General features: G+C 35.9%; 3 protein-coding genes and 1 pseudogene across 3 annotated transcripts; 1 reads left to right on the plus strand and 3 right to left on the minus strand.

The window, feature by feature from the left end:
- Positions 1 to 2,398: 2,398 nt before the first annotated feature.
- Positions 2,399 to 2,839, minus strand: LOC115952575 (RING-H2 finger protein ATL70-like). The gene has a single exon (XM_031069752.1). The coding sequence runs from the start codon at positions 2,837 to 2,839 to the stop codon at positions 2,399 to 2,401; it is 441 nt and encodes a 146-aa protein (XP_030925612.1).
- Positions 2,840 to 13,659: 10,820 nt separating this feature from the next.
- On the minus strand, positions 13,660 to 19,632 carry LOC115986942 (mitochondrial import inner membrane translocase subunit Tim9). Its single transcript, XM_031110376.1, has 2 exons — positions 19,385 to 19,632; positions 13,660 to 14,332 (listed from the first exon to the last, which is right to left on the minus strand). Exons 1-2 carry the CDS (start codon positions 19,477 to 19,479, stop codon positions 14,146 to 14,148), a joined length of 282 nt encoding a protein of 93 aa, XP_030966236.1. The 5' UTR covers positions 19,480 to 19,632; the 3' UTR covers positions 13,660 to 14,145.
- Positions 15,606 to 18,191, minus strand: LOC115986934 (annotated as a pseudogene).
- A 4,813-nt stretch (positions 19,633 to 24,445) lies between the features above and the next one.
- On the plus strand, positions 24,446 to 26,833 carry LOC115952586 (G-type lectin S-receptor-like serine/threonine-protein kinase LECRK1). The gene has a single exon (XM_031069761.1). It carries the CDS (start codon positions 24,446 to 24,448, stop codon positions 26,831 to 26,833), a length of 2,388 nt encoding a protein of 795 aa, XP_030925621.1.
- The last annotated feature ends 45,256 nt before the right edge of the window (positions 26,834 to 72,089 follow it).

A 72,089-nucleotide genomic window follows, 5' to 3' on the forward strand; every position in this document is an offset into this window, starting at 1 on the left:
AAAAATAAAGAAAGTGGAGGTTAATTATGGTATGTTTGGGTGTTGATACAATTATTAGAACTTGAAAAAAATTAGGGCTTGTTTGGTTGAAAATTTTTAGTATCGTTATTCAGTTTTTAATATTGTGGAAATACGTGTTTAAGTGTTATAGAAATATGTATCAGAAGTATTATTGTTGTTTAAACATTGAAAATTGTTATTTAAACACTGATACCAAATAATCCCTCATGTTTTGAAAATCATCTTTTATTTTTTATTTTTATAGTTTTTGTGAGTAAAATATAATGTTGAGTAATTTTGATAAAGTTGAATGTAAAGTGTTATATTTGTGTCAAATTATTTATGCTTCTTTCATTTTTTTTTTCAAAGTTCTATATATATATATATATATATAATCTATTATATTTATTTATTTATTTTCCTTTATCATAATTTTTTTTTTGGTTCACAAGGTTGATTTTGTTAAATATCAAGCTCTGCCTCTCTCTCTTTCTCTCGAAATATCTAGAGTTTATCTCAATTACTCTCTCACCGGAATTTCCTAGAGACTTCCTTGACTAAATAAATTTCAGTCACAACTTTGTACAATATCTAGAAGCTTGGAGAAAGATAGTATTTTATTGTCATTAAAAAGATGAAGTTAGAATCTCCTTAACCGACATAGAACAAAGTATAAATATAGAAACGGTGCTCAGTTTGTGTGTGTCATAAAGCACCAAGTGAGACGTGTAAGGTGAAGTGTGTGACGTGAAGTGAAGCCCGTGAAGTGAAGAAAATAAAGTGAGGGTTAGTAGCTAGGCGTCTAGAGGTAAGGTGTTAGGTGTGTGCTAGTAGTGTATTCAAGGATAGTGTGTGTGAATGTAAAAGTGCCGTGTGCATTGGTGTAATAACAGTGATGCCGGTAAAGTTCTGTAATATAATGAGCCAAGCTTTAAATAAAAGTTTTTTGTTCAATATATTTTGGTATTAGAGTTTTCCCTAACTTAACAGATTTTTGTTCTTAAAATTAGGTGGTAGATAAGATATGATAATATAATTTTGTTTACATAAGAAAATCAGAGGTATTTGTCTAAATTTAAAGTCATGGACGAGATTGCTAAAGCTTTTTAGTGCAAATTGTGGTAGTCAAAGAATGCCGAGTTGCATTTTGATACATGATTAAGTTGAAATATATATTTTTAAATTAATAATATTGCATTTATTTATATGTAGTTAACAATGAATAAATGCTAATTTTATTTTCATGTATTTAATTAGTCTTAAAACATCGAATAATTCTCATTTTTAATTAAATGGTAAATTTTCTTTTTCATGCTTTGGCACCGTGGAAAAATTCATGGTTCCATCCTGATGAGACAACCATGATCCACCTTGTCTCTTCCCTGTTATCTGCAAATGAGGAATGGCATATTATAGGGATACATATCATTAATATAACCTGTTTTCTTTGGTCGAGGAATAAAATTAAAGTTGTGGGCTATATATAGATGCTTCACGTATTGCGTATACATTCAGTGGCAAAAGTATTTATTTCTTACCGACAAAAGTTTTGATTATATCTTAGATTATTACATATATATATCCTGGAAATTCAGCTCCTCTGTAGTGTTAGGAAGAATTTTCTGAAAGCCGTATGCCATTGCCAAAACAATAATTCCACAGACATTCTATAATTATCGAGGACTCAAAATGGTCAGTTAAAAAATAATGTAAATAGTAGGTTTAGATGAGAATAATTACAAACTTGTCACTCAATTTTTATTATCTCAATTTCATTAATGTCAAAATCACCATATTAGAAATAGAAAAATACATTGAACCTGTCTTTTTTAGTCTTGAAGAGGGAACCGAACGGGGACAAGATACTCCTAATCCAACCCCGGCCCCCTTCTCCCATTGCCATATATCCCTAATCATCTAGACACGGATATTATTGTTTTTATTTGTTATTAACAACTTGCTATATATACTATATATATACTGTAATTGTATCTTAACATTGAAAATTCTTGGAGGAGCTAAATTCCCAAGATACTATATGTAAGTTTTTATTGATGATAGGAAATTCAGATCAATGAAGCTTTTGCCACAGACCTTTCAAGGATGCCCGAACACTTTGGATTGCAGAGGGAAAAAAAAAAAAAACCATGAAAGCAAGGCCTAAAAACAAAAAACCATGAATAATGGAAAAGGATAAATAAAATCAAGTTAAACCACTAAGTATTTGTTCAATCGCTGTAATAGAAGCAGACATCAAATTCTTTCAAAAAAGAAATTAGACCGTTTTGCTTAGTACTACCAAGCAAAACACATCAAGTCTCATGAAAATAGAATATTCTAACTTGCATCTATGGTCAAATATTTTAGCATAACAGTGAAGTTATTATGTCTAAACCTGCTAGTTCTGATTTGCTGAAGCCGCAGCCTTAGCAGAACCACGGCAAAGTGGGCAGTGCGTATTTATAGTTAGCCACTTATCCACGCACTGCTTATGGAAGGTATGTTTGCACGCGTAAAGTTTCCTACACACATCTCCATCTTCAAAGTCCTCCAAGCAGATAGCACACAGATCAGGAACGTGGTGAGAAGGAACATGATGATCAGCTTGTGCTGTATTTTCGGGGAGTCCAAGTTCGATATCGTGTTGTTGGGTTCGAGGCTGAGTTTCATTAGTGTTACTACACTGTTTACGGCACAAGAATATTGCCAATAATACAAGAGCGGCGAATATTAATTCCATCTCGAACTTTGGGAGGGAATGATCATGACCATGATCATGAGCAGCAGGTGATGGTGGCGGTGGTGATGAAAGAAGAGGATGTGGAGGTGGGGAAAACATGTTAATTTTTTCTCTCTCAGTCTGATTCGGATAACAAGTGCAAGTTGGAAATTCTAGAACTCTGAGGAGCGTTTGGTAAGAGAGTTAGTAACATTATTGTTATTTTGTGAAAATACATATGGTGAAAAAGTATATAAAATTACCTCAATATTAGTCTTTTGACACAAAGTTGTGGTGTCTCCGAGTGTTGTAGGAACTACGAAGGCACTACGTATGAACGTGCGTGCATGCTTGGGCCCAGTCCAAAAAATTGTTTCCTATAACTTAATTGAAATCAGAAGTGGGCCAAATGGGCCACGAGCCCATAAAAGAAAAGAAAAGAAAAATTCTACCTCTCTCCGGTTCTCTCTCTTGCGTGTTTCTTTTATGTTGAGTTTGTTGTTCTATGTGAGTGGTATGATCGTAGATTTGTAAGTGAATTTAGGGTTTTGGGTTTGTACCAAAAGAATATCTCATATTTTGTCAAGAGTTTGTTGTTTTATTTTAATCTTCTTTTTCCTCTCTTTTTATTTCATTATGTTGGATTTCAGCTCATACTATATATTTCATGGGTTTTCTAGAATTTGTTTGAGATTTAGGGTTTTGGGTTGGTACTCTCTCTTGTTGTTATGATTGATTGCGCAAAGAGCTTCGATTATTTGTTACATGTAACCTTTGTTAGAGAATATCACAATTGAGTTCTTTTCTTTTTGATAAAAGGATCGTACCTTTATTAAGAAAAAGATAAAAATATTACATCTTAAATCAAAGCCGACTCAATTATAATATAGTTTTTCTCTATCCAAGCCAGTGGCGATGCCATGTTATGCTCAGGGTATTCCTAGCAACACCCTGACTTGAAATTTTTTTTTTTATATATAATAATTAAAATTTTTTTATTTGTTTACCCTTAAAAAAAAATAGGAACACTCTCAAATTAAAAAAAAAATTTATTTGTTTTACTTTCAAGCCAAAAAAAAAAAAAAAAAAGCCCAAAAAAAAACTATCTGAAAAAAAATATATATATATATATATATATTGTAATAGAGCAAAACAACGGATGGCAAACCCAACATCAAGCCTAATAGATTACAGAGGAAGCAAACCCACGGATTCTTAAAAAAAAAAAAAAAAAAAAAAAAAAAAAAACCAAACCCCAATATAGAGCAAATCACTAAATCAGAAACCTTAAATCAGTAAATTAGTACATTAGAAATCACTAAAGCTAAAGCAAACCTAAAAGCAGAGCAACAGAGCAACGCCTACCCTTAGAAGTTAGATCGGTCCAGTCGCAGTTGCAGTCCAGATTCTAGAGCATATCGTCGCCCCTTATCGGAGATCGGTCCGGTTGCAGTCCAGAGCACATCGTCACTCATCGGAGATCGCTCGCACATCGTCGGAGATCGGTCCAGTCCACAGCACATTGTTGCTGGGTTGCTCGCCCTTCATCGCAGATCGCAGATCACTCCGGTGCTCGATGCTCCCTCCTTCAAGGTATTTCTCTCTCTTTTTCTCTCTGACTCTCTCTCAATCTCTCATTGAAATGAAAAGTGAAAACTATGAAAATATGAAATGAAATTAATGAATGAGAGTCTAACTCTCTTTATTCTTTAAGAGTCTAACTCTCTCTCTTTTGAATTGTGAGTCTGTGATTGGCTCATTGGCTGGCCAAATCTTTAGCTTTATTAATAATTTTTTTTTGCCTGTTTTTTGACTTTTTGAATTTGGCTTTATCTTATCGTTGGTGTGTGTTGGTGAGATATTAATTGTCTTTTAGTGTAATGTGTATTGTGATTTGTGATTGTGAAATTTTTTGATTGGCAACTGGTTCTTGTGATTGGGGGCATCAGGCATCAGGCTTGTAATAAATAACTCTTTTTTAGACTTAGACTTAAGCTATAGGGCCTATATATTTTTGTGTTGCACAATTTATTGACTTTTTTTTTTTGTTAAGTAATAGTGTGATATTCCAAGTATCAAACAACCATAGTAATTAGTTGAACTAATTAATTTTGTTTGTTTGGGATATTAATTAACCAATAATTAATTAAGGAAATCAACTAATAAACAATTGTGGGGCCCGAAATCTGAGGTCCCAGCCCACTTTGTATTTAAAGCCCAAAGCCCAGGCCGAGGAGCCCTACTACTAAGAACGCACAATGAAAGCTCCTTGAAAGTCCAAGGATGTGGCCGAGGACGACTTTACGCCCAACATCTCACAAAAAAGCCTGAAGAAAAGGACAAATTCAGTACAAGAGCAGCATAAGGTAGAAGGCTGCCAACGCCTTAATGTGGAGCCCATCGCCTGACAAACCCATACTCATACCATGCTGTCCAGCTTTTCCCAACCACTTTGATGTGAGGATTGACAAGACGAGTAACCACCCCGCACAAGGAGAAACGGACACGTAGGTGAAGAATGGGAAGGAAGTACTAGTATAAAAGGGAAGCTCGTGGCATTGACAGGGGGTCTTTCAGGGGGGAACCAGAAAAAAGGGGGAGGACGAACTCATAAAAAAAGGAGGACGGTGAGGGCGAGACGCTCCTCGGACTAATTCCGAGGAGATAGATCCTTACACCACATTCGTGTAAGGCTTAGACATGCAGGTCAAATCCACCTTCAAATGGGCTCACATGAAAATCCTGACTATCCCGTTACCTAACGACCAAGGTCTAGCCTTTCCAAACCCACTCTCTTCAAATCATATTGTTCGGGGCTTTTACATACGAGCCCAAAGTCATCTTTGGGTCGTCAAAAATCGTATCCCTACAATTGGCGCCGTCTGTGGGAAGGCTTGCGCGTTGGCGCGGGTGGCGATGGAGTCAACTCTCTAGCAAGCAAGGGTTCGTGAGGTTTCCTACGTCTCCGGCGACATACAGCTATTGCTCCGACATAAACTTCTGGTAGGGGCTACGCCTTGCAGTGCCAAGGGCGCGGGCACCTCTAGGGGCTTCTGGCCTCAAGCCAACTCCCCCCGCCCTGGTATAGGGGCTTACGGTCGAAAAATAAAAAAAGTACATAAAAGAAATCTTGCAAGTTTTGGACAGAACCAAGGCCTTGTATGATCCTCGGACTCAAGGCTATGGGGAAACCAAGTACAAAAAAGAAAACTCTAAAGTTTTGGACAGAATCAAGGCCTTGTATGGTCCTTGGACTCAAGCCTATGGGGAAACCAAGTACAAAAAAGAAATCTTACAAGTTTTGGACAGAACCAAGGCCTTGTATGGTCCTCGGACTCAAGCCTATGGGGAAACCAAGTACAAAAAAGAAAATTCTAAAGTTTTGGACAGAACCAAGGCCTTGTATGGTCCTCAGACTCAAGCTTATGGGGAAACCAAGTACAAAAAAGAAATCTTACAAGTTTTGGACAGAACCAAGGCCTTGTATGGTTCTCGGACTCAAGCCTATGGGGAAACCAAGTACAAAAAAAAAAACTCTAAAGTTTTGGACAGAACCAAGGCCTTGTATGGTCCTCGGACTCAAGCCTATGGGGAAACCAAGTACAAAAAAAGAAGAATCTAAAGTTGGGACAGAACCAAGGCCTTGCATGGTCCTCGGACTCAAGCCTATGGGGAAACCAAGTACAAAAAGAAATCTTACAAGTTTTGGACAGAACCAAGGCCTTGCATGGTCCTCGGACTCAAGCCTATGGGGAAACCAAGTACAAAAAAGAAATCTTACAAGTTTTGGACAGAACCAAGGCCTTGCATGGTCCTCGGACTCAAGCCTATGGGGAAACCAAGTACAAAAAGAAATCAAGTACAAACCAAGGCCTTGTATGAAAGCCTATGGGGAAACCAAGTACAAAAAAGAATCTTACAAGTTTTGGACAGAACCAAGGCCTTGTATGGTCCTCGGACTCAAGCCTATGGGGAAACCAAGTACAAAAAAGAAAACTCTAAAGTTTTGACAGAACCAAGGCCTTGTATGGTCCTCGGACTCAAGCCTATGGGGAAACCAAGTACAGAAAAGAAATCTTACAAGTTTTGGACAGAACCAAGGCCTTGTATGGTCCTCGGACTCAAGCCTTATGGGGAAACCAAGTACAAAAAAGAAAACTCTAAAGTTTTGGACAGAACCAAGGCCTTGTATGGTCCTCGGACTCAAGCCTATGGGGAAACCAAGTACAAAAAGAAATCTTACAAGTTTTGGACAGAACCAAGGCCTTGTATGGTCCTCCTTGTATTGTATGGTCCTCGGACTCAAGCCTATGGGGAAACCAAGTACAAAAAAGAAATCTTACAAGTTTTGGACAGAACCAAGGCCTTGTATGGTCCTCGGACTCAAGCCTATGGGGAAACCAAGTACAAAAAAGAAAACTCTAAAGTTTTGGACAGAACCAAGGCCTTATATGGTCCTCGGACTCAAACCTATGGGGAAACCAAGTACAAAAAAGAAATCTTACAAGTTTTGGACAGAACCACGGCCTTGTATGGTCCTCGGACTCAAGCCTATGGGGAAACCAAGTACAAAAAAGAAATCTTACAAGTTGTGGACAGAACCAAGGCCTTATATGGTCCTCGGAATCAAGCCTATGGGGAAACCAAGTACTTGAAAGAAAAACTATGTTACATGAATCTTAAAATCCATCCGAGAAGAACTCCCCGTTAACAGTTGGGTTAATCCCTATACTAAACGGATTCCCTAGTCTACCCTCGGATCCTCAGTACCAAAGGGATTAATGCAACATAGAGCAATATGTTACCAAAAACACGATTGAAGTCCCTCACTGCTCGGCTACCCTCTCGGATGAATTATTTAGAAGTTTATCGTTCTTAGACATTTGTTTAGCATGCATCGCACAGCGCTCGGCCATTATTCCGGTTAGTTCCAAGAGTTTAATTTATTGAGAATTTCCATCGTTATACTTAATAGTGTCCATAGGTTTAAACTAGTAGGAATCTGTATTAAGGAATTTTTTTGCTCCGAGTATCATTAAAGGCAAGCTTATATTTAACATTCATGCACAAAGTAGATGTTGCAGGAAAGAAAAGTATTTAGAAATAAATAAACTCATTTTTTATTAAGACAAAGGAATAGTACAGTATACAATGAAAAGCTGAAACAAGCTTACATTACAACTAACTACGTAAGTAAAAAGAAAAAATACAAGGGAGTAAAGATAACGCCGAAGGAGAAGCACAGAGGAGAGGTTGGCTGCTGTGCCAAGACGTTGAGTAAGGGAACCATTCCGCAATACTTTTACATGCCCATAACTCAGGTAGCCAAAGAACCCAACGTGGGGCCTGCACCGTCGAAGAAAAGGTGCAGAGAGCACTTGGCTTCGGGTTAGCGCCGCTGAAGAAAAGGTGCAGGGAACCCAACTTGAGGCCTGTACTATTGAAGAAAAGGTGCAGGGAGCCGGAAGTTGAGGAGCCCCCGCAAAAATTTGCCTGCTACAAGGCAGACGGCGCTGATGGCGGAAATTCCTTCTTCTGACATACCAAAAATCTGGCATGACCAGAACCTGCTTCGGATTTTGACTAAAAGAGGGAGGAATACCATCTTCCTCCTGTCAAAACGGGGGACTGGCTTGAATCTGTGCCATCCTTGCTCGTACCATATCACCTTGAGAATTCGGTGCCTCTGAAGCGCGCGAAGACCTTTCATCCCCATCCACGCTTCAAACACCTTATTTTGAGGCAAAAGGGCACCAGAAATGGAGATCGCGGATATGGAAGAAGTATGATTCTGAAGGGAACAGGAGAGTTCATGTGTAAGGGGAGTGACCCCTACCCTATTTATACACAGAAGCGAACCGGTGGCATTTAATTCATGCAAGTTTCCAAGGAATGCTACGGACAAAGCCAACTCGGCTTAATTTCCAACCTCACCCTTAGCCGTAGGATCTGAAGATCCTCATGAAGGCGCGCCTCGAGTATCGAAATGTCAAAGGACCCCGCGTGAGCAAAAAATAAAGGAGTGGCCCTTATCTTGACACGCCTTCCATGTAAGTGAAAAAATACAAATAATAATGGAGTACTGGATTTGAGCGAGCCACAATGTGGGCCTAATGTCACCAAAACCCTCCTCCCCGCCTAAAAAGCCAGGCAGCAGGATTTTGAGGGGCTATTGTGGGGCCCGAAATCTAAGGTCCCAGCCCACTTTGTATTTAAAGCTCAAAGCCCAGGCCGAGGAGCCCTACTGCTAAGAACGCACAATGAAAGCTCCTTGAAAGTCCAAGGATGTGGCCGAGGACGACTTTACGCCCAACATCTCACAAAAAAGCCTGAAGAAAAGGACAAATTCAGTACAAGAGCAGCATAAGGTAGAAGGCTGCCAACGCCTTAATGTGGAGCCCATCGCCTGACAAACCCATACTCATACCATGCTGTCCAGCTTTTCCCAACCACTTTGATGTGAGGATTGACAAGATGAGTAACCACCCCGCACAAGGAGAAACGGACACGTAGGTGAAGAATGGGAAGGAAGTACTAGTATAAAAGGGAAGCTTGTGGCATTGACAGGGGGTCTTTTAGGGGGGAACCAGAAAAAAAGGGGAGGACGAACTCATAAAAAAAGGAGGACGGTGAGGGCGAGACGCTCCTCGGACTAATTCCGAGGAGATAGATCCTCACACCACATCCGTGTAAGGCTTAGACATGCAGGTCAAATCCACCTTCAAATGGGCTCACATGAAAATCCTGACTATCCCGTTACCTAACGACCAAGGTCTAGCCTTTCCAAACCCACTCTCTTCAAATCATATTGTTCGGGCCTTTTACATACGAGTCCAAAGTCATCTTTGGGTCGTCAAAAATCGTGTCCCTACAACAATAATTAATAATTTAATTAACCAATACATTATAAAAGACAAACAAATTAAATTATGTTAGGCTAAACAAAAATTAATAATTTTATAATTAATGAAACAACAATATAACAAATTATAGTTTATAAAAAAAAAAAAAAAAATTAATGAAAGAACTAAACAACAATACATTTGGGAAAAATTATACTTCTTAAGGAACATCTTGGGAAAAATTCTTGAAGTCGCCACTGATCCAAGCTATATAACCAACAACATTCTTAAAGCAATCACACCAGGCTTTGCAAAATACAAAAAGTAGTCAATTTTACACATTTTTCTTCAAAAACATCCCATATCAATCCTAAATCACTGTAAATTTACATTTTTGTTATAGTAACCGTGTAAATATACGGTTGTTGTAGCTTTGCATCTTAATATTTTATTAATTTCACAATTTCGCTCCTTTTTTCTCTTTCTTATTCATCTGCAAAACCAACTTAGACTTTTGCTTTCCCTCATCTTCTTCTTCCTCTAATACACATAAACACACCCACACAGATAAACCAACACAGGGACATAAACACACCCACATAGACAAACCAAAAGAGAGAGAGAGAAAACATTGTTGTGAACTTGATACACTTGTGGATTGGAGCTGGTAGCAGAGATTAGTGCTTGTGGGTCGAGGGGAATGAGTTTTGATGCTTATGGATTAGTGTTGGTGACGAAGATCAATGCTTATGGGTCAATGGAGATTGATGCTTGTGGACTAGTGCTTGTGGTGGAGATTGGTGCTTGTGGTGGAGGGGTAATCTGACCATGAGAGAGAGTGTGTGTGGAAGGCTCTAGAGAGAGAGAGAGAGAGAGAGAGAGAGATTAATCTGAGAGTTTAGAGGATAAAATAAAAGTAAAGAGATAGAAAAATAAGGATAAAAGAAAAAAGATAATATAATAATAAAAAATTAAAGAAATATTATTATTTAAATAAAATATATTATAAAATAGATTAATTGATGTGGGTGTTTTTGAAAAGTGGTTGTGTAAAATAGAAAAAATAGGTTTTAATGCTAAAATAAATAGAAAATTTTACAAAGACCGATGCTAATGCTTTTAGAGTGACAAACTAAAAAAGGGGCAAAAGAAAAAAAGAAAAAAGAAAAACAAATAATATGAGTTTTTGGAACAAATGGGTTAAGCTATGAATTTGTACATTGGTGGAGGTTAATAATGGGAATGACATAGATGGATAGACTCTCCTAGTTTTCACCCAAAAAAAAAAAAGATAGACTCTCCTAGTCGTCCCGCTTATCAAAGCAACTTTGATTCACATGTTAACTTTGGATTTAACGCACAGTTTGGATTCAAATTAATTTTAGGGTTTGGAATTTCAATTAGTGATGGGTTAGATTTGGATTTAGATTTTGGTTTGTTGTGAAATTAATTAGTTTGATTTGCTTGGAGTTAAACCTATAGAATTAGGTTTCAAAAAAAAAAAAAAAAAACCTATAGAATTATGTTCACATCAGATAAGAAAACGGGAAATTTTTTCCTTCCCTGGGAAATATTAAAGAGCAAAAATAACAGTAAAAAAGGAAAAAGAAAAAGAAAATTAATCAACAGATTGTTTCATCGTTGCAACCAAAAAAAAAAAAAAAAAATCATCAAACGCATGCTAATTCTGATTTGTTGAACCCGTGACAACGTTAACAGAGCTACGGCAAAGCGGGCAGTGCCATTTTATAGTTAGCCACTTATCCAGGCATTGCTTATGGAACGTATGTTTGCACGAGCAAAGTTCCCTACACATGTCTCCATCTTCAAAGCCCTCCAAGCAGATAACACACTCAGTCTGGTTTCCATGTTCGTCACGTCCTCTGTATTCCACAACGTTGGACAAGATTCCGAGTTCGATATCGTGGTGGTTTTGTTGGGTTTGAGCCTCAGTTTCGTTTGTAATAGTATTATTACTGTGTCTAAAGCAAAAGCTTATTGCCAAAATTGCAAGAGTGGCGAGTGTAAATTCTGTCACTATAACTGGGAGGGAAAGGGAATAATCATAAGCAGAAGCAGGAGGTGATGGTGGCGATGGCGATGAAAGAAGGGGATGCGGAGGTGGCGAAAACATAGTTGTTTTCTTAATTTTTCTGAGAGAGCACAAGACAACAATCAGTGCGGAGTTCAGATGGAAAAAATTAAAAGACTACATTTAAAGTGAATTTAATCTAAAAAATATTAATTGATAATAGTAACAAAATAAATAAATAATTATAAGAAAATAAATATGTTTCATATCATTAAAATAAATAAACAAAAATATCCAATTTACAAATTACTATAAAATATACAATAAAAAGCTTACAAATTAATGTCGTAAAAATGTGATTAGTGTTATTTAAACAATATAATAAATAAATGTTTGTAATTATTTTTTATGGTTGATAATATATCAATTTGTAAAATATAAATAATAAAATTTATAATATCTTTACCGTCACTTAACAATAAAATACTGTAAAGAATATCATCAATAGTGAAAATAATGATAGAAATTAAAAAAAAAAAAATTGTGAAATAGGTGTCAAACGTGGTACAAAACAAAAGCTTACAAAAACAGTAGAATAGGTGTAAAGGAGATATGAATTGATGTTTGAGAAATTTTTTTTTTTTTTGCTTTTTCTTGTGTCAGACTCGCTTTTTCTTGTGTCAATACAGATGGCCAATGCAGGAAATTTTAGGTGGGAGTCCCCCTCGGCCCCCTCTAGCTCCACCACTGACAACAATGTCCAATGATACAAATAAATATTCTTCTTATTTTATTTTATTTTATTTATATTTAGAGTATGGAGTTTCAGAGTTTCAGCTCCTACAGCTTCATGGGTTTTCTTGAATTTGTCTCCATTGTTGATGTATTTATCTCCAATTTAGGGTTTTGGGTTGGTACTCTCAATTATTTGTTCTGTAATCTCTGTTAGAGAGTATCACAATTGAGTTGATCCAGTAGTATTGTCTTGGTCATAAAAGGGAAAAAAATTGACCTTATTCGATTTATTATTACATCATGGGTGTAGAAACTAGAAATAGTTTTCTGTGGCTTATTTTGATTGGAGAATCTTAATAATTTGTCAAGGAGTTGTACTTATAAAATTCCTTATATTTAAGTTTTTGAACGTAAATGTTAATTGCATTACTCTTAGTGCATTTTCAAAATGCATAATTTTGTGTTGTACAAATAAATTGAGTTTTTGGAACAAATGTGTTAAGCTATGAACTGGTACAATGGTTGTTAAAAATGGAAATGATGTAGATTTACACGATTGCATTATTCGTAGTTCCGCCCATCAAAGCTAATTTTGATTCATATGTAACATTGGGATACCTCAATTGATGAGAGTTTGTGGTCAGTATAATTAGTTGGGAGAGTGGTAGGAAAATGAATTGCCACTTCATTTTTGGAAAGTTGTGTCTGCTCCATTCTTTTTCCCCCTATTTTTTAATTTTTTGAACAGAGTTAAATTCCTCTCACTCTCATATTGCTTTAGCTTCATCTCATTCTTGCTCTTCCAAAGGTTTCGCTTCAATTGTCCGTTTCTATTTTTACTATTTTTAATAGCAGTTTTCAAGATATTTGTGGGCTTCTCACAAGTAATTCGCAAAAACCCTATATGTTTTATTAAGGGTACGTTTGATGCATTGAATAGAGATTACGATAGGAATTGTAATCTTTATTATTAGTAATAAAGTTTGTTGTAATATAATAACTAAACTTATTCATTAGTTTGGTTGTGAATTATAATATTAAAATGAAACTTAACATTTATTTTAAGAAATATCTTACTTATATAATTATATCTCCTTAAAAATTGTTATTTTTAAATTTAAGAGAGATATGTGTTATTTTTTATGATTTTTTATTTTTATAATTGTTAGATGTATATGAAAATTTTGTTTGTTTAGAAATATATTAAGTTTTGAAATTATTGTACTTACTAAGGAATAGCTAATACAACCTTTTAAAGAGGAATAATTATTCTTTATTTTAAAAAATAACTATTCATAAGGAATGACTATTCTTTGTAATAAAAACATAACCAAACTAAAGAATAACTAAACCATAAGAATAACTATTACATTACAATGACTATTACAGTTTACCAAATATGCCCTAATTAGTTAACACAACAGCTCATACTTATTTCTCACTAGCCATACTTATTTCATCACAACAATAGAGATGGAGGATGATTATCATGTGAATCTTGATACATTAAAAAAACAAAAAAAAGTAGGCTATAGCCCTTGGCGTGCATTTGTTAATGGTACTGTTTGAAAAAACTAGTACACAACACCATAGAGCAAATACATTCAATTAATAACAGGTTCTCCTGCAGACAGCAATCATGGATTCCCTGTAGCATTCAATTGGAAGAACAAGCACTGCAGTCTCCTCTACAGAAACTTGAAATCGCAGATATGCAAATATAGGAACAAGGCACAGCTAATCAGAAACTTGAAAGACACAGCAAATCGATTAAAGAAAAAAAAATTCTGGGTTTCCACCCTTGATTGTGAAAATCTTCAATCTTGTGTGGCTGCTCCTTGGTTGAGTTCTGCAAACCTCAGGCCAACACGCATTGAATGTTTTAGAAACTTCTCAGCACATCGACGCACACAGGTTTCCTCTTGCTTTTGCAAGGATTTGTGCTTAAAGGTGTCCACGCAGTCATTAAAGCATCTCTCCACAAGTGAATTGTACATCCTCAAGCTGCAAGTAAAACATACAATCAGAGGGGATATTTTGGGACAAAAATGATTATATTAGTAAAAAATAATGCAGCATGATCTAGCATAGCAAGGCTATAATACTCAACTGCACCTACGAATAAATTTAACAATACAATATGACTAAAATTAGATGGTCTTTTATTCATCTAGTGACATCCAAGAAAATAATCTGAGGGATTGTTCCCATCATATACTATAATAAGGGCAAAGGACAACTTATATATATATATATAAAATTTTTTTTGATAAGTAATATATATATATATATATATATATATAAAATAAGGAAATACTGAAAAAAGCTGTCAAATACTGAAAACTTATCCTAGTAACCTCTTCAGAATAAGTTATATAACATTATCTTTTTTATTGGTAACACACGCATGCCATTGAAATTCCTTTTTCATTTCCACTCGACTCACTATTTCTCAGTGGTACATAAATTATTCTCCTTTACACATGACCAAACCATATCAAGTGACCCTTTCTTATCTTTTCATTGATAGGGGTTCACAGAAAGGGGTGAAATCATACCAGCACTAATAAATGCAGACACATATAACATATATAAAAATAAAATTAAAAAAATTGATAACTAAATTGACCTATAACTTCATATTGCTTATAAGGAAGGAGCTTAATGGTAGTTGGCATCCAGACTAGAGAGATCCAAACCTTCCTAGGTTACAGGTCCCTTACGCCCTAATCTACATACTATGAATAATATTTGGGTTCATACGGACAGGGAACCTATTAAACCTAGGAAGACTGTCAAACAAACAAAACAAAAAATTGACTCCAAATTTGTTTTGTGCAATGCAAATGATAATGCACTAGTAATGCATAAAATGTTGTTCCCAAAACGTCCAGACACAACATATAAGCTGCACTGGTTTTAAGGAGAACATTATTCTGGCTTCACATAATGAGCATCACAAAAATTAAATTAACTTCAGTGTGAGCTGTATTGCACAGTGGCAAATGTGAAGCCACAAAAATTGAACCAATACTCAAATTTTAAACCAAAACAATGCCTTGAAGCACTTTAAAATGAACCTGTCATTCTCCTTAAAAAGGCACTAATCTCAGAAGTATCTCAAAGCAGTACTTTGCTCAGCTCCTTTAGAAAATAATTTTTTTATCATTATTTTTATTAAGATTGTGATAATAAATACAATATACTAAAAAAAAAAATTACGAAGTATTCCTAATTCTAGGATTGTAAGCCTATTTTTTCACATTAAAAAACTTCAAATAAATAATCCATAAAAAGATCATGGGATCTCTTTGAAAAGAAAAGGTAAAAATTCCTGGAATGATTAACACATTTCAATTAATAAAGATGAGTTCATAAAAAGCTCACAAAAAGGGAACACACAAATTCAAAGAGATAAAAGAGGAAGAGAAAGATATTGAGGAAACAATGGATGGATACGTCATGGATCTGGAGCTGGCTGATCTTGGCAGGTATTTGAAGCTTATCTTACTATGGAAGATTTTTCAGACTTCCTAGCATGCTCTTGTGCATTCTAGATCCTATCCCTGAAAGATGAGAGTGAGCCTATTTTGCTCTAAAATTATTAAAGGGATATATCTGGATCTGTTGCAAAACGATAATACCTAATCCCTTTTCTAGAAGTGTAGAAAATAAAAGGATGATTCCGACCAGAATAAAGTTTTGAGTCTTTTATTAATCAGTTATTTATATTGGATTTTTATAAATGAAATATTAATTTATAGACTATTAATTTGTTTAGTATAAGTAAATTGAGAAAATTCTGTCTTATGTATGCACGCACGTGTGTTACCTTTGAGGACTCAGATGATGAAAATTCTGAACAGGAGTAAAAGAAATCTTGAATAATGTATCATTTTTTACTTCAGAAATTATATTGTAGATAGAATTTGATGGTTTTAAACCTGACTCTATCATCACTTTATGTAGGACTTCAGCCTTAATCCACTTCCCATCCTCGTAAAATACTCCAGCAGTTTGAAGTTTGAACTGTAAGTAGCCACATTTGGAACTGGCCAACTCTCCCATTTCTTTAAGCAACATCAATGCCCTATAAGAGCTACCCTTTGCAGTACCCAAGAAACAGCTTTAAGGCATCTCACTCATTCATTTAAACAGCTTTAAGGCTGCTTTCATATTAAGTTTCATGCACGACCCATGTTTAAGATACCACATGTATAAACATCTGGAACAAACCAGTATTTCCATAGAAGATTATATCTGAAATGCTTCTTCCATGTCATCTGATCTACAAAGGCATCAATAAGAATTGTAAATGTCACTTTAGAAAAAGAAATTCTGCTCTCCTCCATCTCCCTAACCAAATCAGCAATTCACACTAAATTTTCAAATTGACAGAAACCTGCAATTAGAGCATTGGAAGTCACCAGAGTTGAAGATTGACCAACTGACTGCAACTGATCGAATAAACATGCAGCCTTCTCCAACTTTCCAACAATACAAACCTATCTATCAGGGAGTTTAAGTAATTTAATTTGGATAGAATCAAATGCTTTTCATTTGATCCACCAACTTCTCAGCCTCCCAAACTCTCTTGACACAACCCACCAACCAATGTGTTGTACATAAAAACATTACAAACCACCCATCTCCCACACATTTCATCAAGCAGTTCTAAACCTTCACTTTAAATTCCATCATTACAATATTCATTAATCATACAATTGTAAGTATATAAATTAGGAAACACCCCATCGTTCTTCTTTTTCTCATACAGCTAAAACCCACGCTTCTTTAGGCCTTTCTTGAAAAACCATTGATCAACACCGTGTAAGTGTACTGATTAGCAACCAAAACAAGCTCTCCTATTTTACAAAACAACACCTAGGGTCTCCATTCTTCCAACACCCATCAATCAGAGATTCAGAGTAGAGTATTTGACAACATTAGCAGACAAACTCATCTCCTCCAACTGACCAAATGCTTAAATCCTTTATACAAATCAAAGCCTCACAACAACCTTTAATCATAATCCCAAAACTACATACATCCATTTGAAAATTCCCCTTTGTTTCATTGAAAACACACAAAGCTTTCTCAAAACAATTTGATTTGATAAGAAAACCCAAAAGATTATATAAGTGTTTGGTCCAGGCGTGAGGCCCTTATTAATCATCTGACTGAAATAGAATAGCGAGTGCTTTAGTAATTGAGCTTGGACATAGGCATTGATGATTGCTTCATAAGACAAAAAAATGGGTTGAATCTAAATTCAAATTGCTGTGTGTCAAATAGTAGAGAAGATCAGATAATGAAGTAAAGGTAGGGGAGGAGATCCAACCATTGTATTTGTAGAATGAGAGAATGAATGTGGTATCATTTTGGAGGATAGGAGGTGGTGTATGATGAAGGAAACAGATTGGTGGGTGTGTTGGGGGCTAGGACAGTTGAGGAGAAGGCATTCAATGGCAGGCTTTTCTCCATTTTTTGGATGAGGACAAGAACATAGTGCATTTGTGACATTTTCCCGTCGTTGCTTATGGTGCATGCACTAAACTTTTACACCTGTGGGTGTCCCCAGCTCTCTATTGTCCTTTGTGGAAACACTGATAGATAGGTACTGGAAAGTATTAAAGCCACACCATCACTAGGTTTATAAATGATAGATGGTAGAAGTCCTCTAAATGGGAACATCAGGGGGGCTTTTGTGAAAAACGCAAATTTAAAATTAATTGTAAAATGCAGCAGTTTTCAAATTATTTGGGAATCTATAGCACTTTTGAAATCATGTTTTGAAGGCACAATTTTAAATCTTGAAATCCTCTTATTTTCTGCTAATGCGGTGAAGCTAACAAGGACATTTTTAATTAAAAAAAAAATGTCCATGTGGAAATAGTATCTTCAAGAAACAATTTCCAGCCAACCATTGCAACACCCCCCCCCCCCCCCCCCCTCTTTTTTTCTAATCCACTGTTCACTATGAAACAGGGAGAAACACACAAAAAGTTTCAACAAGAGTGGAGCTTGTCTAAAGGCTACCACTGAAAAGTCAATTTTCAATAAATTTCAGCCCATATACAAATATCTAAAAATTATTTTTAAAAAATCTATAATTCAATGGATAGTTTTTATTTTTTGGATAAATAATAATGGTATATTGAAAATGAAAAGAAAATGATCCCCAAGTACACAGGAAATGCACAAAGGATGCAACAAAGTTTCATCCAAAATTACATAAATCTAGAAATTCCTCAAAGGAAGAAAAGGAATAGCCACTCAAAGCAGCCAACCAATCAAACATGGTTTCAAACATAGCCACTAAAAGATAAAATTTTAGCTCCATAGGCAAACTCTAAACCCCATCAAAAGAATGAAGGTTTCTCTCCCTCCAAATGGTCCACACAACACAATGAGGATACATTAACAGCTGATAATATTATCTAAACATTTCCTGGAATATAGGTTCCATACAAAACTAAATTGCATATTAAGAGACTAATATTTTGGTTCAGTTCAATTGGTTAGCAAGCTTTTTATACCTAGGAGGACCGTTGAGCAAACAAAACAAAAAGCAAACTCCAAAGATATTTCTGTGAAAAACACATGATAATACACCATTAATGCACAACATGTAGTTCCCAAAACGTCCAGACACAACAATATAAGCTGCACCGGTTTTAAGGAGAACATTATTCTGGCCTCACATGAAGAGCATTGCAAACATTAAACCGACAATGCGAGCTATATAGCACAGAGGCCAACTGTGAAGCCACAAAAAAACATAAGTCCCATGATGTTCGAATAACCGTTTGGATTAGCTTAAGTACAACATTTTAAAACCTCAATCTTTTATAGCTAAAATTATCCAAACTAACACTTTGAATTCACTATTTCCTATCAGCTTAAGTAGTAAAAGCACTTGAATATATATATAGAAATCTAATTTATAGTCACAATTCACAAATATTAAACAAAATTAGGAATTGATTGATAAATTGATAAACAGGATATGGGAGGGAATTGAGAGGGACAAAAGAGGAAGAGAAGAAATGGGACCTGTCACGGATCTGGAGCTGGTCGATCATTGTGGACATTCTGATCTTATCTTCCTCAGGAAGAGTGTCCAGATCTGCTAGCATGCTCTTGTCCATACTTGATCCTATCTATCTCACTCTCAGCCTCTCAGGTTTTTCAACTTCCAAACACAACTAAGTTTTTGTTAGGGTTTATGAACAAGCTCTCTTCAGTAGCTCTGATTCACTATTACTTTTATAGCTACAAACCACGACGTCGTTTAGTCGACTTCTCTCTCTCTCTCTCTATTTGTAAATATGTGGAGTCTTTTTTGGGCCTGGTCCGTTAGTTAGATTCATCATTCATATGAAAGTTTGTGTCTTTCTCAAAAAAAAAAAAAAAATGAAAGTTTGTGTCTTGCCCGAATGATGGTGGGCCTATTGATTTTGTCCAGTAATAATTTGTTGATTATAAGTGTATAGAAAAATTTTAAATGTTTTAGTCAAAGAATTTTTGGGGCCGTTTGGTACATGTGTTTAAAAACTGAAAATTGTTATTTAAAAATTTTTGTGGAAATACGTGTGGGTGAAAAAGTGTGTGGAAATACGTGAAATGTTGTTTAAGAACTGAAAATTGTTGTTTGAAAACACTCACTAAATACCCCCTTTATTTTTTATTTGGGTAAATTATATTTTAAATCATATGTCGTAAGGTAGTTTCAAATAAAACTTTATTAGCTTCAAAAGTTTCAGTTTCTTACCAACTAGGCTATTTGGGTAGCCTAGCTTCAAAACTTTATTAACTTTATTAGCTTCATAATTCCCAGGATGAGTTGACCAATATTTGGGTAGCCTAGTTGGTAAGATATCAGGCCAATAATTCCACTACCTACTTCGGTTGAGATGGTGGAAGTGATGGCAGCACGTCGAGTTCTATGGTTCACTAAGAAGCTGGGTTTCAAGAATTTGATAGTTGAAGGAGATTCGGAAGTCATTATCAATGCGATCAAGAGTGACATTATGTTCCACTCCGAGTTTGGACATATTTTGCAAGACATTATTTATCTTAGTTCCTTATTTACTTTTGTTTCTTTTTGCCATGTTAAAAGGCAAGGTAATTGTATGGCTCATAGATTAGCTAGAAAAGCTATTTCTAATCCTTTTATTGTTTGGATGGAGTCTGATCCTCCCACACTTTAGATGTTTACAACCTTGATCTTTGGCATAATGCTTAATAATATTCCCTATTCCTAGGGGTTTCTCAACAACAAAAAAAAAAAAAAAAAAAAAAAAAGGCCTCAAACAACTAGTTATGTGTTGGTGCTGCTTATATTCCATCTCCATCTCAAATGGTCAATCTAAAAAAAATAAATGAGTTCTCCACACAGATCGAAAGCATGGGGTCTCGCACAAGAGTGGGTAAAGCGCTATTATGGTCATGCCCAGCTAGGGAAGTCACACTAGTTGCCCCCTCTACCCATTTTTTTTACCCAAAAAAAAAAAAAAAAAAAAAAAAAAATTGATGAGTTGCACTTATGATGACACGTCTCTATATTATTTTCACATAAAATTGTACCACATAATACAAGTGAGTGCCTAAACATGTTAGAGAGTGGCTACCATATATATGTAATTGTGCGGAGTGGTCAAAATCTGCAGTCACTTCTCCAGCGAAGTGGAGGTGTTTGTGTTTTCTGGTTGGATTATGGTTCAATGGAGGATATTTTGGTTTTTAATCTCAATTAGTTGTGTGACTATAATGTAATATCTATTAAAGTAATACACACTGCATTTTTAAATTGGACGGGAGGACCATTAAACACTACATAATTTTCTGCAACGTGTGTCTTGTTACTACCCAATGTAATTAAAAAAGAAAAAAAAATTGTATTAAAGAAAGAAAATGCTAAAGAATGCAAGTTATTTTTTTTTCCTTCTCACAAAAAAAGAAGAAGAAAAAGTTATCCAAGAGCCAAGTAGTTCAATTGATTGGTATCTCCTAACACCTCCAAGACATTTAGAATTCAAATCCCTCGTCTTCATTGTAACTATCGAATTATAATCCTATCAAAAAAAAAATTTTGAATTAAAAAAAAATGTTACCATGATTTTTGCAATGTATTAAAAAAAAATGTAAGTATGTTTGTTTCTAAATAAAATAAAATATTGGAGTTATTATTAAAAAAAAAAAAAATTAAAGAATGGATACCCACTGTAAGAACTCGAAAATTGATGGCCCAAACCCACTAAGAATAGTGATGCCCGTACCTTCAAATTAAGCCCAAAACAATAGAATTTGTGTAGAGAATGGGAAAATGATTCTGGTGTAGGTTCAATAAAGTTTAGGTCCAAGGATTCGAAGAGTAATTGATATTAATGCTTTCCTCGGGTCAATTCGAGGATGAGTTCTTATATAAAGATCTACACAAGTCTTAAGCTATATCCCTCACCACTGTTTCAGTTCTTATCTTTTTAATCTTGATCTCTTAGAAAAATCCTCTCCCCTTTTGATTGGGGAGTTCCTCTCCCTTATATACTCTTTTTTCTTTACATCCTAGCCCTCCAGCTTTTATACTTCAAGACTTTCCTAAGGACACTTGTCCTATAAAAGTTTTGCTAAAGGTGGTGGAAGAGGTTGCTTAGCTGTGAATCTTCCATTCATGTGTCATTTTCTCATTAATGCAGCTGATAAGGTTGTTACTATTCATTCAATGCGGAGGTAGTAGGTAAGCTTTTACAGGAAACTTCTTCTAGCTGCTTTGGCCTTCATCCAGAAGGCTACTTCGCCCACTTGGGCGCTCACGTGGCATTGTGCACCTTCCCATCCTCTTCTCGGATAAACCAACTTCTCAAGTCAAAAGTGCTCTACAAATGAATTGATGAAGGACATATTGCTACTTATCCTTCTCGGTCCTTGGACCCCCACACCCACAAAGGATGTTTGCTAAGTTTTGTCAATTGTCCAAATCATGAGGTAATTTTTTAAAAACTAATATACAAATAGGTTTCTTTTCTCTATATTTTTATCAATTTTCATCTTGGCCATGCATTAGTATCGCAAAGCTACAGGTATAGAATATACCTAATATACTAATAATTTTTTTTTCTATATTTTTATTAGTTTTCTTCTCTCTTTCTCTTTTATTAATAATATTACTCTTTAAACTATAAAAAAAAAAAAGAAGAAGATGCAAGTATAGAATAAAGATTATTAAGACCTATGCAAGCCTCCTAAGGTGAACCCAAAATGACAAATACCAAACCTCTTTCTTTCTTTATTTTTTTCTTTAATTTTGAAATTCAAAATCTAAAATTTTTATTATTATTATTATTATTATTATTATTATTATTATTATTATTATCATCATTTTTTAATAAAAAAAATTAATTGTTATAGTTTCTAGGGAAGATGATCTACTCCCATTTAAATCCTCTGAATTCCCTCTAAATTTTAACTAAATTTGAGACAATGTGACATTTATTTGATTTGATTTTTTTTTCTTGCTAATTCTATGGTTGGGAAAATGGGATTTGAATGTGATAATTGAGTTACAAGACTCTAGATGATATGTCTAGTCTTATTATGGGTAGAAAGCTACTAGAAACATGGGAAAAGATGCACCATAACAATAACAAAATACCACAAACCCAAATCATAAGACCCTTTCATTTAAAAGAATCAAAGGAGATGGAAAACAACAATACTACATGCACCCATTTTCACACCTTATTGATTTGTGCGATTGTGAGTGTTTTTATTTTTTATTTTTTATATATATAAAAAAGATGGTCCACGTAAACTAGAATGGACAGAAAGTGTCCATCACTCATAGTTTCACACATCAACATGTTATGAAATTGAGTATGAGATTGAGTGTCTCCCTAGAATTATTAGATGACAATTTTTGTTTTAATATAAGATAGAAATTCAACCATAGGCTAATCTTTTTTTTTTTTTTTTTTTTGAGAAACTAACCCTAGTCTAATCTAAGTGTATATATGTGTGAAACTTTCTCTTGAAGACTTGAATCCCGGTTCTTACCTATCACACCTCACAAGAACTTTTGTACTTATGAAGTGACTATCATGCTGAGTTGCGTGGTGGTGATGGCAAACTTAGACGAATGTGAGGAGCTAGATCTTCTTCCTATTTGAGCTATAATAAATTGAATCTTTCTCATGAGCAATTTTATCAAACACGTGGAAATGGAAACAACCATGATTGAGATTTTGATTCAATTGCTGCGTAATTTCAGGTTGTAACTAAAAAAAGACTTGTGGATAGATGCCTATCGGAATTGTAGGCAGATTCAAAAAGTTGGGTCCACTAGCTTGGTCATTTCACTTTTGGCGGAATTCTAATGGCAAGTCAATGATGATAAGAAATTAAGAATTGCTTTAGAATAAGAGGACAGCGTATCTTGCGGTTTAGTCTCTTTGACACACAAAAAATCAGATTCTAATGTGGGAGCTTGGTACTAAACAGCAAAGTTTGAAAGCCAGTCAAGTATACTAGGGCTGCAACTAATTTTAGAGCTTAATTGCTTAGAAATTACTTTCATTCTACTTAAAGAGACCTTTCGATTTCATATCAGTTACCTTAAAGCCACGCTTATTTTTTCTGCAACTAAGAGACTTGTAGATGTAGATAGATGCCTTGACAGCCTTGTGGATTAGTCTGTACGTAAATACTGTAGGCATAATTATAAAGTTGGGTCCACTAGCTTGTTCTTTTTTGTGGAATTCTAATGGCAGGTCATTGATCATAACAATTGCTGTAGAATTAGTACACGGCGCATCTTGCGGTTTAAGTCTATTTTTGATAAACAGAATATCAGATGCCAATGTGGGAGCTTGGCCCTAAACAGCAAAGTTGAAAGTAAGTCAAGTCTACTTGGGCTGCAATTAATTTCATAAAGGGATAATACTCTTTCACACTACATAATTGATGCAGAAATGTCCTTTCATAAACTTGCTCAGAACTTTCTTTCATTCTACTTAAAGGGCCCTTTCTAATTTCAAATCATTTCCCTACTCTTTTTTTCTCTCTTGCTTACTCAGTCTCATGGGTTCTATATCTTTTTCTGTTCTCTTCTTACTAACAATGTCTTTACTTGCCGTTGATGTAAAAGCCCAGCAAAACCATTCCAATGTGATACACTTAGGCTCTTCTCTTTCCCCTATTGCTAACCGTACTTCATGGCTCTCACCTTCTGGCCTTTTTGCCTTCGGTTTCTATCCACAAGGCAATGGTTTCGCTATAGGAATATGGCTGGTTAATCAACCAGAGAACACAATTGTCTGGACTGCAAATCGTGATTACCCGCCTGTCTCCTCAAATGCTACATTGAACTTAAGAAGTGATGGGCTTCTGCTTCGCACTGAGCAAGGTGAAGAAATTCTCATACTGAACTCTACACAAGATAAGTTCTATTTATTTGCGGATTCAGCATCTATGCTTGATTCTGGTAATTTTGTGCTCTACGACGACGCTTCTAGTGTTGTTTGGGAAAGTTTTGAATTCCCAACTGACACCATATTAGGAGGTCAGAATCTGTCTAATCGCAAGGGTTTGGTGTCTAGTGTATCTACATCAGACCACTCAAGTGGACGTTATTGTCTCAGGATGCAGGACGATGGAAACCTTGTTTCCTATCCTGTAAACAATACATATATTTCAGAAAATGCTTATTGGAAAATATCATATGATTATGATCATATCTGCAGCTACAATAAGCGATGTTTTATGAGTGATGGGACTTTTGGCAATTCTATCAAGCTCAGTCTTGACCAAAGGGGTCTACTAAGCTTAGCCAATAGCAGTTCCCACATATACACTTTGGCCAATAATTCTTACCTTGGCAAGAAAGAAACTGTTATCTATCGTGCCATACTTGATTCTGACGGAATTTTCAAGTTGTATTCACACCACTTTTTCGGCAATACTAGCTCAAGTGTGTCCTTGGTGTGGTCTGCTTTGCAAGATCAATGTGAAGTGAAAGGTTTTTGTGGCTTCAACAGTTACTGCAAAGGCGTGGGCTCCATAGCTGAATGTCGATGTTTTCCTGGATTTGAGTTCATGAACAGCGGGAATAAGTGTTTGGGCTGCTATAAAATGGGCTGCAAAGATGGTTGTAGCAGCAGTAATGATTCAATGATACCATACGACATTATTGCTCAGCCGAATATATCCTGGGGCGATTTTCCTTATTCAATGGTACGTACAGAGCAGGAAAATTGTAATAAGTCTTGCCTTGGAGATTCTAATTGTGGGGCTGCATTATTTTACATGAATGGCACTTGCACAAAATATAAGCTTCCACTTAGATATGGTAGAAGTCAAAATTCGTCAGCTATAGCTTTCTTTAAGGTGATTGGGAAAAATGGTCCAGACCATCCCCCTCCATTTCCGGGAATATTGATGGATAGCAAAAAAAAGATGATTTTGATTCTTTCACTAACTTTGGGTTCCAATGCATTGTTGTGTTCTGCAATTGCAATATCTTGTTTCTTCATATATAGACATCAAGTTCATAGGTACAGAAAGCTGTCGTTGGAAAATGTGAATCTGGAATTTGCAGAAAATTTTACCTTGCGTTCATTTTCTTACAATGAGCTTGAGCATGCAACAGATGGATTCAAGGAAGCGTTAGGTAAGGGTTCATTTGGATCGGTTTATAAAGGGTATTTATCTGAAGCTAACAAAAGTATTGCTGTTAAGAGGTTAGAGAAATTTGTGGAAGAAGGGGAAAGGGAGTTTCGAGCTGAAATGACTGCCATTGGACGAACTCATCACAGAAACTTAGCTCAGTTGCTTGGTTTCTGTATTGAGGGATCTAGAAAGCTTCTTGTTTATGAATACATGAGCAATGGTTCACTTGCATATCTTCTCTTCAAGACTAAAGAGCGCCCACTTTGGAGGGAAAGAGTAAGAATTGCACTAGAAGTGGCTAGAGGGGTCTTCTATCTACATCAAGAGTGTGAAGTCAATATCATCCATGGTAATCTAAAACCCCAAAATATACTCATGGATGAAAATTGGACTCCAAAGATCTCAGACTTTGGATTGGCGAGGCTATTAGTGCCAAATCAAAAGAGAAATATCACCACGGATATTGAAGGGTCAAGTGGGTACTCAGCACCTGAATGGGAGAAAAATGCCTTGATATCAATAAAAGTGGACATTTTCAGTTACGGGATGATGCTTTTGGAGATTGTATGTTGCAGAAGCAACATAGAAGTGAATGTTTCAACAGCAGATGAGATTCTTCTATCTAACTGGGTATATAATTGCCTTGTGGCTGGAGAGTTGAATAAACTTGTGGAAGATGAAAATGTAGACATGAAGACACTAGAAAGAATGGTGAAGGTGGGCTTGTGGTGCGTTCAGGAAGATCCAGCTCTGCGTCCTCCAATGAAGGATTTAATCCTGATGTTGGAGGGGACAATGGATATAGAGGTCCCTCCATCTCCAGCTATTTCTCATTCTTGAAACGTCTACCTTAAACTTGTAATAAATACACACACGTGTGTGTATATATATATATATATTTTTTTTTTTTTCAACATTGGACATCTTTGTTGGAAACATTCAAAGATGTAGTTATAAGACTATTGACAAGTGAATAGTTGTGTACTCTTCTCTTGTATGTTTGTTTTAATTATTGTGTTTTTTTTTTGTGTATGGATCTTTTTAAATAAAGTATCTTATTTCTTTTATTATAATGGTGTTTATATTAGTTGCATAGTTATTTAAGAGTAATGTTTATTACACACACTCTGTTACACACATATTTATATACATGCAATAAAACAACTAAAATCATGACTTAAAATCACGATTTTAATTGTTTTTTCACATGTGTGTAAATGTGTGTGTAATTGTTTTACACTCCCTAATTTACATAACTTCATAGAATGTTCCTATTTTCAAAGTTAGGGTTTTATTTTTTTAATATTTTATTTTAAGAATGTCCACTTTTTACATATGACTTAAAAAGTGTGGACACTATTACTTGTAAAACAACCAAACCCTTATTTAAATTTAGAAGGTGATTTTTGTGAGAATATTGCATTTTAGAAATCATTTTCAATAATATAATAGTTTCTAAGGTAATTATATTACACAAACTACTCCTGGGGATATGCAGAATCACTTCCCTCCCAAACTTAAGCCAAAATGACGCCCCCATTGAGTTTCGTGAGAAATCAACATATAAGTTTTGCCATTAATAATACTAGGTTGTAACTTGTGCTTATGCATGAAAACATTTAACATCAATGATGAAGTGGTTGAACTTAGGTGTGTGAAGTGGTTGTCTCAACTTTCACACGGAGTACTATGAATGAATCACTTGGAATCAAAATTAAGAAAATAAAATTGGCACTACAAAACTATTTTGATTATGATTATTCCTCCATATTAATATAATCAATATTAATATCTATTATACTATCGACTAAATGTATGTACAATATTTTAGGTGTTATTTCTTAAGTTCCTCACTTAAGTCACTACATGTAGTCTATTTATCTACATCAAAATAAATAGTGTTAACTTGTTTTTAACCCGATCAGTCCTTTTTTTTTTGATCTATTAGAAACCCAAACCTAGCCAGCGATTGTCCCTCTCAAACCTCAAACGTCACCCTTTCTCCTCCTTTGCTAACAACCTTTCCAAGCTTTGCTACATTGCCACTGACATCCTCTTTGTCATTGTCCATAAAAGAAAGATTGTTGTGGATGAGAGACATGGTGTGGATTATCTCGACGGTGCAAACAGCAACATGACTGGACTTGGTGTCTCTGATGAGCTCACACACCATGTGTAGAGCATGGGTTAGGTTGGCTTCTACTTCATCACCTCCTCCAGTATTGAACCACCAAGAACACAAACCAAGTGAAAAATTTCAGATCTGGGTCAACTTCATCACATTCCCTATGAGGCAGGGATGGAGCTATTGTTGGACCTGGGGGGGCAGTGGCCCCCCCATATTTTTTTTTTAAAATTTTTTTTAGTATATATATAATATTATTTTTAGCAATTTGTTTCAATAAAATTGCACTTTGCCCTTCTCAACAATATTATTGATATTTTTAAAAGCTATAAAAAAAATATTGGCCCAACAACAAAAATTAAGCCCAAACAACACCTCAAAACAAACACCAAAAAAAAAAAAAAAAAAAAAAATCAAAGCCGATTCTAACTAGATATCTAACTAGCCTAGGAGTAGGAAATACCCAACTTACCTCAAGACTCACATATAATAAAAGGGAAAAAACTAAAAAGAAGGAGATTTCTAAGCCATTCAAAAAAAAGAAAAAAAAAAGAAGAAGAAAGGAAAACCTAACTTACGGTTGAACATAGAGGAGTTCGACAGTGGCACTACGGGTTTGCAGGTCTGTAAAAGCAAAGGTATATTGGAAAATCTGGATTTGCATCTCATACAAAGCTGACATATGACTGATGAACGTGCACCTGATTGATTTGCAATAGGTTGATTTGGGCTCCTTGTGAACCCAGCACGTCCTCGTCCACGTCCATGTCTACGGCCATGTCCCTTACTACGTACATTAAAACAAGAAGAGGAGTTGGCAATGTTAGCTTGAGGCTCAGGAGAAAAGGAGATTTCTGCATTGTTAATGCGCATCTCTTGGTTGAGAAGAGATCTTCCAAGGACAAATCATTCGATCTGGTTATCACTGAGGTGACAAATGACTCATACTCGAGAGATAGACCACCAAGAATGTGAAGAATGAGATCAAGTTCTAGTATTGGCTGAGCAATGGTAGCTAAACTATCAGCTAAGGATTTGATTTTTTGAAGATAGTCTGTCATGGATAGATTACCTTTCTTGGTAGTTTGTAATTCAAGCTTGAGTTGCATTATGCGAGCTTGAGATTTTGAGGCAAACATACAGTCTAAAGCTTGCCATACAGAGGCTGAGGTTGAAAGACCAGCAACTTGAGCAAGTACTAGTTCAGTGAGGGATGAAAGGATCCATCCAAGAAGAATGTTGTCTTGTTTTTGCCAAGTAGTGTAGTTGGGATTGATGGTGGTATCCGTTGATGAAAGGAATTTTGGAGGGCAAGGGAGTGCACCACTTACATATCCTTCCAATTCATATCCTTTGAGAAGTGGAAGAAATTGGGCCTGCCAAAGAAGAAAATTTTGTCGGTCAAGTTTTAAAGAGACAAAATGATTGCTATTGATAGGAGTGGAAGAATTTATTGAGAAGGGATTGTTGGAAGAAGTGGCCATTGTACCGCTGGGTACACAAGGCTCTGATACCATATAAAAACAAAATACTTGTATTATATTTTCTGCATCTTTACAAGAGAATTTACATCAATATATAGCTATACAAGAAGAGGAATTATAGGAGTGGTTAATTACAGAATAGAGAGATTTTAGGGAGAGAGATTATAGGAGTAATTACATATTCAAATTCAAATTTGAATTAAAGAGAGATTTGAGGGAGAGATTTTTGGAGCGGTTACTATTACAGCTCAAGTATGTGAGCTAGACTTGTGAGCTGTGATAGAAATGATACAATGATCACATAGCAAAGCAAATGATCATCTGAACATGCATTCAATGAATCACAATAGCATAAGGATGTATGCATGTCCAACATACAAACATGATGCAATGAGAACAACAAAATATAACTCAAATCACCATAAAGCAAACAAGAAAACAAACATAAAGAGAAACAAACAAAACAAAGTTTTCTTATTAATTCAATGTCTTCTTCCCCTTGGTATACGCATCTCCCCTATGGAATATCTCTCTCCCTACAAATGTACGCAAGAGTCATATAGAAATGACAAAAACTCTCCAGTATACTCTCTAGAGTATACTCTCTCCCTTTTTGTCAAGAATAGACAAAGGGTCAAGGAGAAACGAGGGCAAGAGATGAAGGTACGAATAATGATAATGATGCATGAGGGGTGCGAGATGAATGAGAAAATAAAGATAAAAAAAAAAAGACAAAACAAAATGCTACAAAGTATAAAGTAAACATGACATGTTAGGATGAAGAAACAAGATATAGACCAATGCATGACAAGGGTAGCAAAGGTGTGTACAAGAGGTGGCTATGTGCAATGCATAACCAAAGCATGGAAGGTGCACATGTGGGGTAAGGTGTGTTAAATACACAACCAATGAACCAAATATATTCCTAATAAGGAAACATGAGAAACCCCAAAGTTTGGTACTCATCAAAGTCCAAACAAGCGAGAAAATGCCTAAGAGACATTTTATCAAACACCTAACATGTACACTATGAACAACAATGTAAAACAATACATGAACATCATGAAATTCACCCTTAATACATGTTTTTTTTGCCACAAGGGGTCAACATCCAAAGCAAATCATCAAAAGAAACCAATCCCATACAAAATTTGACAAAAAATAAGTTTTCTCAACCCCTATGATGAAAATCCCAACCAAGAGCACAAAACTCACCAAAACATAATCTAAGGATCCAAATCAATGAAACGAGTTTAAAATTACCTTAGAGATGTAAATGGAATGAAAAACCATTCAAGTTGATTGGGTTTTAATGTAAAAAATATTGAAAGAGAGGTTTTAGAGAGGATGGGAGAGGTTTAAAATAGGTTTCCCACGAAAAGCTCTTTAAAAAGCTGTTTCTGGGCATTTCGCGAGTTGCGAGTGAGTCACAAAAGCTTCTGGATGAACTCGTAACTGGGGTTTCGCGACTAGCGAGTCGCGAGGTGAGTCGCGAAAAACTCTGACACTTGTTTTTCAGCACAGAATATGTTTAAACTATGAAAAACAATGTAAGCACAAAATATGAACACAAAGATTTATAAAAATCACTTCCAAATACATATAAAATGATCAAAAATCTTTTTGGATTGATCCATATATAGATGAGCACACATACATCACATTTAATCAAGTACAATCGAACAAATGAATAAGGCATTCATTGAACATTGGGCATGTGTGTTGTATGTGTGTATTAAATGTGGAATAGTCCTTAGTCTAGAGTGAAGTTTCAATGATTAATTCAATCAAGTCATACACAACTAGTACTAAGTCAAGTGGTCTATCTCAATTATAGAAATGAACATATATGACCTCCCACAAGAAAATGATTACATATCTTTGAAACTTTTCATTTGGCTTCTTTACAATTCATATCATTTGATCATTTTGAATCAATACATTTCATTTTAGAGATCAATGCCTGAAATTTTTGATATTTCAATTTGATGAACAAGCCTTTAGCTTTTTGGGGCATCATACATTTTCATAAAAGTCACTTTTCTTTTCCCTAGTCGAATACTAGTATGTGCGACGGCTTTTGCAGCTCATTATCTCTTTTCATTTTGAGATTTACATTGGTTGAGCTCTTTGAGCAAAAACAAAAAAAAAAGTGGGAAGATATATAGGCACAAGTCTACGCATGTATCAAAACCAACATGACAATTGACTAATCATTTATGACAAGCTTGAAGATCGATTTACAACAATCACACAAAGATGTCAAGATTTTTCCCACAAAGATAGATGTGCATACATAACAAGCTAAACTCGTAAATGCACTACGCCATAAGTACAAAGGTACTAGGTCAAACTCATATGTGAAATGTGCTCAAATATATACGATCAATCTTTTTGAATTTTTCACTTTTTATGTGTTTTTGGATTTTTACACACACAAAAACAAAAGCATAAAAGTAAGATTAAATGCAAAAACAATCAAAACAATGCATATAAAGAGATGCATGATGCACAAATGCATGACAATGAAGCATCTAATGCATGAAGAGTCTTACAAAGATCGAAAGAATTAGATTAAGGACCAAAAGAGCAAAAACTTAACCATAGAAACCCTTCCTAATCCAAATGGAACGATTGTTTGGAATGAGTGTCTCATGAGAAGTTAGACGAGGGTTTGAAGAATGGGAACCAGAGATGCACATAGTCAAGGAGTTAAGGGCATTAAACCCTTTCTTTAACAACATGCTATCTTCACTCAAAATCAGTTTACCCTTTTTAGCATACCTTCGAAGAAGTTCAAGTTTCTTTTTTCTTTTGATTCTTTCAAGAGCGTGAAATTTAGAGCAATGAGGTCTTAGATGACCAAAAGCACCACAATAGTGACAAACAATGTGTTTAGGTCCACTAGGCTTTTTGGGAAGGGATCTAGCCATATGATTTTGTTCTCTCTTTAACTTACGACATTGAGGTCTTATATGACCAATCACACCACAATGGTGGCAAGTTAGAACAAATTTAGATCCATCCAAAACCTTAGTTTGAGACCTAAATGAAGGCTTTGACTTAATAGCCTTTCTCTCCACCTTTTGATTTCTTTTATGTGGAGGAATGTACACCGATTTGTCATTTAAGGTAGAATACACAATAGGCACAAAATCGGGAACCACAACATGATTGCAACATATATTTTCATCATTTTTAGCAATAGGTTCAGGAATCAAACACTTGGCATGCATTTTCAGAGATTCATTCTCACATTTTAACTCATCAACAAGTTTGTTAGACAAAACAAGTTTTGCATCCAAGTCTATATTCAAACATTCAAACTCTTTCATCTTTTCAAGAGAATTTTCAGCAAGTTTCTTATATCTTTCAAGCAATTTGTTGGATTTATTGAGCTTAGCAATCAAATCATCATTTTCACAAAATAAATTGCTCAAATCCTTATGAAACTTCTTAGCCTTTTTTTTTAAAGAGTTTGATGTTAGAAATATCAACAACACCCAAAGATTCATGTAACATAGCATCACAATCATGAGGATCATCACTCATAGAGACATTATCACAAACATGTGGCATGTTACGTTCATCAACATCCAAAACATGCATAGAGGCATATAAAGCACTATCCATGACAAATAACACAAGGGGTCAAGGATCACACTTAGGTATTAAAACCACAACAAGTGTACCCACTTTGATACCAATTGAATATTCAAAATGTGTGTAAAACACCCTTGAATGTTTAGACCCCCAAATTACAAATTACCAATTCAAGCTTATTATCAAATAATGTATGTGCAGAATATGAACATAAGCTAAACACAGAATTGATAAAACAATCTAAACCAAATAAAACCACAACCATAACAGAAATTAAATGGCAAAGATTAAGGGAAGAAAGATGCAAACATAAGGACAACACAGCGATGTGTTATCGAAAAGAAAACCGAAGTCCTCGGCATAAAACCTCTCTGCTGCCCTTCAAATGGTAAATAATCCACTAGAGAATCAAGTTGGAATACATGAACAGTAAAAGACCCTCCAAGCCTAATCTACCCAGTGTACATAAGCCCTCCAAGCTCCTACTCCAACGAGATTACGCCGAACCGTTATCTTCTCTAACTTACTGAATTCCACTATAGCCTATAGCAACAACTAATATCAATTGGTCCCTTCCTAATTGCTTCCCAAGCACCAAAAAGCCTTCTCACAGATATGGGTATGGTGAGAAAAGGATTTGGCTAATGAACCTTTCAAGGATGTAACAATAGAGAGGATGAGAGTTGAGGAATTTGAAGAGCCACTATGTAAAGATTGTGGATGAGTTAATCTTGTTTTTCTCTAGGGTTTCTGTCTCAAAATTCTCTTTTGAAAGCTCTTAATATTTCGTGGGTATAAGGGATATTTATACTGGAGTGAGAAAGGAATGCGAAGAGTCAATTTTTCCATAACAGAGTGGACTGGCAACTTGGCCTTGCGACTTGACTGAGTCGCGAGTCCAAGTCTCGAGCTAATTAAATGGCCAATCTGGACTTTTTGTCCTATACTGCTACAGCTGGCATGACGGTTCAGTTTCTCTGCATGCTTCACTTGTGTGCATCTTCTGACGGATTGCCAGCTGCGAGTCCCTACTTCACTGCACAGTCTTGATCATTTCTTCACACTCTTTCACACACTACCCTTACATGATTCTCATCTAAATACAGGGTTTCTAAGTTCTGAATTACAAGCAAATTGGTACGGAATAAAGTCAACAAGATGGTTAATTAAATTCAACCTTATAGAGTCTGTTCCTCTCGATATTTTAGATGTTTACAACCTTGATTTTCGGCATAATGCTTAATAATATTCCCTGTTCCTAGGGGTTTCTAAAAAAAAAAAAAAGGCCCTCAAACAACTAGCTGTGTGTTGGTGCTTCTTACATTCCATCTCCATCTCAAATGGTCAATCTAAAAAAATAAGTGAGTTCTCCACACAGACCAAAAGTATGGGGTCTCGCACAAGAGTGGGTAAGGTGCTTTATGATCATGCCCAGATAGGGAAGTCACATTAGTTGCCCCCTCTACCCATTTTTTTACCCAAAAAAAAAAAAAATGATGAGTTGCAGTACTTATGATGACGCGTCTCTATATTATTTTCACATAAAATTGTACCACATAATACAAGTGAGTGCCTAAACATGTTAGAGAGTGGCTACCATACGTAATTGTACGGAGTGGTCAAAATCTACAGTCACTTCTCAAGCGAAGTGGAGGTGTTTGTGTTTTTTGGTTGGATTATGGTTCAATGGAGGATATTTTGGTTTTTAATCTCAATTAATTGTGTGACTATAATGTAATATCTATTAAAGTAATACATATTTAAATTGGACAGGAGGACCGTTAAACACTACATAATTTTCCGCAATGTGTGTCTTGTTACTATCCAATGTAATTAAAAAAGAAAAAAAAATTGTATTAAAGAAAGAAAATGCTAAAGAATGCAAGTTATTTTTTTTTCCCTTCTCACAAAAAAGAAGAAGAAAAAGTTATCATTGTTTCTGCCAAGAGCCAAGTAGTTCAATTGATTGGTATCTCCTAACACCTCCAAGACATTTAGAATTCAAATCCCTCATCTTCATTGTAACTATCGAATTATAATCCTATAAAAAAAAATTGAATTAAAAAAAAATGTTACCATGATTTTTGCAATGTATTAAAAAAATTGAAAGTATGTTTGTTTCTAAATAAAATAAAATAAAATATTGGAGGTAAAAAAAAAAAAAATTAAAGAGTGGATACCCACGGTAAGAACTTGAAAATTGATGGCCCAAACCCACTGAGAATAGTGAGACCCGTACCTTCAAATTAAACCCAAAACAATAGAATTTGTGTAGAGAATGAGAAAATGATTCTGGTGTAGGTTCAATAAAGTTTAGGTCTAAGGCCAAAGATCCAAGTAAGAAGGGAAGAGATTGATTCGAAGAGTAATTGATATTAATGCTTTCCTCGGGTCAATTTGAGGATGAGTTCTTATATAAAGATCTACAAGTCTTAAGCTACATCCCTCACCACTGTTCCAGTTCTTATCTTTTTAATCTTGATTTCTTAGAAAAATCCTCTCCCCTTTTAGCTGGGGAGTTCCTCTCCCTTATATACACTTTTTTCTTTACATCCTAACCCTCCACTTGTATTCTTCAAGACTTTCTTAAGGACACTTGTCCCATAAAAGTTCTGTTGAAGGTGGTAAAAGGGGCTGCTTAGATGTGAATCTACTATTCAGGTGTCATTTCCACTTTAATGCAGCTAATAAAGTTGTTGTTATTCATTCAATGCGGAGGTAGTAGGTAAGCTTTTACAGGAAACTTCTTCCAACTGCTTTGGCCTTCATCCAGAAGGCTACTTCGCCCACTTGGGCGCTCACGTGGCATTGTGCACCTTCCTCATCCTCTTCTCGGGTAAACCAACTTCTGAAGTCAAAAGTGCTCTACAAATGAATTGATGAAGGACATATCGCTACTTATCCTCCTCGGTCCTCAGACCCCCACACCCACAAAGGAAGTTTGCTAAGTTTTGTCGATTGTCCAAATCATGAGGTAATTTTTTAAAAACTAATATACAAATAGGTTTCTTTTCTCTATATTTTTATCAATTTTCATCTTGGCTATGCATCAGTATCGCAAAGCTACAGGTATAGAATATACCTAATATACTAAAAAAAAAAATTCTATATTTTTATTAGTTTTCTTCTCTCTTTCTCTTTTATTAATTATATTACTCTTTTACCTATAAAAAGGAAAAAAGATACAAGTATAGAATAAAGATTATTAAGACCTATGCAAGCCTCCTAAGGTGAACCCAAAATGACAAATACCAAACCTCTTTCTTTCTTTATTTTCTTTTTTTAATTTTAAAATTTAAAATCTAAAATTTATTTTTTTATTAAATTATTATTATCATTTTTTTAATAAAAAAATTAATTGTTATAGTTTCTAGGGAAGATGATCTACTCCTATTTAAATCCTCTGGATTCCCTCTAAATTTTAACTAAATTTGAGACAAAGTGACATTTATTTGATTTGATTTTTATTTATTTGTTTATTTATTTTTTGTGGTTCAATCAAAATTAAATGGGAGGGGATCTCTTTCTTATTTCTTAGTCTTTTGTTTTTTTCTTCTTCTTGCTAATTCTATGGTTGGGAAAATGGGATTTGAACGTGATAATGGAGTTACAAGACTCTAGGTGATATGTCTAGTCTTATTATGGGTAGAAAGCTACTAGAAACATGGGAAAAGATGCACCATAACAATAACAAAGTACCGCAAACCCAAATCATAATACCCTTTCATTTAAAAGAATCAAAGGAGATGGAAAACAACAATACCACATGCACCCATTTTCATACCCAATTTCACACCTTATTGATTTGTGAAATTGTGAGTATTTTTTATTATTTTATTATTTTTTATTTATATAAAAAAGATGGTCCACGTAAAGTAGAATGGATAGAAAGTGTCTATCACTTATTGTTTCACACATCAATATGTTATGAAATTGGGTATGAGATTGAGTGTCTCCCTAGAATTATTAGATGGCAATTTTTGTTTTAATACAAGATAGAAATTCAACCCTAGTCTAATCTAAGTGTATATATGTGTGAAATTCTCTTTTGAAAACTTGAATCCCAGTCCTTGTCCATCACACCTCACAAGAACTTTTGTATTTATGGAGTGACCATCACGCCAAGTTGCGTGCGTGGTGGTGATGGCAAACATAGACAACTGTGAGGAGCTGGATCTTCTTCCTATTTGAGCTATAATAAATTGAATCTTTCTCATGAGCAATTTTATCAAACACGTGGAAATGGAAACAACCATGATTGAGATTTTTGATTCAATTTTTGCGTAATTTCAGGTTGTAACTAAACAAAGACTTGTGGATAGATGCCTATTGGAATTGCTGGCAGATTCAAAAAGTTGGGTTCACTAGCTTGGTTTTTTCACTTTTGTGGAATTCTAATGGCAAGTCAATGATGATAATAAATTAAGAATTGCTTTAGAATAAGAGGACAGCGTATCTTGCGGTTTAGTCTCTTTTTGACACACAAAAAATCAGATTCTAATGTGGAAGCTTGGTACTAAACAGCAAAGTTTGAAAGCCAGTCAAGTATACTAGGGCTGCAACTAATTTTATGAGCTTAATTGCTTAGAAATTACTTTCATTCTACTTAAAGAGACCTTTCGATTTCATATCAATTACCTTAAGCCACGCTTATTTTTTCTGCAACTAGAAAGACTTGTAGATGTACTTAGATGCCTTGACAGCCTTGTGGATTAGTCTGTACGTAAGTACTGTAGGCATAATTATAAAGTTGGGTCCACTAGCTTGTTCTTTTTGGTGGAATTCTAAAGGCAGGTCATTGATCATAGGAATTGCTGTAGAATAGTACACAGCGCATCTTGCGGTTTAAGTCTATTTTTGATAAACAGAATATCAGATGCCAATGTGGGAGCTTGGCCCTAAACAGCAAAGTTGAAAGTAAGTCAAGTCTACTTGGGCTGCAATTAATTCCATAAAGGGATAATATCCTTTCACACCTCATAATTGATGCAGAAATGTCCTTTCATAAACTTGCTCAGAACTTTCTTTCATTCTACTTAAAGGGCCCTTTCTAATTTCAAATCATTTCCCTACCCTTTTTTTCTCTCTTGCTTACTCAGTCTCATGGGTTCCATATCTTTTTCTGTTCTCTTCTTATTGACAATGTCTTTACTTGCCGTTGATGTAAAGTCCAGCAAAACCATTCCAATGTGATACACATAGGCTCTTCTCTTTCCCCTATTGCTAATCGTACTTCATGGCTCTCACTTTCTGGCCTTTTTGCCTTCGGTTTCTATCCACAAGGCAATGGTTTCGCTGTAGGAATATGGCTGGTTAATCACCCAGAGAACACAATTGTCTGGAATGTAAATCGTGATTACCCGCCTGTCTCCTCAAATGCTACATTGAACTTAACAAGTGATGGGCTTCTGCTTCGCACTGAGCAAGGTGAAGAAATTCTCATACTGAACTCTTCACAAGATAAGTTCCATTTATTTGCGGGTTCAGCATCTATGCTTGATTCTGGTAATTTTGTGCTCTACGATGACACTCCTCGTGTTGTTTGGGAAAGTTTTTATTTCCCTACAGACACCATATTAGGAGGTCAGAATCTGTCTAATGGCAAGGGTTTGGTGTCTAGTGTGTCTAGATCAGACCACTCAAGTGGACGTTATTGTCTCAGGATGCAGGACGATGGAAACCTTGTTTCCTATCCTGTAACAATACATATATTTCAGAAAATGCTTATTGGAAAATATCATATGATTTATGATCATATCTGCAGCTACAAAATATCATGAGAATTGCACTAGAAGTGGCTAGAGGGGTCTTCTATCTACATCAAGAGTGTGAAGTCATTATCATCCATGGTAATCTAAAACCCCAAAATATACTCATGGATGAAAATTGGACTCCAAAGATCTTAGACTTTGGATTGGCGAGGCTATTAGTGCCGAATCAAAAGAGAAATATCACCCCGGATATTGAAGGGTCAAGTGGGTACTCAGCACCTGAATGGGAGAAAAATGCCCTGATATCAATAAAAGTGGACATTTTCAGTTACGGGATGATGCTTTTGGAGATTGTATGTTGCAGAAGCAACATAGAAGTGAATGTTTCAACAGCAGATGAGATTCTTCTATCTAACTGGGTATATAATTGCCTTGTGGCTGTAGAGTTGAATAAGCTTGTGGAAGATGAAAATGTAGACATGAAGACACTAGAAAGAATGGTGAAGGTGGGCTTGTGGTGCGTTCAGGAAGATCCAGCTCTGCGTCCTCCAATGAAGGATTTAATCCTGATGTTGGAGGGGACAATGGATATAGAGGTCCCTCCATCTCCAGCTATTTCTCATTCTTGATACGTCTACCTTAAACTTGTAATAAATACACACACGTGTGTATATATGTGTATATATATATATATATATATATATTTTTTTTTTTAACGTTGGATATCTTTGTTGGAAACATTCAAAGATTTAGTTATAAGACTTTTGACAAGTGAATATTTGTTTTTTTGATGAACAGACAAGTGAATATTTGTATACTCCTCTTGCTTATTTAAATTTAGAAGATGATTTTTGTGAGAATATTGCATTTTAGAAATCAATTTCAATAATATAATAGTTTCGTAGGTAATTAAATTACACAAACTACTCCTGGGGATATGCAGAATCACTCCCCTCCCAAACTTAAGCCAAAATGACACCCCCATTGAGTTTCGTGAGAAATCAACATATAAGTTTTGCCATTAATAATACTAGGTTGTAACTTGTGCTTATGCATGAAAACATTTAACATCAATGATGAAGAAGTGGTCGAACTTAGGTGTGTGAGGTGGTTGTCTCATCTTTCACACGGAGTACTATGAATGAATCACTTGGAATCAAAATTAAGAAAATAAAATTGGCACTACAAAACTAATTTAGATTATGATTGTTCCTCCATATTAATATAATCAATATTAATATCTATTATATTATCGACTAAACGTAGCTACAATATTTTAGGTGTCGTTCCTTAAGTTCCTCACTTAAATCACTACATGTAGTCTATTTATCTACATCAAAATAAATAGTGTTAACTCATTTTTAACCCTATCAGTCCCCCCCCCCCTTTTTTTTTTCTTTTTTTGGATCTATTAGAAACTCAAACCTAGCCAGCGATTGTCCCTCTTAAACATCAAACTTCACCCTTTCTCCTCCTTCGCTAACAACCCTTCCAAGCTTTGCTACACTGCCACTAACATCCTCTTTGTCATCATCCATAAAAGTAAGATTGTTGTGGATGAGAGACATGGTGTGGATTATCTCGACGATGCAAACAAAAACATGACCATGGATTTGGTGTCTTTGACGAGCTCACCCACCATGTGTAGAGCATGGGTTAAGTTGGCTTCTACTTCATCACCTCCTCCAGTATTGAATCGCCGAGAACACAAACCAAGTGAAAAATTTTAGATCTGGGTCAACTTCATCGCATTCCCTATGAGGTAGGGATGGAGCTAGTGTTGGACCTGTGGGGGGAAGTGCCCCCCCCCCCCCCAAATTTTTTTTGTATATATATTTTAGGGATAAGGGGCTTAAAAATATTTGTTGGGCCTTGGGCTTGGCTGAGGAGGCTCAGTGGTCCGAGGACAGATCAACAATAAGGAAGACAAAAGACTTTGAACTTCACGAGCAAACTATGACTGTGAAAGCTGGAGTATCTCCTCAGCTAACGAGGTGGAGGTCAAAAAGTGTGTTCTATCATCCAAGGTGACATTCTAGGAAGTTCTATTGATGAGGATATGCATTGTGAATGTACAAGACAAATGGGAGTTGGGAAATATCTAAGGGAAAACTGTTACCACCACATTGAATGCTTTGTAGCTAACTCTCTGGTCGCATTAATGAGGAAGTGATGTTTAAACAGTGCTTTTCAGCCTTACAGCTACCCCCAAAGACTTTAGGAGGGTGTTTATGGGACAAGGATCAACACAAGCAATCTAATGTCCACGTGGAGGGTAGAGATGAGAGGAGGGAGATAGTATAAAGTAGGAGGGAGGCCCTAAGAGAAAGGGGTCGAAAAATTGAGAAAGAAACACTATAGCAATCAGAATTGTATTTGTAACATATACAATAACTAACCTCCTCGGACTGCACTGAGGGCAAGTTGCTTTAGATAAAACTAGACTACTTTTACTTTAATGTCATCTGGATCCATTATAATTGTTGCCCAACTTATTAAAACCTAGTTTTCCACCCCATTCTCTACAAATTCATTGTATTAAGCTCATTAGGCCTAAATCTACTTACTTTTTAGGCTTATGACTCAAGCAGTGTCCTTACAATTGGCGCCGTCTGTGGGAAATTCCTTGTGTGATAGTGAGTGTAACGATCAATTATGGTAGGTTCAGATCCAAACTAGAGAGAGTCCATGGGGTCCCAATGCCAAGATCATTTCCTTAATCTTAAGCGTAGAAAGGACCGGGAGGCTAGTGTGCATACCACTCATACTAGTAGGAGCCACTCTTGAGGTGGGAGTCATGTCTCTCATGAGGAAAACACTAGAGCCATGCAACTGGAGATCGATCATTTGAAGAGGAAGTTGCGTCGTTAGCAGCGAAGGAAAACTCCCACCCACTATGATGTTTCTTCTGGTGACGAGGGGGATGGTAGCTACAGACCTAGGTCAAGAACTCCCCCTAGTGAATCTTTCTCGTGTGGGGAGGATTATCATCATGAATGTAGGAACAAGAGCCCGTCTCGCAAAGGCTTGGGAAACGACGCTATGAGCAAGGCGTTGAACCAAATTTCCAGGTCGCCATTCACATGTAGAATTGAAGGGGCAAAGCTTCCTCGGCGATTTCCTCAACCAACGTTCACCATTTATAATGGTTGAACAGACCCTATGGAGCATGTAAGCCACTTCAACTAGAGAATGGCTGTCCACTCTAGGAATGAGGCCTTGATGTGCAAGGTGTTCCCATCTAGCCTAGGGCCTGTGGCGATGAGATGATTCGATGGCCTAGAGGCAAGTTCTATAGATTCCTTTAAGGAACTTACCCGGGCATTCGGATCTCGCTTTATCACATGTAATAAGGTACCTTGGCCTTTAGATTCTTTGCTGTCTATGACCATGAGAGAAGAGGAGACCTTGAAAACATACTCAGATAGGTACTGGGAGATGTTCAATGAGATAGATGGCGACTTTGACGATGTGGCCATCAAGACTTTCAAGGTCGGCCTACCTGCTGAGCACGGTTTGAGGAAGTCTTTGACTGGGAAACCTACTACTAGTGTACGCAAACTCATAGACCTAATTGATAAGTATAAGAGGGTTGAAGAAGACCAACAGCAGGGAAAGGAGAAGGCTAAGGTTATCCCTCAAGAGAGGAGGGATTTCAAGTTGGACAGATACAACAATAACCGGCCCCGGAGAGACTATGTTAAGTAATCGAGGTCCACCAATACTCAAATGGTTAACGCGATGTTTTAAGAACCAATACACCAAGTTTTGGAGAAGATCAAGAACGAGCCATTCTTTAAATGGCTAAATAAGCTGGGAGGTGACCTTATGAAATGCAATCAAAACCTTCACTGCTAATACCACCAGGATTGAGGGCACACCACAAAGGATTGTAGAACTTTATGGAATCATCTAGATAAGCTGGTCTGAGAAGGAAAGTTGAAGTAATTTTTGTATCACCCGCTGGTCAAGGGGGCCAAGCAGGATTAAAACCTCAGAGGAATGCTTCTTCGAGAGCCCCTTTGGGCACAATCAACGTCATCCTCGCTGCTCCGGGGAGGACTAGTTCTCATCCATCTAGGGTGATGTCTGTGGCTCGGCCATCTGCCAAGAATTCTGGACATGAGCCAAAGAGGGCTAGGGTAGAGATCCGACCAGCGTTGAGCTTCTCGGATGATGATAAGGCTGGGACCATACAACCATATGATGATTCCTTAATGGTCACCCTCAGGATAAGGGGTATGATGTGAAGAGGGTGCTAGTGGATCAGGGTAGTGGGGTTGAGATTATGTATTCTGATTTGTACAAGGAGCTAAATCTAAAGTCGGAAGATTTAACAAGTTATGATTCACCTCTGGTGGGCTTTGATAGAAAGATTTTTATTCCAAAGGGTTAGATTAGACTACCTGTGCAGGCAGGCTCAAAGGTGGTGGAAGTGGATTTTATTGTGATGGATGCTTATTCTCTATACACAGCCATTGTAGCACGGCCTTGGCTCCATGCCTTAGGGGTTGTTTCTTCCACCCTCCATTTGAAAGTCAAGTATCTGTCCAGGGATCAGATTGAGGAGCTAGTTGGGAGCTAGTTCGTGGCTCGACAATGCTTGGTAGCCGCAATTATGCATCAGCCTGAAATCGGGTCTTTGGCCTTTACTGGTAAGGGTTTATAGCAATCAAGGACTCTGGTGCTACCTGTGGATGGGACAACTGAGGGGGTAAAGTGTGAAGATTTAGAGAAAATTGTTGTAGGTGATGATTCAAAGAAGTTTTTTCAGGTCGGAGCTCAGCTGCCTCCTCAGGAGAAGGAAGAGCTGATAGAGTTTCTTAGGAGGAACATTGACGTGTTTGCATGGAGTGCTTACGAAACTCCTGTGGTGGATCTGAGCTTCATTTTTCATCATTTGAATGTCAACCCATCCATCACCCCCAAAAAAGTAACCACCTCGACGCTCATTTAAGGACCATTCTAATACTGTTAAAGATGAGGTGATGAAGTTTAAGCAGGCTGGGGCTATTAAAGAGGTGTTTTATCTTGAGTGGATGGCTAATACTGTAGTGGTAAAGAAGAAAAATGGGAAGTGGCGCGTGTGTGTAGACTTCACAGATTTAAATAAGGCTTGTCTAAAAAACCCTTTCCCCATGCCTCAGATAGACCAGTTAATGGATGCGACTGTAGGCCATCCTCGGATGAGCTTTTTGGATACCTTCCAAGGATACCACTAAATACCATTACCCTTGGGTGATTAGGAAAAGACAGCTTTTGTTACTCCTACAGGAAATTACCACTACAAGGTTATGCCTTTTGGTTTGAAGAACGTAGGGTCTACCTATTAGAGGATGATGACTAAGATGTTTGAACCACAATTAGGCAAGAATATTGAAATCTATATAGATGATATGGTGATAAAGAGTAAGGTGGTATTTGAGCATGTAGGGGATCTAAGGGATATTTTTGAAATACTGAGGAGGCACAAACTTCGCGTTAATGCTTCCAAGTGCTCCTTTGGTGTGGGATCAGGCAAGTTTTTGGGCTATATGGTCACTCATCACGGAATTAAGGTCAACCCTAATCAAGTTAAGCAATTAATAGTCTGCAACCATCTCGGAATCCCAAAGAAGTCCAGAAGCTAATAGGAATGACCGCTGCCCTGAATCGGTTTATCTCTCGATCAGTGGATAGATGTAGACCCTTTTTTCAGTTGTTAAATAAGTGGAAGAGATTTGAGGGGACCGAGGAGTGTGTATTGGCCTTTCAACAGCTTAAGGAATACCTTTCTCGGCCACCTGTCATGTCTAGGCTTGAGGTGGACGAGGTCTTGTTTGCTTACATTGTTGTGGCTTCTCATGCTGTAAGTTTGGTGCTGATATGAATTGACAATGGTGTGTAGAGGCTAGTTTACTACATCAACAAGTCATTATATGAAGCAAAAGTTTGTTATCTACCATTGGAGAAGGCCATTTTGGCAGTAGTACATGCTACACGTAAACTCTCCCACTACTTTCAATCCCACACAGTTGTTGTTTTAACTCAAATTCCACTTCAATCACTAGTTCAGAGCACTAATTTCACAGGAAGAATTGCCAAGTGGGGTACAATTCTAGGGCTTTTGACATTAAGTACATGCCTCGCTCCTCTGTCAAGGGTCAGATCCTCACAGATTTGGTGGCCGAGTTCACTGAATCCCCATTAGGAGAAGAGGTAGAGAAGTAGGACATAGATAGAAAATTAGTTGGCATGGTTTCCTTGCAGGAACCTTTGTCCTAGAGGGTGTACGTTGATGGTGAGAAAATCAAAGAGGATTTGGAATGGGGCTAGTGTTAATATCTCCTGGGAAGATTACTATTGAGAAATCCTTAAGAATAGGTTTTTCGGCCACAAATAATGAGACTAAGTATGAGGCTCTATTGGCGGGGATGGCCATGGTACAAAAAATGGGATAAAAGGCAATAGAGATATTCTTAGATTCGAGATTGGTCGTAGGCCAGGTAAAAGGGGAGTTAGAGGCCAAAGATATAAGAATGCAAGAATATTTGAATTAGGTGAGACACTTGCAATTAGGGTTTGAGTCTTTCAACTTGTTGCATATCTTTAGGAGTGGAAACACATATGTTGACTCTCTGCCCATTTTTGCAACCTCCTCGACACAGGGCTTACCTTGAGTCATCCTTGTTGAAAACTTGTGCAAGCCTACTAAGAAGAAGAGAAAGGTGGTCCGTATCCATTAAATTAGGGTGGGACCTAGCTGGATGGACCCCATAGTGCTATTCCTTAAGGATGATATATTGCCTGAGGAAAAATCAGAGGCAGACAAGGTGCAAAGAAAGGTTCTTCTGTTTTGGCTGTCTGAGGACCAAAAGCTGTACAAGCGTTCTTTTTCTGGGTCATACTTGCTATGCATACACCCTGAGGCATCAGAGCTACTTATTAAGGAGTTACATGAGAGAATTTGTGGAAGCTACATGGGAGGCAAGTATTTATCTCACAGAGCCCTTACTTAGGGATATTGGTGGCCGAACAAGCAGAAGGAAGCACAAGAGTATGTGAAGAAGTGTCAACAATGCCAAAGATTCACACCAAACATCCACCAACCAAGGGGAGTCCTTAATCCTCTATCCAACCCTTGGTCATTTACTTAATGGGGCTTGGATATTGTAGGACCTTTTTCTAAGGCAGTAGGGAATAAGAGATGGTTGCTAGTTGGCACAGATTACTTCACCAAATGGGTCGAACCTGAACCATTGGCAAATATCAAGGACGTGGATGCCAAAAGATTTGTTTGAAAAAATATTGTCACTTGGTTTGGGATCCCTTATACTCTCATCTCGAAAATGGTCTTCAGTTTGATAGTAAAGCCTTTAGGAGGTATTGTTGTGACTTGGGAATTACGAATAGGTATTCCACCCCAGCTTATCCACAAGGGAATGAACAGGCTAAGGCTGTCAATAAGGTCATAGTAAATTGACTCAAGAAGAGAATAGATGATGCGAAGGGAAAATGGGTGTAAGAGTTGCACACATCATTTGGACATATCGGACCACACCTCGTAGGTCAACAGGGGAGACATCTTTTTCAATGACTTATGGAGTTAAGGCTATTATTCCTTTGGAGACTAGATTCCTAATGCTGAGAACGAGTTCTTTCACTCCGAACAACAGTGATAGGTTGTTAAGGAAGAGCTTAGACTTAATTGAGGAGCGAAGAGAAAATGCTATGGTCCAATTGGCGTATTATCAACACAAGCTCAAGCAAGGATATGATGCCAACGTGAAGCTAAGGTCATTGGCGCCTAGAGACTTGGTATTAAGAAAGGTTTTGGGTACTGCAAAAACCCAGCATGAGGAAAGTTAGGGCCCAACTAGGAAGGGCCATATCGCATCACTTCAGTGGTTAGAATAGGTGCATATTATCTTGATGATCTAGATGAAAAAGTTGTGCCACACCCCCGAAATGTAAATAACCTGTGAAGGTATTATTATTATCGAAAGTCATTTCTGCCATGTTTTTATTACATTATGTGTTACATCTATTATTTTACTAAGTGTTAAATAGAACCTTAGTTATACCTAGTCTTTCGGACCACATGCTTTGAGTAAATTAATACTTCAATTCATTTTACCAAGTGTTAAACAGAACCTTAGTTATGCTTGGTCTCTCGGGCCACATGTTTTGGGTAAATTAATACTTCAGTTCATCTTACTAAGTGTTAAACAGAACCTTAGTGATGCCTGGTTGCTTGGACCACATGCTTTGGGTAAATTAATAATTAAATTCATCTTACTAAGTGTTAAACAGAACCTTAGTTATGCATGGTCTCTCGGACCATATGCTTTGGGTAAATTAATACTTCAGTTCATTTTACTAAGTGTTAAATAGAACCTTAGTCATGTCTGGTCTTTCGGACCATATGCTTTGGGTAAATTAATACTTCAGTTCATCTTACTAAGTGTTAAATAGAACCTTAGTTATGTTTGGTCTCTCAGACCACATACTTTGGGTAAATTAATACTTCAGTTCATTTTACTAAGTGTCAAACAAAACCTTAGTCATGCCTGGTCTCTCGAACCACATGCTTTAGGTAAATTAATACTTCAGTTCATCTTACTGAGTGTTAAACAGAACCTTAGTAATGCCTGGTCGCTTGGACCACATACTTTGGGTAAATTAATAATTCAGTTCATCTTACTAAATGTTAAACAGAACCTTAGTTATGCCTGGTCGCTCGAACCACATGCTTTGGGTAAATTAATACTTCAGTTTATCTTACTAAGTGTTAAACAAAACTTTAGTCATGTCTGGTCTTTCGGACCACATGCTTTGGGTAAATTAATAATTCAGTTAATCTTACTAAGTGTTAAACAGAACCTTAGTTATGCATGATCTCTCGGACCATATGCTTTGGGTAAATTAATACTTCAGTTCATTTTACTAAGTGTTAAACAGAATCTTAGTTATGTCTGGTCACTCGGACCACATACTTTGGGTAAATTAATACTTCAGTTCATTTCACTAAATGTTAAACAAAACCTTGGCATTGTCAGGCCCCTCAGACCACATGTCTTGGCTATGTCTAGCTCTTCGGACTACATGTCTTGCAAAAATTAATATTTTTAATTATCCATTTAAGTGTTGAACAGAACTTCAGATGTTTCAGGTTCCTCGGATCATGTACCTTGGGGAAGTTAATGCTTGGAAAGTCCATCTTCGGTCCTAATTAAAGGACTTAGTCATTTTTCTCATCATGTGCGCATGTTTAATTTATTTAAGTCACTAGCTAATTACAACTGCTAGTTTTTCATCAAAGTGTGGGTATTCACCTTTGGAGGCATTATCAATCTAGAGGCTTTAACAAAGGCCAAAGTAATAATTGCAGTTAACCAACAATGGGTATTGCAAAGAAACAGAGAGATTCTTAGGATAAAAATTGAAGTCTTTTCATTAAATAAAAGAAAAGTACATTACAAATAATGGCAAATTCCCATTACAAAGGAAAAAGTACAAAAGAAGAACTATAAAAGGGAACTAAAGTTCTAAAGCTAAGCCTTAAGCCTGAGGAGGAGGGTCTTCCTTATTTTCCAGCTGAGAGATAGGAGCGTATTTAGCCTTAAGATGAGCATCCTTAGACTTGGGCTCTACCTCCTTCGCCTTGGCAGCAGCATCCTTAGCCTTAACGGCATCCTTGGCCTTGGGAGCTACCTTATTTTCTGATGGGGGCTTGACCTCCTTACCTTTGCCCTTATCCTTGGCCACCTCAGCCCCCTGGCCTTGGTCACCAACTTGGCCAAGCCCTTTTGAAACCTCGGAAGTGGGAAGAAAGGCCTGAGTGATAAGAGGTAACTCAGGAAGCATTGATGCAAGGGCAGCGGGAGATGGGACCTCAACCGGGACTTCGTGAATGTTCGGAGGGTAGTAGAAATTCCTGAGCTACCTCCACTCCAAGTCAGTAAGGACTCCTTCAAGGTTGAGGGCTTCCACCCACACTTCCTTACAGTAGTTCCTGCAAACCTTGGCTAGCTCCTCTGCCAATTGGATCTTGGTTTCCTGCACCCCAAGCTAGTAGGATGCTTGCTTTGAGGCTTCCATGGCTTCTTTGATTGTCCGAGCTTCAGCTTTGGTTTTCTCCAGCTCTGCCTTAAGCTCCAGGACCTACTGCTTCTCTATGGCGAGCTTTATCTCAGTGAGATAAAGCTTCTTACGTTAGTCCTTAGCCTAGTCCTAGGCATTCCACAAGCTAGCCTCAACACTCCTTCTCGCTCTCTCCTCGACAACTAGCTTAATAGTAAGCTCCTGGCTTTTCTGCTTGGTAGCGCCCAAGGCCCTGTCGGCCTCAGCACAGAGGTTGGCCTCAACCCTAGCTTCATTTCGAGCATCTTTGACCCACTCATCGGCCACAGAAACCTCCTAGATAGCCTGCATATGGGTAACAAAGGAATACATTAAAATTGAAGAAAGAATAGAAAAAGGAAAACCATTTTTAGTAGAGTGTGCTAGGGAGCTCACCAGGGCTAGGTCCCTTTTCAAGGACAGAAAAAGGTCGGTTGCCTTATGTGCTGTAATGCATCCATGTCCTTGGGGAGAAGGAGAGGACGCTCCAGAGCCTCGGCCACATGGTAGGAGTGGCCTCTTTGGAACTCCCTGATGGAGGAGTTCCAAAGCACCGCTACACCATCCAACTCCAACCTGGGGTTCCAAGTTGGATGGCGCATGTCAGCTGCGTGTTCAGCCTCCCTACTATCCACCGAGGAGGTCCACCTCTTGTCCTTAGTTATCTTTTACTGTTTGGGCTCCTTCTCGGGGACCACCTTCCCCTCCTTAATGGTCTCATTCTCTTTTCTCTTCTTTTCAGATTTGGGATAGGGAGTAGGCCGACCGTGGAGGGAGGAGGAGGAGGGGGAAGATCGGGAGGGAGCTAGGATCATGAGGCATCCTTGGGGCTTGCCCCCTAGCCTTGAGGAGATCATGCAACCCTTTCTTTTTATTGTCCAACGGCATCTCGTCTTCTTCCTCGGATTCGCTGTCTACGCACGCAATGACGAGCTTAGGAGAATGGGCAGTGAAGTATTTGTCTAGCTCGCCCTCCGAATCTAGGAGTTGGATTCTAGGTTCTCCTTATTCCTCTCTGTCCTCTTCAAGGTAAAATTGGTCTATCTTAGCCTCAAGGGATAGGTGCGAGGAAGCAGTCTCTTCCCTTGGAACCGCTGGTTCAAGGAGAGCTCGTTGGGAAGGCAGCTCAATTGGCATGACGTCTTTTCGAGCAAGGAACCCAAGAACAGAGATGTCTATTCTGCGTAACCAATGGCCGCATGCCCTGATTACGTGTCCTACTTCCTAGAAAATGTTTGGTAGAGGCTTGAAGTCCAAGATGAGGTGGACCGCTCTCAGTTGCCTTCCTCGCTCACAAACACTTCAAATCTTAGAACTCTGTTGAGGTCTACAACGTTGACCAAATTGAGGCGAGGCGCTACGTGCTTTTTATTTGCAAAAATAGTTAAGGAGAAAATCACAGTTAGACCAATAAAACCCATCATCAAAGAGAAATGAAATACTAAAGGGAAGAGTAACAAAGCTAAAAGAACTAAATCCCGTGTCAAGGGACCTAACCCTAGGGTGCCCCACCTGGTTCTCCCTCTCGAGTTGGGCAGTGAAGACTATCATGCCATTCCCCAAAGGCAATTAGGTAGTCGTCTTTCATGCCCTTGTTGGACTTGGGAAGACACGATACAAGCCTAACAATGGAGGACCTAGACTTGAGGTAATACCCCGAGTCAGCAAGTGAATGGCACTCGTATATATGGACGGCGTCGTGCCAAGTGAGTCTCAAACCCATCTGCTTGTTGAGAGCATTGACACTATCCAAGACTTTAAATAGGTTAGGCGCGCACTGGTGAGGGTACAACCTATGGTTAATTAGGTAGTCTCGGGTTACCCTACCTATGGGGAGCGTCATTCCTCTTTCTATGAAAGCGATCATAGGAATGACAATCTCACCTTCGTTTCTATCTGTAACCACCCAATTTGGAGCATAATACCGAAGGGCTACTCCCTGTGGAATGCGGTACTTAACCCTGAAGCCCTCCATATCGGCAGGAGAGTCTACAAGGTGCTTAAATTTACCTATCTAGGCCAGCTAAAGGGATGTTAAAGAAGTTTACAAGGAAAGGAAACAAAGAATAGAAGGCTGAGGAGTAAAGAACCTAAAAAAGTAGGAACTTACGAAAAAAAGCACATGTATTGATTCCTGAACTACTTAAAGATTTTAAAAAAAAAATTAGAAAGAAAAGGACTTGGAAGATTTAGAAACTTGGGAAGTCTTGAAGGTTTGAGAGTTTCGAACTTCTGAAGAGCTTGAAAATTTATGAAATGAGGAGAAATAACTCCCCCCAGGCGCCTTATATAGAAGGTGGAATTGAGTGGGAGTTATCCCGCCCAAAATTCAAGGAGAAATATCAACCGTAGGATTTACATCTCACTGTAGGATGCATGGAACAAAGCGCTGCCTGGAGCATTTAATGAGACATCGTGGACTCCGAAGCGTCAGGAACAGTTACAGGAGAAGCGAAATGATACTCTCACGTGTAGAAATTAGAGAAACAAATGGATTTAATTCTCCAAAGTCAAAACCCCATTTTTCTCCTAGGATAGGAGGAGAAAACCGGAATTTTGAGGGGCTATTGTAGGGATAAGGAGTCCAAAAATATATGTTGGGCCTTGGGCTTGGTCGAGGAGGCTCAGTGGTTCAAGTACAGATCAACAGTAAGGAAGACGTAAGACTTTGAATTTCACGAGCAAACTATGACTGTAAAAGCTGGAGGAAGTATGCCAAGGAGGAGTATCTCCTTAGCTAACGAGGTGGAGGTCAAAAAGTGTGTTCTGTCGTCTAAGGTGACGTTCTAGGAAGTTCTATTGATGAGGATATGCAATGTGAACGTATAGGACAAATGGGAGTTGGGAAATATCTAAGGGAAAGCTACTACTATCGCGTTGAATGCTCTGTAGCTGATTCTCTAGCTACATTAATGAGGAAGTGATGTCTGAACAGTGATTTTCAGCCTTACAGCTACCCCTAAAGACTTTAGGAGGGTGCTGATGGGATAAGGATCAACACAAGCAATCTAATGTCCATGTGGAGGGTAGAGATGAGAGGAGGGAGATAGTATAAAATAGGAGGGAGGCCCTAAGAGAAGGGGAGAAAAAAACACTGTAGCAATCAGAATTGTATTTGTAATCAATTTCAAGTAATATATACAATAACTGACCTCCTCGAACTACGTTGAGGGCAAGTTGCTTTAGATAAAACCAGTCTACTTTTACTTTAGTATCATCTGGATCCATTATAATTGCTGCCAAACTCATTAGAACCTAGTTTTCCAACTCATTCTCTACAAATTCATTGTATTAAGCTTATTGAGCCTAAATCCACTTACTTTTGGGCTTAGGACTCAAGTAGCATCCTTACATATAAAATATATTATTTTTAGCAATTTGTTTCAATAAAATTGCACTTTTTCCCCCTCAACAATATTATTGATATTTTTAAAAACTATAAAAAAAATATTAGCCCAACAACAAAAATTAAGCCCAAACAACACCTCAAAACAAACACAAGCAAAAAAAAAAAAAAATCAAAGTCGATTCTAACTAGATATCTAACTAGCCTAGGATTAGGAAACACCCAACTTACCTCAAGACACACATATAAAAAAGGGAAAAACTAAAAAGAAGGTGATTTCTAAGCCATTCAAAAAAAAAAAAAAAAAGAAAGGAAAACCTAACTTACAGCTGAACACAGAGGAGTTCGGCAGCGGCACTACAGGTCTGCCAAAGCAAAGGTATGTTGGAAAATTTGGTTTTGCATCTCATACAAAACATACAGCAGAAGCAACAATCACGGATCTACTTCATTCATGAGAGATAATATGTAACCTTGAATTCTAGAACAAAGAATAGAAAGCGTACCTTGATGCAGTGAAATTCAAAACAAAGACTTGAGAATACCTCTAATCAACATCTCAATTTCACATGGTGCCCAAGAAGTGTGGTCTCTTAATCAATTTACACGTATGTGTTCAAGGGAGAATAAGAGAGTGACTTACACTCACATATACACTATTTCCTTAATCCTGAAAATTTTGTATGTTTCTCTCCTTATATATAGCTGATTATCTAATTAGGCTAACCTTTTAGGCCTGCCCAATTGGGCTTTAGTTTGTGGCTTGAGATGGGACTAAAGGGAACAAATAAGACTCTAGCTCCAATGAGCCTTGGGCTTATCTGTCAACTCTTGACAAGTCCAAAGTTACCATTACTTAATATTTAATACCACTATATAAATATAATTGCACTCTAGGCCTTATTAATAAATTATATCCCAAGGCTCTAATGATTTCATTTAACCCCTCCATGAAATATCATAGTGAACAAAGTCATAATGAACTATTACTTTGTAAACAACTATTTTATCCTTGAGTACCCGGTTTAATCTTTTAGTTATTCATATTTATTGAAATCCGATTTCAATAAATATAAGTTTTAGTAACTCCTTACTAAAGTGGGTGCCTTGAATAACCAGTTCTCATTAAATTTATCTCAAGGGGATATTTTGTGTCTCTATAAAAAGAGATTATGGATTCCATCTTGAGAATATGTGTTCTCTTAACATTACGTGTGGTTACCCAACATACTGAGGTTTTGATCGTGAATATTAGATCTCACTTCCGATATATCAAAGTAACCTACATTTCATGATTGGATTCACTATCCTCTCAGGATTGAGAGTCTATGAAATTAGAAGTCGTGAGATTAATTATTCAGGAGACAGTTGTTGATTGAATAATTAATCTCACAGCAATCCAGTTTAATATGTCTTAACACTTAAGACACATCAACACATCAATTAGAAGTCTCCACTTCCATGATCAAGACAAACCATCTTAGTTGATGTGCTATAGTCTTTGCAAATGAAACACCCAATTTCATCACCAACTACGAATTATATTTTGAGTTTACAAGTGTCTTGTGATTTATATCTTCTGTGACTAAATCACATAAATCACATACAATGCATCTCAAGGACTATGATAATGTCCCATTAGTTCATTTATAAATTATCTCATATAATTAAACAATTCAATTATTTATGACATGCCAATAAATTGGATTTTAGGGCATAAACCCTAACAATCTCCCACTTGCCCTCAAAGACAATTTACCATATCTCCGACACTTATTTCCCTTTAGAGTAATTCATAATCACTCTAAGGTAAGGTTTGAAAACAAGTTTTATCTAGATTTATTGTATAAATTATCTTTTCTACTACTATATCTCATGTACTCATATCTCTCTAATGAGATAATACTTATGCTTAATGTGTATCTTCACCACCTAGGGTGAACACATATCTTGAAGTCCAACTTCATGAATCACCATCAAACTACAAGTCATTACTTGTACAACTAGTAACCATCAAATTCTCACTTTGGTGGACAAGCATATAATCCCTCATTCCCCTAAGATATTTGAGTATATGCTTTACTCCCACTAAATGAAGTGATCTTAGATTCAATTGATATTTTCTCACCATGCTCACCGCAAAATAGATATTTAGCCTAGTATATAGCATAGCATAAAGACTTCCTATTGATATGGTATAAGGAACCGTTTTAATATGCTCTTCCTTTTATATGTCTTAGGACTATAGTCCTTTATAAAGGAACTTCAACCTTAAAAGCTAGAAAGCACTGACGCAGCTCCTAGGTCGTCGTACCGGAGTTCGACGTGGCGTCCGACTCGCCGACTCTCCCCCTTTTTTTTTTTTGATTTGCGTCAACTCAGCCAGATTCGTGCCGATTTGGGCCCAAACGGGCCAATTCCAGAGGAAACGAGAACCGATACGGCTGAAACGGCCACCGAAACATGCCAATACAGTCGATTACAGCCGAAACGGCCACCGAAACAAGCTGATACGGCCGATTCTGGCCAAAACAGCCGCCGAAACAGGCTGAAATGGGTAGTGGCTGCCATTCTTCTGCTTCATGTGGCCTTATGAGAGGAAAAAAAAAGAAGGAAGAAGAAGATGAGAAGACACACAAAAAAATGGATGGAAGAAGAATAAAGGTATGTAACAAAAGAATATAAATTAAGTAGGTGGGAAAGTCAATTATTTAATGTGGGTGGGCTTGGGAATTGGAAAATGAGTAAAGGAACCTACTTGAAATGTGATTTTTTTGTTTACAATTACCAAAAGTATTGATTTTATTAAAAAATAATTGTTTTTTAGTAATAAATTCTACCATTTATTTGAATCTTTTTATATAAAAATATTAAATTCACTATATAAAAATATTTTTAATAATTTTTTAATCGCCGAGTCCCACTACACCCACACCCACCTTTTTCAAAAATTGCCGAGTCCCGCACCCGCACCCGAGTCTCGAAACACACCCGTGCTTCATAGCTTAAAATGAAAGAATCCTTTCTTGAAGTATTACATGCTATACTTGGCTAGAATCTAATCTATTTAAGCAGTTTAAGATAGACCCAACATCCTAATTTCTGAATTTTAACAAAATTTAATTCTTAGGATGTGACCAGTCTTTCCCAAGTACTTTATATCAAACTAGACTAGACAACAAAAAACTCCATTGATAACGATAACTCTACATCATTCTAAATGATTAGAATGTCATCAATATATATTAAGAGATTTATTATTCTATATAGTTTTTACACACATAAGGCCTTTTAATACTTGATCAAAATCAAATAATTTGATTGCTTGATCAAAGATGATATTTTATGATTAAGATGCTTGCTTTAGTCCATAAATGGACTTTAAGCAACTTGCATGCTAAACACAACTAGTTCTTTGCTATGAACAAGTCTAGTTACATCATATAGATGTCTTCCTCAAGATTGCTACTAAAAGAAGCTTTTTTGATATCCATTGACATATTTCATCTAAATGAAATATAATGGATAAGAGAATCTAGATAGAGTCAAACTTGACTATTGGTTAAAAAAAAATTTCATAGTCGAACCATTTTTTTCTGAATAAATCTTTTCGCCACTTGTCTTGACTTTGAAGGTCTGCACCTTCAAATCTATCAATCTCATTTACTTGTAGACATATTTGAAAACAATAGGCTTAATGCCATTAGATGCCTCTATAAGCTCTAGACTTCAAATAGAATATAATTCTATTCACATAACTTTGATCTAGTAATCCATATTCATATCATCTATTACCTTTACGTAGGACCGATGATCAAATTCATATCCTTGTGGAATGACTTCAAAAGTTTATCCTAAAAACATGAATTTATTTGGTAATTGATAATTCTCCCACTATGATATTGTACTGGTGTAATAGTTATCTACAGAATAATGTCTTGTGGTGTATTTAATACAACCATCTCATTTCTAGATGTATTTTATAGTTGTCCTACAATAAATTCTGACACTTTTCTTCTAGAACATTCTACCTTTAAAAGAGCCTTATTCCTTCTTTATGTATGCATTGACTTAAAGAAGTCATTGGAACTTAATTCCTTTACAAAAAGGAGCCCTAGATCATATTATCCTTTAAATAGAATTCATAGACTGGGAATATAACAAAATAATGGTTCTAAAAGTCCATCTTTCACCAATCTTGAATATCATTTAGATTAATAAGATCTAGACATAAGTGCCAAAACATACAATACCAAAAGATGGAAACTTTCTCTTTAAAAAGTAAAATATGTAAATTTCCATCTAGAAAACAATCATGGACAATGCTTAGCTTTACCAAAACGGAAATACTTTCCTTTTAATCATACTTTTGAGTCTAATTTCCTTTTGGCAACTACTAGGGCAACTAGCTTGTCCAAGTGTTTGGTATTATAATTCCTCTTCTTACCACCCTTACCTTTCGGTTCAGGCTAAAAATTTGAATTAAATCATATTGATCCTAGCCTTAGCTTTTAGGATATCTTCCGTTGTGTAGAACTCACTCATCAATTCAGATAATATATATTAAAAAAAAATTACTTATTTTCAAAACAATTTGAATTGATCAAATGATTCTAATAAGGACTTGTGGATTATATCCATATGAGATTAACATTTAATCTCTACTTCCAAAAATTTCAATTCATTTAAAAATAAAACATTTTCATAAAATGATATAGAATTAGAACTCCTTAAACTTTTCTTAGCATTAGTATGATTCATACCAAACATCTCATTTAGACTTAATATAAAGTCTAAGTCTAGTACTAATTCTTGCATCTCATGCTGTAGCACAATTGAGATAGAAACCAATGTAACATTTTAGCATTTCAATGGAGACTATGATCACATCATAAGCTATCTTCCATAAATGCATTATGTATAGGAAATTATGACAATGCTGAATCGAAACATATTTATGTACTTCATCTCCTTTAAGCACCATGTCCAAAATTATTTCTTAGTTAATGTGATTCAATTAAAATAGTAGTTAGAGAACAAAAGTTTATGACAACTTTATTTTGAGACTATGAACATAAATAAAAGGACATTATAATTTTGCATCCATAACCATATAGTATGGAGCCCGAAAACCATACTATACTAGGTGCAATAACAACCTAATCCGGCAATTAATATTCCTCAGCATAGAGTGAATACCAACCACTATGATTAGGCGAGAACTATTCTCATTATTAATGCTATCATGGTAACTCTTACCAAACAAAAATAATTTACCGCTCTTCCTTTAGCCTTTAAGTAATAATGACATAGCTCCTTTGGAAGGTTAATGAATGTTCAATTAGTGTATAAAACACCTTGAACGTTTAGACCCCAAATTTACAAATTACCAATTCAAGCTAAATATCAAACAATTAATGTGCGAAATATGAACATAAGCTTAATACAGAATTGATAAACAATCTAAACCAAATAAAATCACATCCGCAGCAGAAATTAAATGGAAAAGATTAAGGAAAGAGATATGCAAACACAAGGACAACACAACGATGTGTTATTGAAGAGGAAACCGAAGCCTTCGGTGTAAAACCTTTTCGCCGCCCTCCAAGCGGTAAATAATCCACTAAAACCTCGTAAAACCTATTTCTTCTTTAGCTTACCGGATTCCGCTACTGACCATAGCGTCAACCAATATGAAATTGGTCCCTTCTTAACTGCTTTTCAAAGCACCAAACAGCCTTCTCACAGATATGGGTATGGTGAGAAAAGGTTTTGGTAATGTACCTCTCAAGGATGTAACAATGGAAAGGGAGAGAGTAGAGGAATTTGAAGAGTCTCTATGTGAAGACTGTGGATGAGTCAATCTTGTTTTTCTCTAGGGTTTCGCTCTCAAAATTCTCTCTGGAAACTCTCTATATTTCGTGAGTATAAGGGGTATATATACTAGCGTGAGAGTGGAATGCGAAGAGTCAGGTTTTTCAAAACAAAGCTGGCTGGCGGCTTGGCCTCGCGACTTGACTGAGCCGCGAGATAATTGAATGGCCAATCTGTACTTTTTGTCCTGTAGTGCTCCAACTAGCATGACGCTTCAACTTTTGGCATGCTTGGCACGTGTACAACTTCTAGCGGCTTGCAAGCTGCGAGCCACCTACGAGATCCAGTTGCGAGTCCCTGCTTCTTTGCATAATCTTGAGCATTTCTTCACACTCTTTCACACACTACCCTTACATGATTCCCACCTAAATACAGGGTTACTAATTGCTAAAATACAAGCAAATTTGGCACCGAATAAAGCCGACAAGATGGTTGATAAAATTCAACATTACAATCTCTCCCTTTGACTATTCCGTGACAAAACCTTAACACAAACTCTAGACTTAATATGTAAGTTGGAAACAATTGAACAAAACTCATTTACACCTAACTCTAGAATCTGTGTAGCTCTTGAATCATATGAACAAGAATCTCCTGAAACACAACAACACAATATGATCATTGTATGTAGAAAAACTTGTAATGCATATGAGGCAAGCACAATACGATCAAGCAAAATGGAATTAAGTAATAAACCATGGCTTGATCATACAAGCAGTCACTATAAAATAGTGACCACAATGTTTATTCACACTTGGAATGAACATCCGGACATACAAGCTAACAAGCTCAATACAAATTACTTGCACGTCCAACACTCAACCAATGCACAATACATAAAGTATATGCATCTAGGAACAACATCCTACCAGGGCACAAGAGTGAGAGTACTTAAAGGAAATGCATAACATTTAGCTAGAAATACTAGGCAACAAAGCATAAAGGCTGCATAAGCATGGTACAAACCATAAAAGCTTACAAACTACATGGAAACAAACCCTAAAAGTTTACAAAAGTAACATGGGTACAAATTATGATGTACTAAAAGTACTAAAGAAAATGCACAATATAAATTAAAAGTGCTTAAAGTTTCTCTCCCTCAAAATGATGAGAAGTTGTGATGCACTTGGAATATATATACTTGTAACCTGAAACACTTGCACAAAACACATTAGACCCTTAAGGTAAAGCAAGTAATAAAAGGACAAGTGTAATATAACAAGTAAATTGCAACCAAGTAAACATGATGTGAAACATGTGAGCAACTTGATCATACACCAAAACAGTCATACAGAAATGACTACAATGATCACATAGCAAAGCAATTGATCGTCTGAACATGCATTCAATGAAGCACAATAGCATAAGGAAGTATACATGTCCAATACACAAACATGATGCAATACAAGAAAACAAACACAAAGAGAAACAAACAAAAAAAAGTTTTCTTATTAACTCAATGTCTTCTCCCCTTTGATATATGCATCTCCCTTATGGAATATCTCTCCCCCTACAAATGTGCATGAGAAATATAATTTCTCCCCCTAAGGATGTGCACAAGAGTCATATATAAATGACAAAAACACTCCGGCATACTTTCTAGAGTATACTCTCCCCCTTTTTGTCAGGAATAGACAAATGGTCAAGGAGAAAAGAGGACAAGAGATGAAAGTATGAACAATGATAATGATGTATGAAGGGTGCTAGATGAATGAGAAAATGAAGCTCAAATCTAAGACAAAGTAAAATGCTACAAAGTATAAGGTAAACATGACATGCTAGGATGAAAAAGCAAGGTATAGACCAATGCATGACAAGGGTAGCAAAGGTGTGTGCAAGAGGTGGCTATGTGCAATGCATTACCAATGCATGGAAAAAGCACTTGTGGGGCAATGTGTGTTAAATACACAACTAATGAACCAAACATGTTCCTAATGATGAAACATGAGAAACCTCAAAGTTTGGTACTTATCGGAGTCCAAACAAGCGAGAAAATGCCTAAAAGGCATTTTATCAAATACCTAGCATGCACACTATGAACAACAATGAAAAACAATGTATGAACATCATGAAATCCACCCTTAATACAAGGTTACTAATTACTAAAATACAAACAAATTTGGCACGGAATAAAGTCAACAAGATAGTTGATAAAATTCAACCTTACAGTTAACCTTACACTTAGTTTAATGTACACCATTATCTAGAATCATGTGTAGCCACATTTCATCTCCCTTATAGTGTTTAAACTTGTAGTACCGTGAAACAAAACACCATTCTTTGGGATCGCGAGGCATATACGCCAAGACTAGGTGCTTACCCACACTACTATGAACTGATAATGGAGGCCATGAGATCCAACCATTATATAGAACCATGAGTAATCTCATCACACATTACCTTGCCTTTTATCAAATTTTTAACACTTAATCAAAAAGCAAGTGAAAATTCAAAATTTAGTGCCTTTGATCGGTCGAACCTTTTTCTTAATCGATCGAAAAATGAAGAAATTCATCACAAAGCCACTGCCTCGTTCGAATGATTCTCAATTCCTGTTCAATCGATCGAAAATAAAATTCGATCGATCAAAAGGAATTCTCAATCGATCGAGACAATGAAGAATTTCACCATAGTGTTTCTACCTGAATCGATCGGTTCTCGATTCCTCTTCGATCAATCGAAAAAAACATTTGATCAATTGAACGGAATTCTCGATTGATCAAAACTTACAAAACTGAATGTTTCTCATAATTTTCTGGTAACTGCTTTTGACGTTTTTACTATTTTCCATCAAAAAACACCTTTTGATTTTAGAATAAAGATTCACAGATCAAAATTAAGGTTTTCAAGATCATTATCAAGAACCCTAATAATGCTAGAAACCTTGAAAACATAATCCTAATCTCATTAAGAATAAATTTCATTAAAGGATTTTAACCAGTAACCAAAAAACTTTAATTCTAGCATTAACATACTGGTTTGATCAATATCAATAATGTGTATCATTACCGAAAAAAAAAATCCTTGAATGTATACATTGTTAACTTTCTCAAAGTCACATCATGCATATATTAATATATACTATCATATCAAGGATACAATCTCATCCTAATGAAGTCAGACCATCAATCCTTTATGAACATTGATGATGTACCTCACTAATACAAAAACTAGCAAAGTTGGCACCGTAACTAAAAGATATACCATGGTCCACTTTGAAAAACTAAATCCAACATATATATCTCATATATAAAACATAGCATATGGATTCAAAGACACAATTATGCAAAAACTTTACTGTAGGAAATAAAAACACCAAGAAAACGGTTTTTCTTTAATTCTAAAACTCAATCACATGTTATACAAGCATGATATTGAAGACTGCTCTGATACCAATTGTTGGAAAATCTGGTTTTGCATCTCATACAAAACACACAATGGAAGCAACAATCACAGAACTACTTTATTCATGAGAGATAACATGTAACCTTGAATTCTAGAACAAAGAATAGAAAGCGTACCTTGATGCAGTAAAATTCAAAACAAAGACTTGAGAATACCTCTAATCAACATCTCAATTCCACATGGTGCCCAAGAAGTGTGGTTTCTTAATCAGTTTACATGTATGTGTTCAAGGGAAAATAAGAGAGTGGCTTACACTCACATACACACTATTTCCATTATTCTGAAAATTCTATATGTTTCTCTCCATATATATGACTGATTATCTATTTAGGATAGCCTTTTAGGCCTGCCCAATTGGGCTTTAGTTTGTGGTTTGAGATGGGACCAAAGGGAACAAATAAAACTCTAGCTCCAATGGGCCTTAGGCTTATCTGTCAACTCTTGACAAGTCCAAAGTTACAATTAATTATATTCAATACCATTATATAAATATAATTGCACTCTAGGCCTTATTAATAAATTATATCCCAAGATTCTAATGATATCATTTGACCCCTCCATGAAATATCCATAGTGAACAAATTTATAATGAACTGTCACTTTGTAAACAACTATTTTATCCTTAAGTACCCGATTTAATCTTTTAGTTATTCATATTTATTGAAATCTGATTTCAATAAATATAAGCTTTAGTAACTCCTTACTAAAGTGGGCGCCTTGAATAACCAGTTCCTATTAAACTTATCTCAAGGGGATATTTTGTGTCTCTATAAAAAGAGATTATGGATTCCATCTTGAGAATATGTGTTCCCTCATACTGAGGTTTTGATCGTGAATATTAGATCTCACTCCTGATATATGAAAGTAACCTACATTTCATGATCGGGTTCGCTATCCTTTCAAGATTGAGAGTCTATGAAATTAGAAGTCGTGAGATTAATTATTCAGGAGACAATTGTTGATTGAATAATTAATTTCATAACAGTCCAGTTCAATATGTTTTAACACTTAAGACACATCAACACATTAACTAGAAGTTTCCACTTCCATGATCAAGACAAACCATCTTAGTTGATGCGTTATAGTTTTCGCAGATGAAACGCTCAATTTCTTCACCGACTATGAACTATATTTTGAGTTTACAAGGATCTTGTGTTTTATATCTTCTATAACTAAATTACATAAATCACATACAATGCATCTCAAGGACTATGATAATGTCTCATTAGTTCATTTATAAATTGTCTCATATAATTAAAGAGAGCAGGGACGGAGAGACTTAGAAGAGACTAGAAGAAACTAGAGAGAAAGAGTCAAAGAGAGAGGTAAAATTCTGACCCCATCTTTGTCTTTCTCTCTTTAATAAAGCCCAAAATTTATATTGTTTTATAAATAAAAAAGTTGTCATCTCTTGTGACTGACAAACACAACACGTCAACTCCTATTGCCATAGCCCCTGTGATGTTTTGTGATTTTATTGTAGTTTTGTCTTTAGTGTTTTTGTCTATTAGTTTAGTGTCTTTTAAAACATTAAAGATATTTTTTTTGGGTAAAGAATTGAAGAGATTATTTACAACTTTAAAATTTATTGGTTAGTTGTTGAATGCTTGTGTGCATAGTGCTTGTCTATTGTGTGTAAATATGATAGATTATTGACCATAGAATGACATAATAATTTCAAATTATATTTTATTTGTGGATTATAAAAAAGTCAACTATCATATTTGATTTTTTCAAAAGAAAAGCTTCAAATGATTTAGAAGCTAATATTAGTGGTGCAACATTGCCAACCACTAATGTTGAGGAAAATCCTAATGTTCCAAATTGAGGAAAATCTCAACGTTCCAATTGAGGAAAATCCTGATGAACTTGTTAAGGAAAATCTTGATGTCCCTATTGAGAAAAATTATCAAAAAAAAATTTCAAAAGGATGATATGAGTTTGTTGCAATTAAAATTTGATCCCGGATTGCGTAGACAAATGTATACTTGTCATGTTGATCAACAAGATAAGATTTGACGACAGTACATTAAGTTGGGCCCATACCAACTTCATTTTAAACATTTTAAAAGAGTCGAAGCTTTCAAGGTTCTTAGTATGAAGATAATCGGTTTAAATCATAGCTTGAATATTCTCCTAAAAAATATATCGTTTTTTGTCTTTCATGCTTTCTCTTTCATAAGCCAACTAGGCATAATGGACAAAATGCATTCACAGTTAACGAATTAAAGAGTTGGAAGAAAGTTAGAAATGGCAAAAGTTGTTCTTTTAGTCTTCATACGGGGAAAGATCTTAACTCCACTCATAGATTTGCCTATAAAGCGTGTCAAGATTTGATGAACCAATCTTAACACATAGACAGGGTAGTGGGCAATTTCACTTCAAAACAAATTGCAAATAATCGACTATGATTGAAGGCTTCAATTGATGTTGTTTGACATCTTGCCTTGCAAGCTATTTGTTTTAGAGGTCGAGATGAAAGCTCTACTTCAACCAATTGGGGAAACTTTCTTACGACATTGGATTTGATGGTGGGCTATAATAATAATGTTGTTGAAATAATGGCAAAAGCTCCAAAAAAAAATGCCACCTACACATCACCTCAGATTCAAAAAGAAATTCTACATGTTATTTCAACCAAAGTGAAGAAGGAAATTAGGGAAGAAATTGGTGATCAAAGTTTTGCATATTGGTTGATGAAGCTTGTGATGAGTCCATGGAAGAGCAAATGGTTGTGGTTTTAAGATATGTTGATATAGATGGCTTTGTGCGAGAACGATTTTGTGGGATTGTTCATGTTGCTGACACTGTGGCATTGACCCTTAAAAAGGAGATATATTATTTGTTCTCTAATCATTGCTTAGATATCCAAAACATTCGGGGGCAAGGATATGATGGTGCAAATAACATGCGGGGTGGGTGGAATGAATTACAAGGTTTGGTTTTAAATGATTGTTTTGCACATCACTTACAATTGGTATTAGTAGGAGCATCAAAAGCAGTTGTCCCTCTTAATAGATTTTTCACTAAATTGATTTTGGTTATCAATAAGATTCGTGCTTCATGCAAACGTATTGAGCAATTAAAAATTGCTAGAGCTTCCAACATTGCATATTTCATTGATATTGAAGAGTTTGAGACTAGGAAATGACTTAATTAGATGGTCACTTTATAGCGACCAAGAGATACTTGTTGGGGTTCACATTATAAATCGGTTTCTAACTTGATAAAGTTGTTTAGTCCAACATGTGAAGTTCTACTGAAAATCATGGACAAAAATTTTTTCATAAAAAGTAGAAGTAGAGTCCGCTCATGAGGTATTAATTTCATTTGAATTTGTCTTCATCTTGCATTTTGTTAATGAAACTATAGGGATCACTAATAAACTTTTTCAAGCTTTGCAAAACCAATTGCAAGACATTTTAAATGCTACACATTTAGTTTCATTGACTAAAAAACTTATCCAACAATTTAGAGGTGAGAAATGGGATGACTTACTAGCTACTGTGATATCATTTTGTAAGGAACGTGGTATAGATGTCCCTAATTTTTTTTTAAGAGATAATTACAATATGTTGCTAACCCCGTATCTCGAACCCTTTCCCCCCAGGCCACCAAGCATTTTGTGCATGGGAGGTGTCAATTCAGCTACAAGACCTTTGGCAGATGTCCCTAATATGAATGCTCATTATGTTGCAAGATTTGGTCGAGCTCGTCATCAACAAGAGGACTTTAGAAATGAGCATTATTATAAAGTATATATTTTTAATGCAGGAATAGATTCTCGATTGCAGGAACTAAATCATCGGTTTAGTGAGAAGGCCATGGAGTTACTTACACTTAGCTCAGCTCTAGACCCTCAAGAGGCATATGAATCTTTTTGGGTCAATGATATTTGTTCATTGGTAGATAATTTTTATCCAATAGACTTCACAAGTGATGAAAAGAATGATTTTAAGAAGGAACTTGATCTTTATGAGTATGATGTAGCTCAGCATTCAAGGTCCAAGAATTTGAAAAATATTTTTGAATTGTGCCAATGGATGGTGAGAACTAGAAAATCAAGATACTATCCGCTTATTTATAGAGTGGTCAAGCTTGTGCTTACTCTTCTCGTTTCTATTGCAACTACAGAGTGAGCATTTTCAGCTATGAATGTCATCAAAACTTACCTTCGCAAGAAAATGGAAGATGAGTTTTTGTCAGACGCTATGTTGTTATTCATTGAAAGGGACATCGCTGCGACAATTAGTATGGATTCAATAATAGATGATTTTGAAATTTTAAAATGATGGCGAGTTCCATTTTCATAAATAATTGCGTTGTAATATCTTAAAAAAACAATAATTTTTTGTATTTTTCTTTGTTGATGGTTTATAAAATGAATGTTTATTTGGAGTTTCATTTTTTTTTTTGGTTTATACTTCTACCCCCCCTAACTCCAAGTCTTGGCTCTGTCCCTGCTATGAAGGATTCATATTTGCAATTTTGGATCCAAATCTGTGCTTGGTCCCATTGAGTAATCTAACACAAAAAAGAGGGAGCTAAGTGGTTTTTGGGGTAATGATTAGGTTCAACATGGTTTTGGTGTCATTGAGGATCTAACCAACATGTTAAAGAGTTAACACTATTTATTTTGACGTGGATTAACTAATCACATGTAGTGATTTAATAGGGGAACCTAACCAAAATTGTTTTCTAAATTATATATTATAAAAGTTGGATCTCCAAACTTGAGGATGCACACAGTAATGACACATACCTCTTTCTCAAGGCATGCAATAAGGACATGTCCTCTTTTTTATTGCTTTCAATATCCATTAATTATTTTTCACAAAACAAAAAAATAGAAAACAAAAAAAACTAATTATACATATTAATGGTAGGTTATAAATATTTTGTGCTAATAATATTAAGGTTAATTGTGTATTTATTATTATTTGTTAATCAATTTTAACCATCCCTTTTCCAAAAAAAATAATAATAATAATACAAAACAAAAAATATAACTATCTACTTTTATATATATTGACAATGATTATGAAAATATGGAATAGAAAATCTAATTCTCATTTATAAAGGAAATTATTTTCTCTCCGTAAGCATTTTTGGTATAAAAAAAAATGAATATGGAAAGTTTCAAATTGTCCCTTATACAGTACAAAGCATGGACTTTGGTGAGAGGAGCTGCACCTTTGGCTCATGCCAACAACATGATCACCATTAGAGAGAAAGAGATGCACAGTCTGGCATGGGCAGCGAGCACTACCATAAGAGAGAATTCAACTCCTATTGGTTAGAGGTTGTAGAACACCCCTCATTAGTTAGTACTAAGTTGGACCACTGCGAAGGAAATGTGCAAAGCCCTCAAGCTTCATGCTTTCCCTTTCCTCTTCCCTACTTGTCCTTCACGATGGTACAAAGCCGCCCTTTAGCCCATTATCCTAGCTAAAACAGTTTTTCTCTCTCCTTCAGCCATAGTATAGTACTAGTAGTTGTTTTAGGGTTTGTGGGAGGGAATGAGAGTGAAACTCTTGTTCTTGTACAACCAGTAACATTCCTCATACTATAAGAGGAGAATGTTGCTGAGCAAAGGAGAGAAAAAAAAAAAAAAAAAAAAAAAAAAAAAAAAAAAGGGTAGAAATCTGGGTATGAAAGAAAGGCAGAAAAAGCATGGGTTTTTGGGAAGAACAAAATTGTATAACCATAAACTTTCTATATATTACATAGCTTTTAAGGGGGAAGGATATAATATCCTTCACCCAACGTGGTTTTTCATCCTTTTCATAAGATTTTCCATGTATATCCTTTGTCATTATTTATTTTTCAGTCCTGTCATTCTTTTCCATTTCATGCTTTGGTGTTACAAATAACATTTTTGATAGTCGCCAAACTTGACACCCAAATGTACCATTAGGATTTAGGTTATACACATCTAAGTTGTCTTAAAGTCTAACTTGCACATACATCCACATTAGATTTGTCGAGTTTATTTTTTTCCCAAAAAAAATAAACTTTTCTTATCACATTAACTATGCAACTTGCTAGTTACAAATACCTTTTTCAATTACCAAAACATAAAATGTCTCTTCCTTTTCCCCAACCTTTCCCCTCCCTCAACCCCTTTGTATCAAAAATACTTTTTTTTTTCCTTCCTCTACATATTTTCATATTTATATATGTTTTTAAAAAATGTTTCTTTTTATCTCTCTTATAACAAACAAATTTAATATATGATGGGATTTTTTTTTTCACTGCATGTTTGTACTATCGAAGGTACCTCTCTCTCTCTCTCTCTCTCTATAATCTTGATTTTCGATTTGTTTTAATGCTTCGTGTTTCATGGATTGCTTTTTTTATATTTGCTAACTGAGGTTCAATGATCATTTTGTGGCAAAAGATTTTTTTTTTTTTTTTTTTTTTTTTTGTGGTTCACAAATGATTGTTACTATTTCAAGTTTAATGTCAATGTTCATAAACTTTGGTGTTTTGATTGTTGTACTTTTGATTAATCTTTTTGGGCGAGGTGTGAGTGTGCAACCATCTTGATCTGCATGTTATAGGGAGCAAGAGCTATAATTTTCTTTATCTTCATGCTTAGTGATTGACCCACCACTAAGCATAATGACATGAAGTTCGCACATGAGAAATAAGAAAGGATTTTGACATTGAAAAACTTTTCCTTTTCCTCTTTAAATTTATTTGTTTTTAGATTTCAATTTTTTATTTGGATTTATATTTTGTGTGTGTGATGAAAATGTGGGAGCTTTTGGTACTTTCTGGTACAATAACTGGTATGAGGAATACTATGTCTTTGACCTAGCTCTTTCTTTTCTTCCAGAATTCTAATCTTATCTTATGTTGATACAAATTGCTTTTGTATGGGTAAAATACACTAATACAGTTAACACCACTAAGGTTTGAACTAATGCCAACTAGGTCTAAGGCTTTTCAAAACTGGCCAACTTGGTCCCTAAACCGTTACTCATTTTTTCTTCTCTTTCTCATAATGATTAGGGACCAAGTTGGTCAGTTTTGAAATGTCTTGGATCTGATTGATATTAGCCCAAACATCAATGTTAACTATATTTTACCCAATGTTTTTAATTAAGATGTTGCCATTATCACTGAGGTACTAGAAAATGAAAAGAAACGAAAAGTCTTCCATGGTTGAATTATTAGCGTATTTTCCTTAAACAATACTTGATCATCATTTTTTGTCCCAATTTGTTTGATAGGTTATTATCATTATTTTTCTCCATTAAATCTATATCCTAGATAGTAAAATTTTCAAATGTTAATTACCATAAAGTTGAGAATCCAAAACCTTACATTTAATAAGTATTTTTTCCTTAATTTTTATATAATTATATCCCATTAGACAATGATGAAGATCATTAATTTATTACTATATAAGTAATTGGTAGTACAATAATATGTGTGTGTATGGAATTTAAAAAAAAAAAAAACAATGAATATGTTTCTAAAAAAACAATTAATATGGAAATATAAATTATAGCTATAAATTGAAGGAAATTATTTTCTCATGTCAATTTATTTTTGGTAATCTAAGTAGGAAAAAAAAAGGAAAGTAACAATGGATATAGAAATATGTTCTTTCATAATTTTGTGATTTACACACATCAACTTGAGATGGCATATATATATGGGGCATATTTCAAGCTCACCCTATGAATGCGCATGCGTGCACTTAATTAGTCTCGTATTATAATTCACTAGTTTGTAACCTGAAATTGTAGTTGTGCTATTAATGTTAACTTGGCTTATAAAACATATAGGACATTAGTTCAGCCAAGATATTTAGAGGCACTTTCTCCACACAAAAAAAAAAGATATTTAGATGTACTAAATTTTTTTTTGCTTGAAATTTTCATAATATTGGTTACGCCAAGTTTCTCAATACATTGCTATATATTATATATATAATTTTGAAAATCACTATTGGATACTATATATATAATATTAATTCACAATTACTGTCTGCAAAATTCAACTAAATACCACACAAAATAAAAGAATAAATTGGTCCAATAATATCTCCTAAATTGAATGGGGATAGGTGCATGAGATCTTTTAGTTAAATTACAATTTGTTACGTTCTAGATCCTGACATACAAAATATTTGAATAGAAACAGTATAAAAAAATATGCTCATTAATTTAGAGAAAAATAACAGCAAAAATCTAAACAATTTAATTTATATGTAAATCTAACAAAAGAAAAATTCAATTTTGAATCTAATTAAATTTTTTCTAAGCATTTGTAGGTACTCAAAAAATAAAGGCCCAAGCCCACTAAAAACTATGGTACCTTGTCCTTCAAATCAAGCCCAAGCAATGGAATTTTCTTTAGAGAGTGAGAAAATACTTCAAGTGCAATTCTAAGCTAAGTTTAAGTCTATTGCCGAAGAGCCCTGAATAACAGCTAGATGTAACTCAAGTAGAAATTGAGAATAATGTTCTCCTCGGGCTGGTTTGAGGTTTAGTTTCTTATATATACTTAGTACAAGTTTTACACTAGATAATACATTGTTCACTTTCTTGTTTTTCTATATCTTATAGAAAAAGTTCATCATCCCCTTTTTTCTGGGAGGTTCCCTCCTTTTATATCCTTCTTCCTTGCATCATAACCCTCCAGCTGTACGCCTCAAAGCATTCCTCAGGATACTTGTCCCATCAAAGCTTTGCTGAATGTGGTAGAAGGGGCTGCTAGCTGTGAAGTTACTATTTAGGTGTCATTTCTACATTAATGTAGTTGATATGGTTGGTGTAGGGCATTCAATGTGAAGGTGGGAGGTATATCTTTCAAGAAACTTCCCCCCACTATCCTTGCTCCCATTATGGTCATTTCTCCTCTCCTTGGGCCTTCATAAGCTACTAACTACTCTGTTTCTACTTCCATCTTCGGGTCGGTGGAATCCTCGGAGCTTATTTACCCCTTCGGGCTAGTTTATGCAAGCTACTCCATTGTCTAATCCTCTTCGGTCCTTGGACCCCCCACAACATTGGTTATATATATATGATTAGGTTTTTTATTATTTATTTATATTTAACCCCTCGTTTTTACATTTAATTGACTCACTTGGTATAAAAATTAAAAAACTTATATTAGATGAGATATGTGGCACAAAATTAAACTCTAATTGAATTCAAATTTTTACATTGAATTAACTAATTTGGCACAAAAATTTAAAATTGGTTATATACATACATACATACATACAAACACACACACACACACACACACACACATATATATATATATATGATTAGGTTTTTATTCATTTATTTATTTATATTGAACTCCTCATTTTTTATATTGAATTAACTCACTTGGCACAAAAATAAAAAAACTTACATTAGATGAGGAGTCCAAATCTTCTATCCCACTCTTCCTGCTCCACTATATATTTCACAAATAAAAACATGCCACATATCCATCTAATTTATTAAATGCTAAATTTATACCTTCTATTATTTCAATTTTCTAAAATAAATAAATAAATAACCCATCATATTTAGGAAATTGAAATAATAGAAGGCATAAATTTAGCATTTAATAAATTAGATGGACATGTGGCATGTTTTTATTTGTGGAGTAGGAAGAATGGGATTGAAGATTTGGACTCATGAGATGAGACTCGTGGCACAAAATTGAACTCTAATTTAATTCAAATTTTCATACTAAATTAATTAACTTGGCACAAAAATTTAAGAATTTAGATCAAATGAGACACATGGTGCAAAATTAAACTCTAATTGAATTTAAATTTAAAATCTAATTAAATTTTTTCTTAGCTTTGTCTATTAATATTGTAGGGATGAGGGGCCCAAGAGTATATGTTGGGCCTTGGGCCTTGTTTGAGGACGCTTAGTGGTCCGAGGACAGATAAACAATAATGAAGATGCAAGACTCAAAACTCCATGAGTAAGCTACAAATGAGAAGGCTGGGGAAGGTAGGCTGAGGAGGAGTATCTCCTCAGTTAAACGAAGCAGAGGTCAAAAAATGTGTTCTGTCATCCAAAGTGACATTCCAGGAAATTCTATTGATAAAAATATGCATTATGAATGTACAAAACAAATGGGAGCTAGGAAATATCTAAGGGAAAACTGCTACCATCGCATTGAATGCTCTACAGCTAACTCTCTTGCCGCATTAATGAGGAAATGATACTTGAACAGTAGTTTTCAGCCTTACAGCTACTTCCTAGAGCTTTCAGGAAGGTGCTGATATGACAGGGATCAACACCAACAATCTAATCTACACGTGGAGGGCAGAGATGAAAGGTTGAAGAGAGTATAAAATAAGAGGGAGGCCCTAAGAGAGGGGGATCAAAGAATTGAGAAAGAAATACTATAGTAATAAGAATTGTACTTGTAATCAACTTCAAGAAATATATACGAGAACCGATCTCCTCAGATTGCG

This window comes from Quercus lobata, chromosome 1 (assembly GCF_001633185.2).
Source record: "Quercus lobata isolate SW786 chromosome 1, ValleyOak3.0 Primary Assembly, whole genome shotgun sequence".
NCBI classification, from domain to species: Eukaryota; Viridiplantae; Streptophyta; class Magnoliopsida; order Fagales; family Fagaceae; genus Quercus; species Quercus lobata.

Excerpts from the sequence above, each read along its gene's own strand:
- LOC115952575 (XM_031069752.1), bottom strand. The coding sequence starts at position 2,839 with ATGTTTTCCCCACCTCCACATCCTCTTCTTTCATCACCACCGCCACCA.
- LOC115986942 (XM_031110376.1), bottom strand. The coding sequence starts at position 19,479 with ATGGACAAGAGCATGCTAGCAGATCTGGACACTCTTCCTGAGGAAGAT. Across the intron at positions 14,333-19,384 it reads CAGCTCCAGATCCGTGACAG|CTTGAGGATGTACAATTCAC; the intron begins GTCCCATTTCTT and ends TTTTACTTGCAG.
- LOC115952586 (XM_031069761.1), top strand. The coding sequence starts at position 24,446 with ATGTCTTTACTTGCCGTTGATGTAAAAGCCCAGCAAAACCATTCCAAT.